This window comes from Pecten maximus, chromosome 11 (assembly GCF_902652985.1).
Source record: "Pecten maximus chromosome 11, xPecMax1.1, whole genome shotgun sequence".
Classification (NCBI taxonomy): Eukaryota; Metazoa; Mollusca; class Bivalvia; order Pectinida; family Pectinidae; genus Pecten; species Pecten maximus.
The window spans coordinates 10,236,137-10,308,225 of NC_047025.1; the positions used below are offsets into that span (position 1 = coordinate 10,236,137).

At 36.6% G+C, this 72,089-nt stretch overlaps 1 protein-coding gene and 1 long non-coding RNA gene across 2 annotated transcripts; one reads left to right on the forward strand and one right to left on the reverse strand.

Moving 5' to 3' along the window:
• Window positions 1-14,813: 14,813 nt before the first annotated feature.
• On the reverse strand, window positions 14,814-24,755 carry LOC117337323 (glutathione synthetase-like). Its single transcript, XM_033898243.1, has 13 exons — window positions 24,692-24,755; window positions 22,901-23,041; window positions 21,984-22,170; window positions 21,222-21,297; window positions 20,559-20,734; window positions 19,517-19,559; window positions 19,255-19,328; window positions 18,298-18,465; window positions 17,056-17,125; window positions 16,174-16,365; window positions 15,939-16,020; window positions 15,340-15,529; window positions 14,814-15,187 (listed from the first exon to the last, which is right to left on the reverse strand). The coding sequence occupies exons 2-13, from the start codon at window positions 22,986-22,988 to the stop codon at window positions 15,061-15,063; spliced, it is 1,473 nt and encodes a 490-aa protein (XP_033754134.1). The 5' UTR covers window positions 22,989-23,041; window positions 24,692-24,755; the 3' UTR covers window positions 14,814-15,060.
• Window positions 24,756-44,686: 19,931 nt separating this feature from the next.
• Window positions 44,687-46,676, forward strand: LOC117338319. The gene is made up of 3 exons (XR_004535001.1): window positions 44,687-44,714; window positions 45,560-45,661; window positions 46,563-46,676. It is a non-coding gene; the product is annotated as an uncharacterized LOC117338319 (long non-coding RNA).
• Window positions 46,677-72,089: the final 25,413 nt, after the last annotated feature.

Consider the following 72,089-nt stretch of genomic DNA (forward strand, 5'->3'; position numbering starts at 1 on the left):
GTTACTGCTAATGTATTACTAGTGCTTAATGTATAATGTGCTATATATGTTTGTAAATATGTTATGTATCTAATATTATATATATGTGTGAATATGATGTTCTATTTTAACTGAAGAATGTAATACAAAATGTATGAAAAATGTTTTTAGTATATACATGTATATTATAATGTATTACCAGTGCTTATGTATAATGTTTGTGGATATGTTAACTATCTAATGTGTGTTCTTTCTTATATATATACATTGTATGTATGTAAATATGATGTGTATATGATGAAATTCACGAATAAATGATAAAATTAAAAAAAAAAACTATAACTTAGTGTTATTTTCCCAACTTCTCAGGTACATAAATATACATGTACCTCTCTTTTTGCCCACTTTTTAGCACAGATAAATCATACAGGTAAACACAGGTAACATTATTATGGAACTGACTATAATTGGTTTTCCATTGTTCCCCTATGTATACACTTTTCGTTGTTCTAAAAAAAGTGGGCAAATGGAGAACACACCATTCGGGTAAAAATACGTATACGTCACAGCATAGAGAGACCCTTCTTCACTGGCCTTGCTTATAAACTCGCTCGATATTTTACAGTATTATCTACGTATATGCTTTTATCTATCCTCTAAACAGTTTATTGATTTAGTCCAATTATAATTAGTCCCAGAATATAATAGAACCTTTGTACATGTACATATCTCACGATTTAATTATTTGTGCAAGCATATAAACTCACCTAATCTTCAACACTGATGTTCCTTTACTTGACCCTAAATATTACAGAATCTCTCTCTCTCTCTCTCTCTCTCTCTCTCTCTCTCTCTCCACATTCTGGCATATCGCTGCAACATATAAATTACATGTGGACAGAGAAGTTAAAAAGTGACATAAATACTCACAGATAGTTCAGCATATGGACATGTATATGTTCCTGATCCCCGCGAGCTATATCGGCGTTGTCACGAGGGTTGTTACATTGTCCATACATGGATTTGTATATGCTTCTACATATATATCGTCGGATTGTGATACACTTAACACCAGGTGAAATGTACCGCTGACAAGATATAGAGAAACCATATCAAATACGTCCTTATAATCACACATGTAGGGATTCACATCATGAACTTCCGTGATCCAACAACTTAGGATATACTGTAACAAAGTTGATTATTCATTACAAAGTTCTGGTGAAGTTTGCTAGATCTTGACTAAGTCATGTTGTGTTGATCAGCTGAACGCTATTTTTTTTTCTAGATCTACGGAACATTTCTTATGTAATTTGTTGATATAATTTATCCGAAAGATTTGTGGTGATTATGTAACAGAGCGGAGGATAAATCCAATTTAAATCACTGCTTCTGCTAGGGATCGAACCCGGGACCTCTGGCTACTAGTCTTACGCTTAACCGATCGAGCTAAAGATCTCTCTCTAGCCGAGCGGTATATTGCGGCTAATATAATTGAATGATGTAAGGTGTGCAGGATTGGTTTTCAATCAAGACGATATGAATTGTCTGATGTAGATATTTATACGAGTCTCGTATGCATATTTCCAGTGATTTATATGGAAGCGGCCATGTTGATTTTCAACTGATAAGCAAAAGAGAATAGCGGTAGACATGAAGTGAGTTATATCAAGAGAGCGATTTAGGATGTTAAGACTAAAATCATGTAATAAGCATCAACATGTATAAATACCACGTCTCTTACGAGAGATGATCAGTAGTCATTCGAGCGGAACCAGGTACTCCACAGGTTAACTCTGGTTCTCTAGCGACTTGCGCTACGTTCAACTAAAACCCAATTACATTTTATATTTAAATCGTTACTTATTTAATTGTTAACGAGTAATATCCGCTCTCGATAAAAGATAGGGTTTCAAAATAGTCTAAGACGCAAATAAGCAAATAGTGAAAAATGTGATGTTGGTAGCCTCTGTAGTCTTACGTTTACAAATAGGCATTTACTACTTATATAATTAGTCCAAACACGTAATATGCAAGAACATAGCGCCCTTTTCAGAAAAAAAAAATGAAAAAAATATGTATGGTTTTGGGGGAAATACTACAATTTCATTTCTTCATTTCTTTTTTTGAGAAAACTAAACATGAACATGCTTAGAATAAGATATATCACTTTCAAAATGGCAGTCATGTTCCCTGATACTTAAGATCTGTCTGAAACCTTTTGACTTTTTGATGCTTGCAAAGACTTGGTGGTTTCCAATTGCATATAGTATCCTAAATAGTATAGGATACTGGCTACGTTGGCACATATCCCCTATGGTTCTCTGTCCAGTAAGACACTGACAATACTAATCTTTTATGGGCTTAATGGTGTCGGAGCTGTCATGCTGGACCCAAACATTGTAGCTTACACTGCTTTTGTGCCTCGAGTGGATCTGACATCATACAATGTCCCGTGGTTGCCGACATATCTAATCTCGAAGTCATCATCACTGAGGTACACGCTGATGTAGCCAGCTGCAACTGATATTTTGTATGTGCCACATCATATTGTCCGAAGGTATTCCATGTCTAACTTTGGAAAGTGACAATCACATACAATGTACTCTGGTAAGACCTGTCCCATCTTTCACCAGCCTGCCCTGCAGGTAGGGCATCAGAATTGTACCTGCTTCCCCCATTGCATGATCGTAGAAGAACACTAAACTTGGGATCTAATCTTTCCTCTTCTTTCTGAACAACTTTCTTCTTCCTAATGTCTCCCTTGACAATGCCTCACTTTTGGCCTTAAGTTGAGCGTTCGCCGCTGTGAGCAAGGCTTTGGGTTCTGTACCCTAGCCGAGACATACCAGAGTCTTTAACAATGGTAGTTTCTACTCCTGCTTAGCGCTCAGCATATTTAGGAGTGGGACGACTGGTTCGCCCGTTGTCAGTATAATGTGACCGGATGGGGTGTCCTGCTTGGTGTCTTCGGCAATTGCTTCAGTGAGGTAGCACTATAAATCGGCAAAAGTTCCGGCCTATCACAAGTAGACATAACACAAGCATAGCGATGTTTCTTATCTCTCTGTATATAGCACATATGCTCTCACCACACGCATGCATGTCGCACGCACGAGAGGCCGTCCTTAAATGACCTTGGCTGTTAATAGGACGTTAAACAAAATAAACCAAACCAAACCAAACTCTGTATATAAAGTTGAGTGTAAGCTAACCTTTACACCCTAGTGCACTCTAGTCCTAGTGCACTATGTTTAAACTAGTAGTGCACTACATTTACGCTACAGTAAACTAGTAGTGCACTACGTCCAGTCAGGTGTGACCACAAATCCCCCTATACAGGTAATGGACAGTGCCACTGGACACCTGTGTTAGATACCTGTAGTTGTTACATATACAGACCGGTGTAAATCGACTGCCTTATATCTGTCATCCTGACTTTACCAGGTATATTTAAATATTGATAAAATTTTATCTAAGATTAACTCAAAATAAAATTGGCTGCGGTTCTTATATGATATATTACACAAGAGGAATTAAAACTCTATCAATTGGATTTCTAGTGGGTTTGTTATCATTAATTTCTTTTTTTATTATAGTGTAAAATTAAGGTTTTTGATGCTGTTCATTTATGTTCTGTAAGATACATATAATATCTACACAACAAGTTATGTACATGCACCTGTAGGTATAATTGGTACTCTCAGGACTTGCCCGTTGTCATGGCCACCTGGGCCCAAGGCCCAAACCCCACATCACCACCACCTTATGGACCTTTATAACACCTTACCTATATATCAGATGAGGATCAGTCTTAAGCTGTGCCTGTTTTAACACCTGGGCTATTGTTTTGTCAAGTCCCCAATTACCCCCAGGGGTCCATTTATAGCATGCTGTGTCAGGCTCCTCTGCCTTGCCTACCTGTAATTAGCATTTAACACTATACCCATATACAATATCTACCTGTGGATGTTTTTTCAAACATTTATAGGTTTTTTTTTTCCGAATCATCAAATAATAATTAATTTTTATATACATTTTTCTCCACAATAAAGATATTCAATAAATATAGTTTATAAGCTGATTTTCTTTAATTTGAAAAAAAGGTAAAATCCCCATCAGTTATATATTTTAAGGTAAAGAACAATTAATCATTTTCTTATTGCAATAGGGAAACACTTAAATGCTGATCAAAATGTATCCCAAAATGTTGTTTTTAAACAATAATGCAAAAAACCTGTTAGCGTGAACTGTAAAAAACCGTTGCCCTCCCCCTCCCCAAGTTTGCCAGTATATGTATTTCAAAACAAAAATGACATTAATTATACTAGGCCATTATCTCATTCTGTGTTACCTGTAAGTGATGCATGTACCTGGAATCAGATCCAATATATTAGATCTTCAAAGTATTAGATGCCTGCACACGGGTACATGTACAGAAATTTCAACTTTTTCAGTAAAGGAAGATGAAAGATGCATTACAAGTAACATATACCTTTTATAAACTTAAAATTTTGAAGTTAGAACTGTTATGATCACTTAATTACCAGTACATTCAAAGAATCTCTTTCTTTACATGTTAAATCAATGTTTAATTAATTTCGTTATGTGTTCAGGTTTTTGACTTTAAGCATTGGATGTTTACACATAGAATTTACAACATATATTTTGGGCTGAATTAGGTTTTAATAAGCATAATTTCACATCAAAAATGAAATTATGAATATGCTGCTTAATTTAATCTTAAATTAAACTACAATATAAATTAAATGTATCAATTTGAAAATGTTCAAGTAACCATAATTGTTTTCAAATGTTTTATTATATACACTTTCATGTAATGAAAACAAAATTACTGGAATTAAACATGTGAAATATATATAACTGATTAATCAATAAAAAATTAAAGTACCAAAAGATAAATAAAACTTGGCTTGAACATTTTAACTTAGTTAAAGGATTTATAAAGTAAATTTGTCTTAACTTAGTTACAGTGTATAATTAACAAGAATAGAAAGGTTAAAATATAACATCAAACTAAACTTCCAAAACCTTTTAAATAACTCTTTGAATATAACTTCTATATAGCCTTATACATGTATATATACAGTACAGGTAAAAATCACAGGTAGACTTGAGTACTGCCCATTACATGTATGGGGGTTTTGCTGTTCATCACCTCTTAGGGTGTAGTGCACTATAGTTTACCTGTAGTTTAAATGTAGTGCACTACTAGTTTAAACGTAGTGCACTAGGTGTAAAGGTTAGCTTACACTCAACTGTATGTCTCTGGGTATGTGCAGTGCACGTTAACGTTATTATAGCCTCGTTCTCATCTCCATGACAAATTATGATGCAGCGAGTTATTTTTATTCACTGATGTCTTAAGGACACCCCCGGTCAAGCGTCCAGGCCGGTGGTCATTTAGAGAGCGTGAATGAGCATCTTGGATTGCCATTAATACATGTGTGTAACTAGAATGTTAGGTTGTTTAGGAGTATGTGGCGTTAAAGCAATGTATCGGTGAGTGGTCACTAAGGGTAAACAATGTATCGGTGAGTGGTCACTAAGGGTAAACAATGTATCGGTGAGTGGTCACTAAGGGTAAACAATGTATCGGTGAGTGGTCACTAAGGGTAAACAATGTATCGGTGAGTGGTCACTTAGGGTAAACACTTCTTTATGCTGGCCCCCATGGAAAAATTAACATTGTTGGAAACCCAAGCTATGATAAATTGTCTATGAGTTTCATAATTTTCAATATTTCATAGTAAAAGAACATTAAGCACCAATCTAATTAAAGTATAGATGGTCATTCTCACTACGTTACATAGTGAGAATGACCATCTAGATTTTAATTAGATTGATTAAGCACATGTGCATATTCTGAAGAAACCTTGAATTAATCAATTGTTAATTGCGAATATCTGTAAAAAGCATACGGATTGTGCAATCTGAAATACTGTCAACATACAGAACGCCTGTGCAACATCAACAGCTCATATACTGTTCGCAATATCTGATGAGCCCAGCGCTGTATGTGTCACATATGACACGGTTCCAGATTTAGATGTGCTTGTTGGAACGTATCAAAAATTAAAGATCACGCGCTATACGCAAGATGGTGTATTGCAACATTCTACGTCTAATGCACCTCCAGGAGTTGAAATGCTCTTGGATATCAAGCAGTGTACGGTTTCTCGTAATATAGCTGTGAGGAGTGCTGATCACACGAACTTGCATGACATTATGGTTCCTTACAGCTGGAGGTCCAATGAACTGTGTACAAAAAACACACTGAAAGAATTCAAATTAAATTTTCACTACAGAAAAGAGTTAACCGGCTTCATTTTTCATCGTTTATGACTTAAAAGGAAACGTGGTTGCTGGGTCTCTCCTAGAACGAATATTCATACCCTGCCTACACTGCTCTCCGGCAGCACTGCTCTCTGACGACGACCATCTGTCAGAAATTGTCCGTCCGTCGTCCAGAGCTACGTTATCGCAGCTAGGTCTCTCCGGGTTCAAATACATCGACTTTATATTTATATTAACATTATCATCTTCGACAAGGCTATCTGCATTGCTTTGTATACATTAATCGTTAATGAAATCACTGAACTTATCAACAGTTTCCACATCACAACATTAGCCTGATACTATGTTTCTATATAGCACTTGATTATTTCATCCTAGCTGCTGAGGGTGTGTCTATGTTTATTCCTGAATGTTTGTACATATCAGTATTTTCATGAGGCAATCACGGGCATTAATAATGGCAATTGGACGTACATTATAGTAAAAGTTGCTGAACTGATTTGATGATTGAACAGATTTGTGAGACGCTTTTTTAAGAAATATTTACCTTTCATCTATTTCCTCTGATAAGATATTAATGGCTGGCGGAATATCACCCAGCACATTGACGATGTTTCCTTCTGAGGACAATTGTTCTCCTCTTGGCAATAATCTGACTTGCATAAACAGCATCCTTTGAAATATCAACCATTCTTCAAGCGGCAAGTTTAGATACACTTCTGTGGAACCCTGCAGGGTGACACCAAGCACAGATCTACATCGGGCCTTCAGATGCATTTTCATGAAATTTTAAAATGCATCCAGCAATATCATATACGTGTTCAAAAATATTACTTCCTGTTTTTGTAAGTTAACTTATCTGGATTTTTCCTTCAACTCCACATTTTTGTATACTTTTTTTTAAAGGGGAATCGTTAATGAACAAGTTGTTCAAACTATTATTCCGATTGTTCTTTGAATCTTCAGCCTTTCTGTTTCGTTGATTACGATCTTCACTTTAACTTTGAATTTCATGTTTACAGAGGTCTTTATCTTGTATCATCCCCTCTCTTATTTCGCTTTGCTTGTAATTCTTATTCACAGAACACTGCATGCTTCCTTGATTTTTTCTTACATTTTAATGTGTCTTTTTATCTTTTGTTTTACCATCTATTTGCTTAATGCGCAGAGCCATAACTTCTGTTTTTTGACCAAATTTTGTGTGCTGTCTAGCTTTGTGTTTGCTTTTAATACTCCTAACTTTATATTCTGTTTTTAAACCCCTAGGCATTTCCTGTGAAACATATGAAAGTCATTCATGTTTTTATTTCTTTTCTCTCTTTTATTGCGTTTTTTTTCATCAGATCTTGGTGTTAAAAATATGTCTGCGTGGAACTTATTCATACTACATTAATTTGTATTCCTACGTGAACATCTTAAATCATGCAGGTACCTACTTTTCAATGATGGAGGACAATTGTCATCCCCTTGGCAATTCCCTGATTTCGATGAAAGGTCTTGTTTGAGATTTGAGTAGTTCTTCAATGGGATGGGATTTGATTTAGCTGGCTTTATTGGTCATTTCATACCATTTGCGACTTGCTGCCAGACAAGCAATACATATGAACTAAAACAGAATCAACAATATATAGTTCTGTCTGCGGTCTTAGATTCCACGCCAAAAGCCCCTAGTTGCAATATGTAATAGACGTGCTTTCAAACAAGAGGCCCACAGGTCTCAACGGTCATCTGACTCTCAAGACCCCACATACATTCTCAGTAGCAAGTAAGGTGGTACTGCTGAGCCATGATGGCCATCTTCGATTTCGAACCGACCCGAATAATAACAAGAGGCCCATGGGCCTTAATGGTCATCTGACTAAACTATTTGTGATTGTGTACTTCATTGAATATCAAATAGAAAGAGGCCCTATGGGCCTAAATCACTGATTGGCATGGAGTTTCTGGCTGAGAGTTGTCTGAAGACTTGTGTCCTGTAATCTTAAAAGGAGGTCATGGATATTCACTTGAACAAACTTAGTAGCCCTTCATCCCAGCATGCTACAGGCCTAATATCTAGTCCCTGGGTCTCTTGGTTATTAAGAAGTTGTTTGAAGATTTTTAGCCTATTTGACCCCTGTGACTTTGAAAGTAGGTCAAGGTCATCCATTTGAACAAACTTGGTAGGACTTTATCCAAACATGCTACAGGCCCAATATCAGTACCCATGGACTTCTGGTTATTGAGAAGAAGTTGTTTGAATGAAAAGTTTATGCACAAAGGACGAAGCATGATGACTATAGGTCAGATGACCTAACAAGAGGCCCAGGGGCCTAAACAGTCATCTGACTCTAAATTAAAAACCTTATATAATTGTAGTATGTATTCTCTGTAGCAAGTATATAGGGGCACCGTTTGCCATGGTGGCCATCTTGGATTTCTGACCGACCCAATAAATAACAACACTTGGTAAGGACCATCTCAGGATCATTTCTGGTAAGTTACAGCTGAATCACATTGGGGGAATTTGAGAAGAAGTTTAAAATAGGCATTGTTCAGGAAAACCATGATTGCACAGTCATGTTACAAATGGCCGCCATGGCTGTCAAGTCAATGATTTTACGAGGCAGAAAAATATTAACACTTTGTTGGCCCTCCTTCCTTAAAATCCTCACCAATTTCCAACTCAATGGCACCAGTGGAACTGGAGAAGAAGTTTAAAATGTTTTTTCAAGATGGTTGCCATGGTGGCCATCTTGGATTTCTGGCCGACCCGATAAATAACAACACTTGGTAAGGGCCATCTCAGGATAATATCTGGTAAGTTAGGGCTGAATCCCACTGATGGAATTTGGGAAGAAGTTTGAAATAGTTGTTCAGGAAAACCATGATTGCGCAATCATGTACCAAAATGGCCACCATTGCTGCCATTTCAAAGCTTTTACGAGGCCGAAAAAATGACAACATTATGTTGGCTCGCCTTCCTTGACATCCTCACCCATTTCCAGCTCAATGGCACCAATGGAACTGGAGAAGAAGTATAAAATGTGTTTTTCAAGATTGCGGGTCTGGCGGCCATCTTGGATTTCGGACCGACCGGAAAAATAACAACACTTGGTCGTGATCATATCAGGATCATTTCAGGCAAGTTTCAGCTGAATAGCACTGGTGGAACTTGAGGAAAAGTTTAAAATGTGTTTTTCAAGATGGCGGCTATGGCGGCCATCTTGGATTTCGGACCAACCCGCAAAATAACAACACTTGGTCGCCATCATATCAGGATCATTTCAGACAAGTTTCAGCTCAATAGCACTGGTGGAACTTGAGAAGAAGTTTAAAATGTGTTTTTCAAGATGGCGGCTATGGCGGCCATCTTGGATTTCGGACCGACCCGAAAAATAATAACACTTGGTCAGGACCATCTCAGGATCATTGCTGGCAAGTTTCAGCTCAATAGCACTGGTGGAACATGAGAAGAAGTTTAAAATGTGTTTTCAAAATGGCGGCTATGGCGGCCATCTTGGATTTCGGACCGACCCCAAAAATAACAACACTTGGTCGGCATCATATCAGGATCATTTCCGGCAAGTTTTAGCTTGACAGCACTGGTGGAACTGGAGAAGAAGTTTAAAATGTGTTTTTCAAGATGGCGGCCACAGCGGCCATCTTGGATTTCGGACCGACCCGAAAAATAACAACACTTGGTCGGCACCATATCAGGATCATTTCAGGCAAATTTCAGCCCAATAGCACTGGTGGAACTTGAGAAGAAGTTTCAAATGTGTTTTTCAAGATGGCGGCTATGGCGGCCATCTTGGATTTTGGACCGACCCGAAAAATAACAACCCTTGGTCAGGACCATCTCAGGATCATTTCTGGCAAGTTTCAGCTCAATAGCACTAGTGGAACATGAGAAGAAGTTTAAAATGTGTTTTCAAAATGGCGGCTATGGCGGCCATCTTGGATTTCGGACCGACCCGAAAAATAACAACACTTGGTCAGGGCCATCTCAGGATCATTTCTGGCAAGTTTCAGCTCAATAGCACTAGTGGAACATGAGAAGAAGTTTAAAATGTGTTTTCAAAATGGCGGCTATGGCGGCCATCTTGGATTTCGGACCGACCCGAAAAATAACAACACTTGGTCAGGGCCATCTCAGGATCATTTCTGGCAAGTTTCAGCTCAATCCCACTGGTGGAACTTGAGAAGAAGTTTGAAATGTGAAAAGTTTACGCACGGCGGACGGCGCATGGCGCACGGCGCACGACGACGGACGAAGCATGATGACTATAGGTCATCCTGACCCTTCGGGTCAGATGACCTAACAAAACTTGGTAAGGACCATCTCAGGATCATGCCAGATAAGTAAGCGCTTAGTCCCACTTAAAGAACTTGAGAAAAAAAATTAAAATTGGTGTTGTTCAGGAAAACCATGATTGTGCTATTATGTTACAAATTGGCCACCATGGCTGCCATGTCCAAGTTTTAGTGAGACCGAAAAATAACAACACATTGTAAGCTCCCTTTCCTTAACATCCCTACCAATTTACAGCTCAATGGCACCAGTGGAACAGGTTTAAAATGTGATTTTCATGAGGACTGACTCAAAAAATAACAACACTTTGTCAGGAAGGCGCAGAGCGGACAATGACGGACAAAGCACAATGGCCCTATGGGTTCAGATGACCTAAAAATACTGTTACCAGGTAAAAAGATTAAAAATCAACCATTGATTACATCAAAATCATAATTTATTCACCTTTTTACCAATGATAGGCAGATTTTATCACAAAAATTAAACTCTAAATTATGTTGCAGTCTTGAGATATCTTGTCTGTAAACAAAAATTAAACTGTTTATAGTTAATCTAATATAATAATTACTGTTTTGACCATCTTGTATATTTAATGAACTTTTAAAATGTTTTGTTCATAAAGATCTCTTGAACATTCATACAAAGTCTTATTATTATAAGCTAATAATGTTTGAGTATTTAAGGTGAAAATAGATTTTAAAGAAAGGCCATAGTACCCATCTTGTACATTTTTTTACTAAAACATGCAAATATTAGGTCAAGATCTTTGACTAGTCATTCCAATCAAATTTCATCCCAATAAGTTAATAAAAGTTTACGGATGACGCATAACACACGACAGATGATGCTCAATAGATCACATTAATAAAGATACCTTGAAAAAAAGACACTTATTGAGAAAATTCTTCATAATTCAGCAAAAAGAAAAAAAAAACTGTTTCACTTAATATCTTGTAAATTGAGAAAAAAATGAACCAATATAAAAAACAACTCTACAGTTTTGGTCATCAAATATAAATTAACTAGGTACGATAAACTGATACACTATAACAACATAGAGAGGCAGCAACACTATGACATTGTAAAACCACTGGGACATCAACACAACACTTTTACTGTGACATTATTACAACACTGCCAACACAGTGACATGTCAACACAGTGATATCATGACAACACTGGCAACAGGTGACGCCATGGCAACACTGTCAACACAGTGACGCCATGATAACACTGCCAACACAGTGACATCAAGTCAACACAGTGATATCATGACAACACTGGCAACAGGTGACGCCATGGCAACACAGTGACGCCATGACAACACTGTCAACACAGTGACGCCATGACAACACTGGCAACAGGTGACGCCATGGCAACACTGTCAACACAGTGACGCCATGACAACACTGTCAACACAGTGACGCCATGACAACACTGTCAACACAGTGACGCTATGACAACATTGTCAACAGTGACGCCATGACAACACTGTCAACACAGTGACGCTATGACAACATTGTCAACAGTGACGCCATGACAACATTGTCAACACGGTGACATCATGACAATACTGTCAACACAGTGACATCATGACAACACTTTCTCCTACAGTTCACTGATTTATCTCCAGTTTTAGAGATTTCTCTGTCAACCCCAGGGTATGACAGATTGCACGCACTGACCTTCTGAACCGGAAGTACTTCTGGAACTACAAGGGACACCATACAGCTCTTTTATCCTCCTAGGTTTCATTCATGATGCTAGGAGTCAAAAGTACGGAAAACCTCACCGACAAGTTCCAGAAGGACAATAAAGCTGTATGATGTTCTTAACATCACTGACAAATCTTAGAAGGACCAAAGAGCTGTATGATGTCCCTGGCATCACTGAAGAATCCAACAAGGGCGACACAGCTGTATGCTGTCTCTAGCATTCACTATCAAGTTCTAGAAGGCCCAAACAACTGTTTGATGTCCCTAACATCACTGAAGAATCCCAGAATGACGAAACAGCTGTATGATGTCCCTAGCATATCCTCTGACGAGTTCAATAAGGACCAAACAGTTGTATGATGTCTCTAGCATCACAGATAAGTCCTAGGAGTACGATACAGCTGTATGATGTCCCTAACATCACCACATCACAGACGAATCCTAGAAGGACCAAACAACTGTTTGATGTCCCTAACACCTGTGTGATATATTTTTATATTCATCATTTGGCATTAACTACATTTATAATTTAATTCATATTTACATTAGAAATCACTGCAGTTTTTTTTCTCTACAAATCTGGTTAAATAACTAATTTGGTTCTGTTCATGTAATAGGTATACAGTTTCATTATAATCTATAAAGAAATATTACATCATGATCATTGTTCAATATATAACAACAAATATCAAAGTCAATCCATTATGCAGATTAAGATTAAGTAAGGTGAAATCTCTCTGCCCATGATTCTATAGCTTGAAGTCATCACATCTGAGGAGCCAAGCACCAACAAAAATCATATTTATATTTTGTATTTTAGATACACAATTTTAATATTTAATCCAGAGAAAAACATTTCAGTAGAAAGATAAGATTTTGAATAATATCAGAAAGTAATATATGCTTTCTAAATTTAATTGTCGGTACCTTTAAAAAGAATTTTTCCATCTTCTCTCAGTAAGTTCAAATATACAGAAGACAAAAGTTTAATGAAAATATGAGATTTTCTAATTTTTTATTCTTACAATAAATTAAATACATGAAGATATATAGACTATATATGTGGTACTATGAATTTATTTTTGAATGAAGAAAATGCTATTCACAGAAAAATGATAAGAAAAAAAAGAAGATATCTGATTGATTGAAATGACAAAAAATTATTTGATTTCATATTATTAAAAAACAAGCTAATTTGGTAAAATTTATATTCCTTGCTTTACCCCCTTTCGGGAGGGGGTAATCTGATAATATTTGTTGCAGTTATTGCATGGATCTATTGGAAAATTACATTTTTTGTTAATCAAGGGGCCATATAGATCAGCCAAATACTGGTACCTTCCACAAAAAGTGGTGATCGAACTTGGCTTAGCCATTAGGCATTTAATGTTGTTACCAAATTTCAAGAAAATTTGATAATTATGTTGCTGTTATTGAATGAACACGAAATGTGACAGACAGACATACAGACAGAGAGACCCAAATCAATATCCCCTGTTTCGGTGAAAGCAGGGGACAAAATTAATATTCAATAAAATGACATAACTCTTGCAAAAAAAAAAAAATTCCATTGACTTAGCTCATAGAAGTGAAACAATAAGTTTCAGACTAGATACTATAATCAAGACACTAGTCTGTGTGTCTATATATACATGTAAGGTGTATAGGAAGATGATGATAAGTACATACAACAACATTATTCCAAAAGCATGTGTCCGAATAAATACATATATATGTATAAAATAAATGCACTTAAAGTTTTTAATGCTTATTCATGTACCCTTAAATTCTGACTATATAATCCACAACTTAATATGTTCTGTTCCAGTAAGATTGTCATGACTTATCTAGGAGAGACTAATTTTCAAGAATGGCATATTTCAGGACAGTCCCAAGTATTTAGCTGCAAGCTGGACGTTAATTAAAAAAACACCAAAAAACATCAATTCATATAAGCAATTCATAAGAAGATTATTATTATGTTTGATTATCTATTATAACTAAAATATTAACTTGAACAAAACACTACTCATTTCATTTATACTTGTATACATGCAATTAATAGATTCACACATAATACTTCATTTTTTTTATTATGATTGAATATTTTAGAAATATTTTTCCCTTTTCATCTGAATTTACAGTTTTGCCATTTGTTCGAGATTCTTCCTAGTTTTTTTTTGAGAATTTTTTTTGAAAAATATAAACACTTGGTATATATTATCTAAATTATACTGAAAAATATTCAAATTTAATCTATCTAAAAAAAAAACCCATTTTTTTCAAAATATTGCACTGTAAAACCACGTAAAACATTGGAAAAAATCGGCCTTCATCACGGCTTAACTGTCACTTCTGTTTAAAATCACTTTTGGAATCAAGGTATTCATTTGAGCTGTTATAATAAGATATTTAAATAATGTTATATCTTACAAATCCTATAAATTTTATAATTTTATAATCCTAAGACATTTTAGGCTTCATTACAATAATTATTATCCTCAAAGAACCCCCCCCCCTTAAATAAGAGTTTTGTGCTTATATTATGTTTGTGAGTTTTTTTTTTTTTGTGAACCACTTTAAGCTATTTTAAAATTGATGATTCTGCAAAAATGAAGATGGGAGCTTATTTGTGGATAAATATGGTTGTCCAACTTTTCTATAGCCAGTGATTTAGAATTTAGGCAAAATTTTACAAATCAGCCACAAAGATGTGTACATTGTAACAAGAATGATTTGTATCAACAGTATAAATTAGTCTATGAGGAATGGTGTGTCCAGACAGGACAATCCAATCACAAGTCCACCTTCGTCTGTTCCGACAGTCTTCGTTCTTACTAAGTGTCCGGCTAAGCTATTGTATATCTCGGTGTCTGCAGTACTGTAATATCAACGATGTACAATTAAACAATGTTGTGTACACAAAACAGTTTATCAAACTTCAGTAATAATATGTAACATTGTAAGAATAAAACATGGTGAAAATTTTCACGAAGAAAAATTAATAATTTGAAAAATAAAAAAAAAACTTACCCCAGATAAACACCATAAATGCCTATTTCACTGACAATGTTTCGGAGGCTGACCTCTAGTCCAAACTTAATCAGATAATTCTTCTGTTGCCAGGGCTGGATACGCTCCATTAGGATATAGCCCGCCCGTTCCATGGAATTCTTTATTTTGGTAAGGAATGGTTTGATGTCATCACCATATATATTGTTTCCTGTCAATAATACAAATCATATAAAATAAATTAAAAAATAAATAAATAAATAAATAAAACAAAATGTTTACATTTATTATTTGGTATGACTTTAAATGTACATCTGAATTTTTTTGGTTTTTTTTATATTTTCTTATTTAAAAAAGGGGAATCTACCCATAACATCAAGTTTGAGAAAAATCGTTCCTGTACTTCTCAAGAAATAGCGATAACAAACTATGACTAGTGGAACTTTAGAAGAAGTTTAAAATGTGAATATTTCTGACTGTGAAGTTAACACATTCACCTGATTCTATGGGTCAGATGATCTAAAAGATGAAAGGCAAACAGGACAAACACTTCATACAGAGAGGCACATATAACAAGACCTATAGTCTTTAGTACATAATAGTAAGTGACCTTGACCTACCTCCGCCCTCCCTGTTGGGTTTAAGAACATAGTTCTGAGGATCTGCAATGGCTTTTGCTATAGCATCATCTCCATCCTCACCCTGCAATAGTAAAATGAAGCTAATTGATAATTTCTGACATTTCATAGAAAAATATTATTATGAAAAAGATAAACCACTTGAAAATTTTTTATGAAAATTAAAAGATAATAGATATAGATTCACAGAGAATTAGAAAGTATGACTTTTGATTACCATATCAAGACTGTATTGATAAGCAAATGTCTCTCTGATAGATAATGCTACATCAGCATCCTTGATAAATCTCTCCACGGCACCAGGACGACAAAGCTCCTGTTGGACCTTCTTTGTCCCTGCCAACTGGTACTGGACGCTCGGACACTTTATTGCTTTTGACCGCTCGATCATCAACCGGGTATCCCAATCCTGTAGTCATAATGGTTATTGAATTTATAAGGTAATTTAGGAATAGTTATCCTGTCATAAAAGATTAAAAGTTTGGAAATGACTTTAAATTGATTTTGGAAAAAGTGAAGACTTTTTGATTTTCAATTTTAGTAGGAATGACAAAAAAAATTAAAAGTTGAAGTTGAAAATAGCAGACAGTCATCATAATGACAAGTGATACATATCAAAATACAATTTGGGGAGGTGATAAGTTGGTACATCATTATTTACTAATAAAAAATTGACAACAAGATACCTTAATTCTATTTATTGATTAGCAGCATGAATGTATCCTCACTTTTAGGAAACTTTTCACAAAATATTAGCTTTTTACAGAAATAATATTTTAGCTTTACTTATCATGATCCTATTCAGGCATTTTGCAAAAACAATATTTTCTTAGATATTTGGTAATTAAAAACTATCAGAATGCTTTATATTCTAATTATTTAAACAATGTATCTGTCAAAAATATATTTTACATAAAAAAATCTTATATTAAGTTCTATTGCATGAGTTAACTCTTGTAATTGAACAAGAATACACAATTGTAGCAAGAAACAAATTATTTCATTCATTTTTGCCTTAATAAATACGAACCTTGGATAATCAGTTAACTGTCAAAGATATGATTTTTGATATTCCCAACAGCAATGATACAATATATACCTTGTCTGATCTGTAGTCCTCGGGAGTGTATCCTGTACGGAAATATACCACAGCCACCTCACAGCCGTCTCTGGAACAGACAAATTTTGAATACATCATATATCATACCAACGTGTGTGTATACATAGATAGGACATACAGTAGATCATATACATGTCAGATGCTTACCAGGGGTACTTAAAAAGAAATGTCAAACTTATACATACATGTATAGGCCAGGCCATATAAATATGTAAAATGTAAATATTACATGTACTTGTTTTACAACACTTGATAAACAAGTTATACAAACTTATATTAATCATGCCTGTTTGCCCAGATGAGAGTTAACGAGGGGTCTTAGTATGAAAGGGTACTAGAGAAAATCCACACGGTTGGGCAGGTGACCCCTGACCTTTTCAAGACTGATTTGGGAATCAAACCTCAGCCACCTATGTGAAAGGCAAGTGTGTTACCACTGTGTCATCCAATCACACCATAAATTTTACAAATGAAAACCCCAAGGCTATTTCCCCTTGCTGGAAAATAATCTATTTATCAAATTGAATATCTTCCCAATTATTAAGAAATTTATTTTTCCAGTTTAAGCAGCTTGTGGGCAGTATTTTCAAAGACTTGTGTATTGATAATAAAATAAAGGTAAAATGTGTATGTGGTGTCCAAAGAAAGTGCTTTCTTTAGGATCATATGACAGGAGATCCATAGAGGTTACACAGATAGTCCTTGACTGTCCACCAGTTCTGAAGTTCGAAGTTCTTGTAATGAATAGTAGCTCACCTGAATTATCATACTAAGTTATCTCCCCTTCGTTTGAAACTAATCAAGGGAAATGCTAGAAACCAAAATAATAAAACTCATTTTTATGGATTTAATTTTAAAACTCAAGAGACAACAGCCAGGCTAGGTCAATGAGGTCATGCTATCAACCTTCTGAAATTTCCACAGGGGAGAATGCATGTGTATTTAAATTTTCAAGCCTAAGAGTACATTAATTTTCTAGACACTTTCAGACAAACTTATGCCTTAGACAATAAAACACATATTTGAAGCTGCTGTTTCTTCCAGATTAGTTACACTCTTTTTATATTTTCAGCAATCAAGAAAATAGACTCATCATTCATATATATATATAAATTAGGCTCCAGAATTGTGAGTCCCTCCCTCCCTCCCTCCCTAAATAGGGTGGTTTGTAAAGCATGCAAATTACAAAGTCAATGTTAATAAAAGTTCCTTGTTACTTACATGACCAAGGTTTTATCACTGATCCTTTTAGTCCCTCTCTCAGTCATGTCTTTTAAAGTGACATATTTCACAGGAACAGTTCTGTCACATAAAAACATTTCTGTATCCAGACGTCGCTGGTCAAGTGTGTTCCGTTCAGGATCGGACACAAGGAACACGACGCATGCCCTGGAACACACACATAAGTACAGTTAGCTCAAGGACACATGCATGACATCACAGACCAGTCCATTTCTGGCCTTCCCAAGAAACACAAACCAAAATGGGTGGGGAGTTTGAGGATCAACCACCCATCTCGGATCTCCACCTCAGGTTACATGGCTGGAGCTCTTACCGACCAAGTAATCTTTCAGTCCTGGCTTAATGAGAATTACAGGTAAAAGTAAGAGGTTAAAAAAATCGAACTGATACTTTTCAAAAAGGCCACTTGTTTGCAATATTGTTTTTTCAATTTGTTTCAAAAATTGAACATGGGAATCAGAGTCCAAGAGGGACTTTTATATGGAATTTCAGAAGGATCCATGCAGACCAGCAGGTCCTTAGAAAAACTGATTATTAGAACGAAGAGAAGAATAGTGATTTGAACACATGCAGTTTCAACAAGCATTCTGAGAGTATTGCTATAGCAAAACATGTCCCCTACAGGCCCCTGCTAAAAGTAATAACAGTTACGTTGATCCAAAAATCCTGAAACATGAACTTGATCTGTAGCAAGACATACTGAAGTTATGTACCAGTTTTCACCAACATACCTTAAGCATGGCTGAGAAAGTGTATAAAACTGAGTGGATGGACCGACAGACGCACGAGAGGAAACTGGTTTCACCAGTTGGGGACTGAAACTACGTATTTCCTTCCTAAGCTAGAAAACACTCATTTCTCGAACATTCATTAACTGATCATGTAAGCTGTAGACACCTATAAAATGGTACAATTATTTTAAAGCTACAACCCTACTTTTTGTTTCCATATGCCTTCCATCCTTCCACCAATCCTTTGGCAAGCTCTTTGGCCGGGTTATTTGAAGGTACCTGTAAAATACCAATATATATATGTTTTATCAACAGATGTGGGACAGGCTCATCATAAGGCAGAAAAAAATTCCTTTGTTGGTATTTCTAATGAACTGTTACTGTAACAGCTGTAATAGATACAGATGGCTTCTTACCAGAGGGATATAAATTTGGTCTAGTTGGAAGAGAAAAGAAATAAAACTTACTTGTAAATCATCAAACTGTTTTCCAGCCAATGTCAGGGAATACCTGAGAAAGACAAAATATATATCTATATATATAAATTTAACAAAGTCAAGTCCTTGCAAAGAATGAATATAACAAAAATAAAACTAAAACAAAGGTTTATCTCAAGGCCTTTCTGCCCTCTTAATTATAACGTGCTTCTTCCGCCTGAAGAAGCCGAAGAGGGCAGAAATGCCTTGCGGTAAATCTTGGCTTTTGTTTTTGTTTTATATAAATTTGTACACACTATGGCCTAAATTTGATGATGAGTTTAGAGATATTTTTGTATACAAATATTACATTGTTACAAAGTTATCAATTGTGAAAATTTTACCCTCTATTATTATCTTGTTCCATGGGTAAATGTAAGCAGGTGTCATTTGATTTGTTAATAAGCTTGGTTAAATATTATCTATTAAACAGCCAGGGTAATTCTGAGGCGGAGTCTTCTTGTAGTAGATGGTAGCTACCTCAATTAACAACATATAGGAGGCCTGTTGCATGCTATTCAGGGGTAAGGGTGTCCTGCCCATGGGCATAACATGCATGCAAGCAAGTTTTTTTTGCTACAAATGCATGCACTCACTTATGGAGGCACAATTAAAGCAACTTCTAGTACTATATACCCCTAAAGTACCCCCACTCCCTTATATTACTATATTTACCATTGTATGGCACTGCCACTATATAACCCTACCAATTCAGTTGCGAGTTCACCAGCTTATGAACTGCCAACTGAAATTTGAATTTGAAAATTTCAAAAAAAAATCGCACGACAAATAAAAAATCGCAGATGGTAAATATAAGCATTGAACAGCTTTCAGTTGGCATTCATATGAATGCCAACTGAAAGCCGTTCAATGCTTAAATGTCTGTGTTTGTGTGCGAGGGACATAAAGATGGAGAAGTGTTGCTGCCAGCCACGGCCAGCTGAACGATATACTGAGTTCAATTGTAGTGTTCTCAGGTCCATGTATTTAGATCAGTCAGATGGAAATAGACAACACAAAAGATTATACATACCGATGTACATCGTACAGTGGTGATACAAGACCAGCAAAACTAGACGCTATCATGTTGAACTCGATCTGCTTCATCTGTATACTATCAGGAATTGAAGCTGGACTCGCAGGGTCAACCGAGGCCCCCTTTTTCATGTCCATCATAAAGTCATTACGAAACAAGCCAAGACTTATAGGCTGGAAATGGATAAAGTCATAACATCTTAATACCAGTATTGTGACATCACAATGGCACATCACTGTTGTGATTGACAGATAGAATAGTAATTACATTATTTGAATTTGCAGAGAAGGGAGGTAACTCGGATAACAAATTATCTCCCCTTATATGAAAAGTTTGCTTGATTTGGAAAGATTTGGAAAGATTGAGAAGATATCCCGTTTCCTTTTCTTTCCCTGTCATTTTCTTTATTTTAGGGAAAATGACACTCTTTTTAGCAGAGTTTGAGGAACCAGAAACTGCCAGAAAATCAGGTCAAAGGATAATGTAGCTGTGATAACGCAGCTCTGGATGAATGCAGTGCTGGACAAATGCATCGTCAGGATTCTAAAAATACTTATACTACAGCATATTGTGTGAAATTTTATTTTCTGTTTTCTGTTGTGTGTGTGTGGTTTTTTTTATTGAATTCGGTTTTGTCAGAATTATGATATGATAACTCACCTGTGCTATACCTTCCTCTGTTACTACCTGTAAAATGTCCCATAGACGCTTGTTGAAGTCATCAACTTTTACAACACTGGAAAACATATACCATATTGTTGTGTTAAATAAATTGTATAGATCAAAGTATATATGTATCACATCAATGCATTAATAAACATATTTATGTTTTTTGTTTTTTAAATAAGCTATAGAGTAAATCCTAGTGAAATGTTAAGATTATTTTGTTTTACAAATATGACCTGTTTGATCAAAACAGAGAAAGCTACAGAGCAATTGCTAGTGAAATGTCAAGATTTATTTTTACAAATATGACCTTTTTTTATCAAAACAGTTGATCAATGTCATTATTCAAAGTAGAAGATAATTTTTTCATCCAGAAAACTACAGGCAAAATATTTAAGTCTGTAACCATAAAAGTACATCAAGATTATCTATTCCCACAACTCATTGCCCTTTATTATTTCATCCAAGCACATTGTAGAATATATGTATCTTAAATTCATACCTCTAACTTAAATGTATGTATATAACTTAAGAATTTACATTTCATACTTTCTCCTCATATGAATATGATGTTGTCTGTTTTTATTAAATCCTACACATCTGGGGTCTATTCCATAGAACTTGAAAGTATTTAGAACTTGAAAGTATTTCAAAACGGTTTTACAAATTTGACTCATGATACTTTAAAAATGGGTTAATATTTAACTATTTTTACCCACTCAAGTGAAAAATTGACATAATAAAGATTAAACTTACTTGCTTAGACACCTCTGTAAAAATTCCATATCGTATGCAACCATGTGCATCATTTTATTAAAATGAGGCTGTATATCTTTCACTTTGACTAGAGCCTTTCGAGGAACCAGGGACGGGAAAAGGGCAAATGGAGCATACTGGACTTTCTCTGAACTGGCCGGCAATTCTTCTGTCCGCATAACTATACCTGTTGGTGCAACAGAGGTACATATTGTTATTATTCTAATGTCTCTGACTTCAGTTAAATCATTTCTTAATTTTTACTAGCAATATAAGATTTTAGGAATTGAAGTTTAAAAACTTTCATTCAAATTCTGGTATACACTGTATGAAATAGTCATGTGTACTTTCATGACTGGTTTGGAGTTTTCAAATTATTTCAAATTATTCCACAATTTTTGTGGTTAGACCGTGCAACAATAATGAAAGAATTATTAATACATGAAACAATATTTTTGTTTATATGCATGGTTTCCCATAGCAACCACGAAAACAATAAAAGTTAATACCAAACAGATGTTTTATGCCATAAAGTATGTCTCCCTGTTGAAAACTTTAAGTTCAGGAATTTCGCTTATTGAGGAAATGTTGATGAAACTGGGGTCTAAGTTTACTACACTAAGTCTTTACCAAATTACGTGCACATGAAGAGAAGTCGGAAGCAGCATTTACTAACTAAGCTATCAAAACACAATGCAGATAGGCACATAATGTTCTTTCCATCAAAATTACATTTAATTGGGTAACATTTCATATGTTGCATGTATATACCGAATCTATCTACAATACAATTGACCATATTTTAATTTTTTTTAAATTATTACTTAAATTTGGCAGATATAAAATATTACTTTTGTCTAATAGATAAAATAATTCTTATTTATATACACTGGTATACATTTTATATATTTACAAACCATGTAATAATGCATGCTCCTTTGTTTTCTTGACAATTTCTTGAATCTTCTTTTCATTAAAAGAAATGGTATCTAATACTGTTGCCATTTTGTGAGATTCTTCAAGAATGCTTCAACTCATATCGACAAATATTGTTGGATCTGTAAATAAAGTAAAACATATAAACATCAAATTAGGACAGACATATTTTGACATTCTCAGGGCTGCCTGGCTTGACAAAAATATCACCAACATCTAGGGAAGCTGTCTATCCTTAGATATGGTGTAGAATGTAAATGAATATTTCATATATATTTCAGCAAATTGAAATATTGTTAATTTGATATCTTGGATTACCATATACATGCAGATTCTGGGACAATTGTTGAAAAAACTGCATTGACATCCTTTCATCAAACTGATAAACATATAATGATTGGGACGTTGGATGACACAGTGGTAATTTAACACACATGCCTTTCAACTAGACATATGAAAAAGGTTTGGGGTCACTTGCTCTACAAGGTAGGTTTTCCTCCGGTTCTGTGGTTTCTCCCACAGTTAGAACCCTCCCGCACTTCAACTAATCAAGGCCAATAAGATTGATTAATATAAGTTGATATGATTTGTTTTGCAATTATAATGTTGTAAAATATATAGAGGTTACACAACGAGTGGTTGTTGGATATGGAATTTATTTCACACAAGTAAGTTATTTTTTAAAAGTTACAAAAGACACAAGCTTTAGCGAGTGTTTTTTGCAACTTTTAAAAATAACTTAAGAGTGTGAAATAAATTCCATATCCAACAATTTCGAGTCGTGTGACCTGTTTCTACCACAATAATATCGGCTTGAATCAAAGGGAAACGTGGCCAAGTATAATTTCGCGTATGCAAATAAAGTGTACCGGTGACGTCCGGGACCCGTTGATGTGACGTCATTAGATTATTGATGACGTCAATAACAATTGCAGCTTGGGTCAAAGTTCACCGTGTTAGCCAATCAAAATGCGTACAGAGTTTATACCACGTGTGGTATAAACAGATTGTTAATCAACAGCTGTAATGTTTAACTGATGGTCTGAGAGTTGAATAACACAGGGTATTGTGGTAGAAATAAAGTTTACATTTACAACTGTAATAAACATGAGAAATGCATAATCTAAAATACTTTTTCTTAATTACATTATATTTCATAACGACGAAGTTTCCCAAATAATCCACGTCTACATGTAAACATTTGGTTCAAAATCTGGATAATCCCAAGATCCTAAATGGGGAGCTCGAGGATACAATTAATAAACTCCAACAATGTAATAGAGGATCCCAGAGCACATGCATATACTGTGTATGGCGAGAAAATTAATTGGCATCATAACACATAATTTGCCAAAGACTTTCTCGCGGAGCTAGCTGAAGTATGTATATGATTAACATCAACAAAAGTATACGGTAGAACTCTATAGGTCACTGTGGTATAGGTATGGGCTAATATTTGTTTTTCTATAAATACAAACAAGATACAGATGCCTGTGAAGTTTCCCCTAGTCCTTACACCAGACTCGGGGTTTCTGGTGTAGACATCTATCTGTTAGAACGTCCATGTCTGGTGTCAGAGCATGAGGAATCTCGGGCTAACGCCCGTGGCCGTGTTAAGACTATTTCTCGAAATATAAACAAGATTTCAATAACATGAGAATTAAAATTAATGCCATTTTAGGATAGACTGTGGCACGAAATTATGTAAATGATTCCGTAGCGTGTAAATTATTTCGAAGCATAAATTTACAACATTATGTGCGTGTACGTACCTAGCTATCAACCATGTTCTCCTTCTTCAACTCGGTGTGGACCTAATGTTTTTTATAAGTAAAGTGAAACTGATTCCTTCGGAAGGTCTCGGGTTTTTTCAATGCCAATGATTGATTAAAAATTCAGAATAGAGTGCATAAATTTGAATGGATCATTCGTTTACAATTTTTATCAAAGCTTTGGGGAATATTCTGCATATGCGCTTAAAGGTAAAAATATAAAGTATTGAGATTTAAACGATTAATTTATCGGAATCAGAAATCGTTATTTGCCACAATAGTGTAGTTGTACGAGTTACCTCCCTTCTGCTATACATGTATTACGCAACATGTTTTTCTGTTGGAGCAGAGACATAATTCAATGAGTATATTTGTTAGAAAAAAAGAGCAAGTTGTAATCCATTCTTAGAATTATCGATGTGCATGTGTGCTAGACAAGTATACTATATGTAAAGTATACATATTTACATGTACGTACTATATATATACATAAATGCCCGTAAACTATAAATAGTATACATACATGTACTGTATATAATTATATGTACATAAAATAAAAAGACAGCTGGTAAATAGACATTTGCTGGAACAAAGAGTGAATGACGTAATTTTGCTGACAAATGGCGCAACGCGCATGGAATGGATGGATGGATAGATATACGAGCATATATAATTTTATTATTATATATAGTCTATATAATAATTATTATGTACATACATGTACATTGAACCTATAGTTCAGTTACGATGTACATGGCAATCTCATTAAAATCAGCTGTTACATATACGTTTTCTAAATACTATTATGTAATAAACGTAGCCATGGTAACAGCTCAGACTGCTAGAGCGCCAATAAAGTATAATCTCATATCCGAGGGGGTGGTATGAAGCTCCCCATCCGTGTTCGTTTGTGTTTCTCGGGACGCTGAGAAATGGATCGGTCTGTGCTGTCGCGGTTGTGTCCATCCATGGTCAAGACACTGTACCCTAATTGTCCTGGATGGTATGCGACGGGCCTTTCGTATTTTGTTTAATGAGGTATAGTCACCAACTACTACAAGGAAACCTCAAAATGACCCTGGCTGTTCACATATGTATGGTAAGCTAAAGTGGAAAAGGTCACTTTTTATGGGTATCCATACATAATTCTTAATATCCATAATGCGATTAAGGGATATCCATAAATCATTGAATTATGGATATCCATAAATAGTGACTTTTTTCCACTTTGGCTTGCCATATTCACAGGGGCGATAAACACAGGGAAATTAATTCACGTCTATATTTCATATCATATTTATTTAACTTTGAAAAACAAAACAACATAATTTATAAGTCATCACCATCATAAGTTTTATATTTATATTATTGATTTTCTCTGAATTAATTGTGCTTTCGCCCAAACCAGCAAATGTTATCGCTTCTTTTCACCGCATGACCGTGACATCCCAAAGACGTTAAAATTGACATTGTCCTATGCTTAACCTTTCCATGACTGACTGCAAGAACTGGTTTGCCAGTTTAACGTAACCGATTTGAGAGTCATAAAATGCCCCTTGAAAGGCCTAAGCTCGATTGTTATTTCGTTAGCGACCATCTGATGCAACGACGTCATTTGAGGTGCAATTTCAATCAAATGCCATGCAGCAATTTAGCTAATTAAATTTCTAGTCGAACGCCTACACGAATCCACCTATTGCTAGGATTCGAGTCATCAACTTTAGTCGTAGATTCAGCCCTCTGCTTTTGAACCACCTGTAGCCTGTTGGAATTGCATCACACCCGATCCATTATGCTGACACCAGAATAGGCAGTGCCCCATTTCTTCGTATCATTTCGGATTAATTGGTGGTAGAGAGAATATGATGGAAATGTCGGAACGGGTATAGCAAAAATCCAATTTCGCTTCAGACATGCTCGCAAATTCTGCGGTTCAAACGTTCCAATGTTAGCGATATCTTAACAAACGGCCTGTTATTTATGTCTCTGAAAGTGTGTACGATTTTCTCAATTTCTGACCCACAACAGCGTGACAAAAAGAAGAGATAGAAAGATGAATAATAAAGGCATTGACAAGTTTGCAATGTGAACAGCAGTTTCAATTTAGTGGCTTTCGTTCTCCAATGTATCTAGGACAGCACAAAATCCAACTTTGAATTCTGCACAGCAGTTTCTTCGTTGTTACCTGTTAGGAATCTGCGGCGGTCAATAATTAGTAACAGCTGACGTAATATCGCTCCTCATTCCCCGACGATACAACGATCTTCGCGTTCATCGCCAAGAAAATGAAACATTAATTAAACTAACTTACCTGAATACGGAACTAACTCCCAGTGTCATCTGGCATATCTACACATTCGATATCAATTTTCAATTTATAGACAAACTTCCAAATCATAAACACATATTTATAGTTAAACAGATGTTCGCCACGTATACATAGGTATACTAATCTTTATGTCAAATCATTGAAGGTTTACTCTAACTATGAATGGTTCTACTCTCGAGTTCTTATCGCGCATTAATTAACGCGTATTACAATAACAGATGGTCAACGGAAAGCTTTGTGATAGTTCAACGTAGTATTTTCTTTCACACGTGTAACACATTATCTTCGTCCCGTTTACAAAAAAACAGAAAACTGCTTTTTTGATTCTCTGAGTTGACATCGTTTTAAACCACAGTCACTTAACGGTCTCACTCGTGGTGAACGTAGTTCATTTGTAAGTAGTTTCCCGCAGCCAACCAGGTTAAATAAGGATACGTTGGTCAGAAGTATGCTTATAACTGCAAACGTTTCCTAGTTGACCTTGCTTTTCCGTAGTTTTAGTCGTGGCATAAACCGTTGTGAAATGATACTACAGTCATCTACGGTCAAACAAGGTTCATTTTGTAGTTCAAACTACGGATATAGCTATATGAATATATTAGGTATTTGGCATCCACAGTAATCGTATACTAGTATACATGTACATGTTTTTTCAACATGTTAACATGTGTCGCTAATTACATGCAGTAATCGATATAGTAATGGTTTATAACTTGATCGGTTCGTTGTCCTTTAGACGCAAAACGAAATCCCAAGCAAGCAGCCCTGATCAGGAAGCAGTGTGTGAAGTTTGCGTTTGAACGGTTTTCTTCTATTTATAGTAATAGTGACCTTAATATTTGACCTTTTTACCCGAAAATAAATCCCAACAAAACACCATAGATGAGGAAACAATGTGTGAAAATTAATTAATAGATTAACTTTAACCCGAGTTAATGTCCAGAAACGAATTTCTATTCAAAGTCATTGTGACCTTTAAGAACTGACCTTTGAACAAGAAAAACAATCCCAAGTAAACAATCTGTGTAAGGAAACGGTGTGTGACGTTTTAGTTCGACCTGTCTCCTTAAACTGAAGTTATTGTCCGGGAAAGGAGATTCGGACAGACGAAATGACAGACAAAATTAAAGACGACAGCATTACAATTAGCAAAAAAAGAGAAATAATTAACGTTTTTACCGATGTCGATTGTACTTTTTACTAGCTCTGTATCAATTTACATGATACGTCATAATGGTTCCTGTCGCACCTTAACTGTTGGTAACACCTTAACAGTTGGTAACACCTTCACTGTCGGTAACACCTTAACTGTTGGTAACACCTTAACTGTTGGTAACACCTTAACTGTCGGTAACATCTTCACTGTCGGTAACATCTTCACTGTCGGTAACACATTAACTGTCGGTAATACCTTAACTGTTGGTAACACCTTAACTGTTGGTAACATCTTAACTGTCGGTAACACCTTAACTGTCGGTAACACCTTCACTGTCGGTAACACCTTCACTGTCGGTAATACCTTAACTGTTGGTAATACCTTAACTGTTGGTAACACCTTCACTGTCGGTAACACCTTCACTGTCGGTAACACCTTCACCGTCAGTAACACCTTAACTGTTGGTAACACATTAACTGTTGGTAACATCTTAACTGTTGGTAACACATTAACCGTCGGTAACACCTTAACTGTCGGTAACACCTTAATTGTCGGTAACACCTTAACTGTTAGTAACACCTTAATTGTCGGTAACACCTTAACTGTCGGTAACACCTTAATTGTCGGTAACACCTAAACTGTTGGTAACACCTAAAATGTCGGTAACACCTTCACTGTCGGTAACATCTTCACTGTCGGTAACACCTTAACTGTCGGTAACACCTTCACTGTCGGTAACATCTTCACTGTCGGTAACATCTTCACTGTCGGTAACACCTTCACTGTCGGTAATACCTTAACTGTCGGTAACACCTTAACTGTTGGTAACACCTTAACTGTTAGTAACACCTTAACTGTCGGTAACACCTTAACTGTTGGTAACACCTTAACTGTCGGTAATACCTTCACTGTCGGTAACACCTTAACTGTTGGTAACACCTTAACTGTCGGTAACACCTTAACTGTTAGTAACACCTTAACTGTTGGTAACACCTTAACTGTCGGTAACACCTTAACTGTTAGTAACACCTTAACTGTCGGTAACACCTTCACTGTCGGTAACACCTTAACTGTTAGTAACACATTAACTGTCGGTAACACATTAACTGTCGGTGACACCTTAACTGTCGGTAACACCTTAACTGTTGGTAACACCTTAACTGTCGGTTACACCTTAACCGTCGGTAACACCTTAACTGTCGGTAACGCTTTCACTGTCGGTGACACCTTAACTGTCGGTAACACCTTAACTGTCGGTAACACCTTAACTGTCGGTAACACCTTCACTGTCGGTAACACCTTCACTGTCGGTAACACCTTAACTGTCGGTAACACCTTAACTGTCGGTAACACCTTAACTGTTAGTAACACCTTAACTGTCGATAATACCTTAACTGTTAGTAACACCTTCACTGTTGGTAACACCTTAACTGTCGGTAACACATTAACTGTCGGTAACACCTTAACTGTTGGTAACACCTTAACTGTTGGTAACACCTTAACTGTCGGTAACACCTTAACTGTCGGTAACACCTTAACTGTCGGTAATACCTTAACTGTCGGTAACACCTTCACTGTTGGTAACACATTAACTGTCGGTAACACCTTAACTGTTAGTAACACCTTAACTGTCGATAATACCTTAACTGTTAGTAACACCTTCACTGTTGGTAACACATTAACTGTCGGTAACACCTTAACTGTCGGTAACACCTTCACTGTTGGTAACACCTTTACTGTTGGTAACACCTTAACTGTCGATAATACCTTAACTGTTAGTAACACCTTAACTGTCGATAATACCTTAACTGTTAGTAACACCTTCACTGTTGGTAACACATTAACTGTCGGTAATACCTTCACTGTTAGTAATACCTTAACTGTCGGTAATACCTTCACTGTTGGTAACACCTTCACTGTTGGTAACACCTTCACTGTCGGTAACACCTTAACTGTCAGTAACACCTACACTGTTGGTAATACCTTAACTGTCGGTAATACCTTAACTGTTGGTAACATCTTAACTGTCGGTAATACCTTAACTGTTGGTAACATCTTCACTGTCGGTATCACCTTCACTGTCGGTAACACATTAACTGTTGGTAACACATTAACTGTCGGTAATACCGTAACTGTTGGTAACACATTAACTGTTGGTAACACCTTAACTGTCGGTAACACCTTCACTGTCGGTAACACCTTAACTGTTGGTAACACCTTTACTGTTGGTAACACATTAACTGTCGGTAATACCGTAACTGTTGGTAACACATTAACTGTCGGTAACACCTTAACTGTCGGTAATACCTTTACTGTTGGTAACACATTAACTGTTGGTAACATCTTAACTGTCGGTAACACCTTAACTGTTAGTAACACCTTAACTGTTAGTAACACCTTAACTGTTAGTAACACCTTAACTGTTAGTAACACCAACACCTTAACTGTTAGTAACACCTTAACTGTTAGTAACACCTTAACTGTCGGTAATACCTTAACTGTTGGTAACACCTTAACTGTCGGTAATACCGTAACTGTTGGTAACACATTAACTGTCGGTAACACCTTAACTGTCGGTAACACCTTAACTGTTAGTAACACCTTAACTGTCGGTAACACCTTTACTGTTGGTAACACATTAACTGTCGGTAATACCGTAACTGTTGGTAACACATTAACTGTCGGTAATACCGTAACTGTTGGTAACACATTAACTGTCGGTAACACCTTAACTGTCGGTAACACCTTAACTGTTAGTAACACCTTAACTGTTAGTAACACCTTAACTGTTAGTAACACCTTAACTGTCGGTAATACCTTAACTGTTGGTAACACCTTAACTGTTGGTAACACCTTAACTGTCGGTAATACCTTAACTGTTGGTAACACCTTAACTGTTGGTAACACCTTAACTGTCGGTAACACCTTAACTGTTGGTAACACCTTCACTGTCGGTAACACCTTCACTGTTGGTAACACCTTAACTGTCGGTAATACCTTAACTGTTGGTAACACCTTAACTGTCGGTAACACCTTAACTGTTAGTAACACCTTAACTGTTAGTAACACCTTAACTGTTAGTAACACCTTAACTGTTAGTAACACCTTAACTGTTAGTAACACCTTAACTGTCGGTAATACCTTAACTGTCGATAACACTTGAGCTGTTGGTAACACAGCCAAGGTCTTATGTGGACGAGTGTCAAGGAGACACCAACAGTCTGTGTCATATGTGGACGAGTGTCTAGGAGACACCATCAGTCAAGGTAATATGCGACGAGTCTAGGAGACACCAACAGTCGGGGTCATATTTGGATGGGTGTCTAGGAGACACCAACAGTCAGGGTCATATGTGGACGAGTGTCTTGGAGACACCAACAGTCAGGGTCATATGTGGACGAGTGTCTAGGAGACACCAACAGCCAGGTCATATGTGGACGAGTGTCTAGGAGACACAAACAGCCAGGATCATATGAGGACGAGTGTCTAGGAGACATATATCTATAGAAGAACCGAAGGACAGAGCAGAGAGGAAAGAAAGAAAAAGTATTATTTAGGTCTTAGGGTGAACACAAAGAAACGTTGTTGGTATTAATAATATGACAGTTGACATAGAATACAACATAATTTATTGTAGTGTCAAGGGTATGGTAAGTACATCTGTATCGTGGTAGGTGGTTCCAACATAAGTCGCCTCTGCTGTGCATGTGGTGGACAATAGCAGGTGTTATATCTTACTTCCTCGTCCCTGAAGGTGCGACTTTTATTCGTGACCATGGCATTGTTATCTATAACCAGCCAATAGCACCAGCTTACACTATCATGACTAATATCAACATGATAAGAGAGTGACAAGCAGTGTCGAATTCATTCTAAGGAATATCTCTAGTCATGAAGGCCACAATTGTATGTCTTCTGGTGATATCTATTACCATAGCCTCCGGTAAGACTTGTTTTCACATTTGGTCTCTGTGTGCAGTATATCATAATACTCCAATGACTGTAAGAGTTCAGTAATGCATCATATCACCGTTAAAGCTCAAATATTTTTGGCATATGAAACATGAAATCATGTATACATATTTAACACATCAACTCATCTAGACGTTCAATTTTAACGATAATGAATTGTCTGGAAGACCAGTAACAAGAGTTGCTAAGTACTAGCATATGTATATAACTATACTTTACATATTAGTATAATGTATCCGTGCACGTGTGCCGAAAAAATGGTTTTATTTATAATTTCAAAAATAAATTTTAGTTGAATATACTAGCCCAGTTATGAGACAGGCTGTGTCAGCTACTAAACTTAAGTAAAATTGTACTTAATCATGTATAAAGTTACAATTTACCAAACATGTTATGTAAGATTAGTGGCCTTCGATATATTCAAAAATATATACATTTGTGTTTGTAGTATTGATTAGCAATCATATCTAAGCTGATGTAAACAGAGTATGCCTTGTATAGGTATTAGGAATTAACTGTCTGGTGTAATGGTTCACGTGAAGTAAATTGTCCATCTGTAGTAAATTGTCCATCGGTGTATTTTAAGTCTTGTATTCGTAGCTAAAAGGGAGTCTTGGGTTCGGCACTCAAGCCGGCCGTTGGCCGCAAAGGCTGGCCTCTACATTGGATGTAAACTGTTATATTTTGTACAAAGTGTTTATGGAAGTAGAAACAACTTATTTGTACACATTGTTGTCACGTTTGATACATTCCATTTGTATAACAACGCTATCCAGAATTGGTGAAAATTTACATAGACAGCCTAAACTCGTTATCTAGAATTCCGTTGGATCATGAATGGACGAGATAACCGAGTATGTTTAAGATATTGTAGGAACTGAATTTTTACTTCGAGTTAATTAAGCAAGATCTTAGAGTTGTTATAGTTCGAAAAAAAAAGAAGTTTGATGGGCATTTCGGTAAATTCGTTAGGGAATAATAAAAACCAAAGCAACAAAAGTCAAAAAGACATTCTCAGCGAAATATTCTTTGCATTGATCATCTGTTTGAAAGTGAATAGTAATCCTTGATTTGCTGTTATCATTTTTCATTACTTAAACATTTCAATGCACGTTTGTTTTTGTGGACAATGGATCAGTGACGTGTATTAGATGTGTAGCTAGAATGTGCCATGCATTCGTTTTTAATTAGTTTAAGTTAGTGTGTTGAAAGATATAGTGTACATCGTTTATGAACCCTAATTTGAAGTATATCCTAATGTAGCAACATTCATCTTACTCTCCAGAACTGTCTTTCTTCTTGTTATTCTCTTTAACTTTTCTTTCTTGTTAATCATTTAAAGAATACTGTGTCGCTATCACAATCGTTGTACTATATAATATTATTTGTGGAAAGGGGTTTTATAAGTTCTTAAAATCGTGTTCCCAAACCAATTGTGTCGAAACAATAAACTTCGTTCAAATCAAATCAATGCATGTTTGTGATTCCAGTATAACATTTTGGGTATCATGTAACATTGATAACATTTTCGAATATTGGGGCTGGGGCCAGTTTCATCAATTTTCCTGAACTTAATAAAATCCCTCAACCTAAAATGTTCCGTATGAAAGCGTTACAGAATTTAAGGAATGTTCCTTTAGCTATGATTTTCCCTTAAGCTATGATTTCCCCTTAAATTCTGTAATGCTTTCCTGTTAAGTTAAGGAATTTCCTTCTGGTAAATTCAAAGTTAAGATTTTTCTTAAGGTTAGGCACGTTTATAAAACCGGGGACTGAACAGTTTAACAGATATTTGTACATGTATACCGCATGTCTTATAAACACCGCATACGAACTCCAAAAGTTATTTGCGTTTCGTTTCATTTTTACAGCTGTGGATTTGAAAAGTGTTCTCCTGAGTAAGTATCTGTAGGACTTCTGTGTAAGAGTACAAAAAGGAATACATTTCATTTTATAATTGGTGGAATAATAACCATCTCAACAACTTTTCTGTGTTCAACGTAAAAATGTATACATATCGTATACGTGTGCATGGGTCAAAGAAGTAATATAAACGGTAACTTTTCAGATAGCACTGGATCCTTGCAAACGTATGTCTGCAGGATGCGAATTACTTGAAATGTTAATATGGGGCAAAGAAGTTATTCCAACAGTGTGGACAATGTCAAATTTTCGAGGCAATCCGCCCCTTTATCAAGACACAGATACTACAAATACAGTCACATGGTATATACAAGTACTGGAAAATATAATAAGATACAGTAAGGTAGTGGTTGAAAAAAAACTAATCATGAATCCTTCGGCTAGCATTGGCCGAATGCAGATGCTAGCACGACAAGTACTGAACCATGTTCTATGATGGAACGCTGTTGCTGTCTCCTTGATACCTGTCCTAATATAACCCTAGCTGTTGGTGTCTCCCTGTCACTCGTCCTAATATAACACTAGCTGTTGGTGTCTCCACGACACACGTCCTAATATAACCCTGGCTGTTAGTGTCTCCTTGACATCTGTCCTAAAGCTTCCATCATACACATGTTACGGCAGCATTCGCATTCGGCCCACGCTAGCCGAAGAGTTCATGGCTGTTTTCTCAATTACTATACATGTATTATGTATTAATCTTACTGCTTCGTATTGTTTTTCTAATACTGTTTATATATTATGTGATTGTATTTGTATTCTTTGTGTCTTGATAAATGGGCGGATTGCCTCGAGAATTTTACATTTTTACCGTATACGTATGTATATATTGGCGGACTTAAGTTTCAGCGAACCATTTATGCTATTTAGATTACATACTGATGTATTGATACAGAAGCAGTTTATACAAGCATTATACACGACATGTGTGTGATAATCAACAGTAAAAACAAATGCCAATCACCGCATTTAATTTATGACAATAATTTAAGCATGAAATATGTTATTAAGGTAACCACCAAATTGTATATATGTTAACAATTTAAAACTAACAGTTAAACATTTTTTTTTTTACATGTAATAGCGAACAACCAACCAATTGAAAAAATATATTTTTGAAACAGCCCCTGTGTATAGAAAGTTGAGCCAAGGATAAAATGTCTGGCAGCCACTGATTGGCCAGTATGTTATATAGCGAGTAAAATAGATATGTAGCCTGATAGGCAACTATCAATAAGAAATTTTGATATAAATTTCGTAAGTCCGGATTGTTTTTTCCCTAAAAATTCAGGTAATAATAATTAACAGGTAAACATTTAAGATTTTTTAGATTTTTACTGCGAAATTCACCCATTTTCAAAATGGCTACCCTGGAGAAAATTTCAGATGAAGGACCCAACTTTTTTTTTTGATTAGGTGTTATATCAGAACCTAAACTTTTGTTATAAACCATAATTGTCATATTGAAATCAAGAATTTGAATGAAATACTCCAAAACGTTAACACTAAAGTCTATGGGAAAACAATTGGTTGGGTGGTCCCTAATATTGCGAATGTATAATGTTCTGCTTGTTTTTGCTTTTGACAATGGAATATATCGCTATGTTCCGAAATATCTTCATGTGTAATTTAAATTTAGATAGACGTGCGACAGCATCCTGTCCACCAAGTAATGGAATGGTTGGAATTTGTGTCTTTGACCCAAATGTGAACTGTTTATTCAATACTGAGTGCCACGGAGGTATGTTGTAAAATTTTCACATTTATAAAATATAAAAAAGGACATATCATGATAGATTAATATCATAACATCAGTTAAACTCCCGTCAGGTTGAAACGGCATGCAATATAAAGGAATGAACATTTGTTTGTGGGAAATTGAATAATGTTAATCAGCAATAAGGTACGGGATTAAATCATTTTTGTCTTATTCCATTAAATAGAAATCAATGACAGTTTTTTTGTTTAATATCAAATGCGAAATGTTTGAATGTATTCTATTTTGAGTTCTGACTGTGTCTTTCCTTCATTTTGTGTTCTCTATGACTAGACAAATGTCCTCATATAACAATGACGTGATATTTGATTAGGATTTTGTTTCATTTAACGTCAATATCAACAGCTTTGGTCATTTAAGGGCGGTTTCAAATATGTTCGAGCTCTACGTGTGAAGTAAGTGTGCGTGCGTGCTTACGTGCGTGTCTTTTTGTGTTTGGGGTTTCCGGTATGTTCTTATTTGGTCCGTAAGAGATGGCGTGGAACTGATACCAACAGAAACCTCGGATATTAACAGATAGTGTACATATTGTGTTCTTTTCATTCCATGTAATTGATTATATTTCCAGGTGAAATATGCTGTCCCCAAGGATGTAGCAGCATCTGCATGAAACCCGTACACCACTGATTCCATGGTAGTTTCTTGACTGAAATCAAGATTAAACATGCTTAATTATATCAATTGCACCCATTTTAGTTTTATTTACAAACATATAATCCTTATTCACAAACCACAACATATTATAGTTAGGTGAACAAGCCCGAAAGATAAATCGAAACAATATAGTTTTCAATATCTTATTGGGGCGCAATGCAAAATATATTGTTTAGGCCATGGACAATATACCATTTATATTCAAATATTACATAAGTTCTCAATATTGCTTCGGGGATGAAACACTACCGGCTTCTAAGCTTGTCGAACTCAATTACCAAGACTCAAATACCTGAACTTACTTAATGTTTTGATGAATCATGGAAAGCTTGGTACAATCCTTACCTAGTACTCGAATGAAAGTTATCCCTCTTTACACACCCAGAATGCGATCGGCCGTTACTGCGTTTGTCACATACAATTTTAAATTAAGTTATAGCCTTTAGCTGAGGACGATACCAGGATTTATCAACCGAAGATATATCATATTAACCGATGACATAGTCCTTGGTCATATCTTTTTCATGTGGCGATAAATCATGGTCTTCACCGAAGATTTAACTGTTTTATTATTTCTAATACATTAACTAATGATAAAGTACAAGATATAAACATGTATTTCTCTTCTTCAAAAAAATTCCCATGCATGGTGTATTTATGAAAATCAGAGTACCAAGGCCATTCATAGGTGTTGTGCACGAGGTATTGAAATAAAGAGGAAACAAAACCAAGTAGTACATGAATATATAATGACAGGACATACGAGGACTGATTGATAAGTTGTGAGCCTCGTATCGAAGGAGGTACTCAAGGATGTTCTTTTTAAGTCCTACTATTCTCTGACTATATATGGCCGTGTATCCAAGGACTGGTCTCATTCACAGGCGCTTGCATAGAATATGTGATTTTCATTTTTTTTTTATTTGACAGTAGTATGTGTAATCTGTTAAGTACAAGGCCGGAAACTCCGCCACGAGCGAAACGGCAGACCACTACACTTCAATCGACTAAAAAACACTTTTATTCAAACTGACACGGCGCACACTATAAGCGACCGTCATCAGAAAACATTCATCTTTAACCTACTGTGCCACTCAATACGAATTGTTACATCCAAAACACAATAATCCGTGAAAACATCGCCGAATTCCTCGCTCAGAACGCCATTTCTCAAACGGCTCCCTGAGCCTGTCCAGATTCTTCATTTACATACGAAGTTGAAAGGTCATGTGATTGTATAATCGACTGTCACCAGGTGCACTTTTTGGGGTCATCTCGGCATTCTTTATTTTTACAGGTGCATGCACAGGACGTCGTTTGCGATATTACGGGCTAATAAGATAGCATGTTTTAATGCCATGCAGTGATGAGATCGTCATTTCCTTTTTTTCAACTGTATCATTTCGGTAGTTGTTGAACTTCGTTTTCAATAAAAAAGATTGCATATAACGGTGCTCAATAACTTGTTCAAGACAGGGCCGGGGCATTATACGTATACCATGAACACGCAGTATCAGTTGGAATTTTTCGAAGTTAAAATTTGGAGGGGGTAATATATAGCTGATGGTTGTTTGATATTTTGATTTTTTATTGTACTTGTCATCTATTTAGGGCTATGCCAATCTTCAATTTTTAAAAAATGGACCCCTACATGACTAGTTGAAAATGTATATACCGCACACAATACCGATAAGAATTAGAGGTTGTTCTGGGTATTCTGGCGTTAGCCCTAAAATACTATAAAAGTCTGGCGTTGACACAAAATAACCACTACTTTCCCCTCAAGTATTCTCTTTTCTTTCTCATTTTAATTCAGTTTCATAATTCTGTAAGCACTTCAGCCAGCTTGATTATTATTAGAGTAGCGTTTGATGCTTACACAGTCAATTAATCAGGTAATTCATCAATAACTTAAATTTTATATATGCGAGCGATGTAAAGTGGAATAAATGGATAATGAGTATTACAAAGAATACATTTTACAATGCGTTAAACTCTTTGACATTGTCACTGGCGGATTTAAATCCTCCCCCCCCCCCCCCCCCCCTAAAATTGTCAAAGTAAGGGTATCTTAAAAAACAAATTCCCGTATCAATCAGCGAAATAATAACATAAAATCATTTAAAAACATCTCTCATATACTTGTTTTTATAAAAACACACCAGGTATGAATCTATCGTGAAATACACTAGAATGCAGGATTCCAGTGTCCGCCCCTCAATATTTCGATACATACTCATACAGTGATAGATGTAGTCATAAAATTTGGATTGAACTCGAAGAACTTCCAGCAAACATTAAATCTAACATTGTGGGAAATGAAAATAAATTGATGATGGATCATAGATCACAACGTACAGATCGTTTGGCAGGTCTGAAGTATAATTTTCGTATTTGACGACGACATGATATTTGTAAAATGTGCAGAAATAAATGAACAGGTCTGAAGTAAGTAATGTTGGTACACATGTATACGTTCGAGTAACCTGATGTCAGTCTTATTCGTGATTCACTTTTCTTTTTGTTCGTCAAGATTCCAGTAAACTGACAAAAGTTAATAAATAAATAAGCATTTTGTTCTACCTTTGTGACAATTATTGCATTATATAGAAAACGATACGATAGTGACGTTCTGTGTGAATCAATTTATGCCCCCTCCCCCCTTTCCACTTATCGAAAATCTTATTCTCGAAAGATTGCAAAATTTGCTATAATCATTTAATCATTTCATTTTTCCGAAATTTTGTTCCGAAAGTTTGGCCCCCAGACCCCTCGCAAAAAAAATCGGCTCCCGCCTATGGCGCACGCATTACCATGCACATTACCACTAAATTACTTTCCAATTCCAGGATCCGCGCCTGCTGTGTACTGTCATATACGGTGCATGGTAATCTAACGTTCAAAATAATGAATAATTTATTATTATAAATCATCATTCATCGACGAAACTCTTCAAATAATCGTAAATTAGACGAAACTCTTCAGCGAGCCGAAGCATTTTCCGGACAAAATGCATGCGGAGATGACCCCCGAAAGTGCACCTGGCGGCAGCCGATTATACAATCACATGACCTTTCAACTTCGTATGTAAATGAAGAATCTGGACAGGCTCAGGGAGCCGGTTGAGAAATGGCGTTCTGAGCGAGGAATTCGGCGATGTTTTCACGGATTATTGTGTTTTGGATGTAACAATTCGTATTGAGTGGCACGGTAGGTTAAAGATGAATGTTTTCTGATGACGGTCGCATATAGTGTGCGCCGTGTCAGTTTGAATAAAAGTGTTTTTTAGTCGATTGAAGTGTAGTGGTCTGCCGTTTCGCTCGTGGCGGAGTTTCCGGCCTTCTGTATTACACAGTACACATACCACTGGTATCATCCCGCCCCCCCCCCCCCCCCCCCCCCCCCCCCCCCCATTTTTTCTAATTTTCTATGCAAGCGCCTGTGGTCTCATTCGGTTAGTTTATATCGACGAGGTAAACAGGACAAGCAGCTTTTGCAAAATGGACAAAAACTGTTAGGGTTAGGGTTATGGTGAAAGAGCCTGTCATTACCATGGCTGCCATTCACGATTGTGGCTTTAAATCGATTGAACATCCGCCTTATTCACCTGATCTCACTCCATTAGACTTTCATCAATTTCCAAAACTGAAAACAGCTATTCTAGGCACCCTAACCTCTAAGCCTAACCCTAACATGCAGTGGATAACTTTCTGAACAACCAAGAAAAGGAGTTCTATAAAAGTGGCATTGAAGCCCTTAAACACCGCTGGCAAAAGTGTATAGATCCGGAGGCGGATCATGTTGAAAAATAATACATGTCCGGCAAAATTCAAATACTTCAATACGAATGAAAAGATAGTTTGTTTTTTTTTGTTTTTTTTTTTAAGTTATTGTGCTTTCTTAGAAGGTCACTGATGACGATCATGTTATCTTTAGGAAAGTGTCTTTGAAATGACTCTGGTTACTTTAACGTTCTTTTGAAGGATGCATACTTGCTCTTTAAAGTTTACTTGAACTGGCATACTATGATTAACTGTAACTTTGCAGACAGGTGGGATTAACGGATTAACGGGGTTATCTTATTGGATTTCCATCGATACCAGATAAACTTCGTCATATTAATGAACACCAGGCATATGGGCCCAAACGGTCACCCGATATCTGAATTGCATACTGATAGTTTTTGCTTTTTTAAAATTAGCAATTTAACACATTTGACCACAGTGACGTTGAAAATGGGTCAAGGTCATTCCATTTAACAAACGTTTCACTATTATCAAAACATTCCACTGTCCCAATATCACGACCTTTGCCTCTTGGTTATAAAGCAGTTGTTGAAAGATTTATTTGAACACATTAAACTTCCGTGACATTTAAAGTCATCATTGTGATTTGAACATCTTTGGTAGACCTTCAGCAAAGCACGAAACTGGCCCAATATCGTGGTTATGTTTTTTTTTATTATTAGCAAGAAGTTATTCAAAGGTTAGACCTCATTTAATTCACCTGACTTTGAAAATAGGCCAGGTCGTTCTTTTGAACAGCGTTGGTAGCCTTTTAGCCAGCATACTTCTTACCTAATCTGTCCAGAATGCTTCTCGCTCATTATCATGGTCCTGGTCTTCCTGGTTTCTGAAACAGCAGCAGTATCAATAATTAAAAAAAGGCATTTATAAGCATCTGACAGGGTCGGGAAATGACAATTCAGTCTGTCGACTGACATCTTGGAAACAGAAATCATAGTAAGGTGCGTGCGTCTAGACTTGCTCCAGCCCCAGGTCAATATTAGCTCTTGCACGGGGCGAATTATGATTCTTTTTGTTGGCAGGTCTCCTATGGCAGATACAAATAAGACAATGGAGTGGCGTTATTGAGATCTACTCCAATCACATAAGAAATGAATTACAAAATCCGTTCTATATTCTGCTGGAGGGTACATTAGTCAAAGCTAATAGTTGAAAGACTTCCTAACCTAATACACTGTTAATAATAAAAATCCATACATACAAAGGACTGTAGCATAAAACATTTCACACTATGAAATAGAGCGTTGCGAAACAAGATTAAGTGAGCATATTTAGAATTAAAATAACAATAAGATTTGTAGGCAAAATCTATCAATAATTCAGAGCGTAATGAAGATCTGTCGTGATGCCTGCCTCTATTGATCATTACATTCTTTTTTATTTAAATATTTTTTATTTTTAGATCAAATATACAAAAGGATTGGGAACAAGTCATAAAACATATATAAAGCCCCCTTTTCAAGACAATTTTACATAAACATTACAACAAGATGGAATATTTATTTACATATCTACAAATTGATTTAAGATGGCCTTTATAATTCTTACAAATGTTAGTTTTAAATATAGTTGTGTGTTATTGAATGTCTTATCAATCAAACTTTCGTCTTCGCATCGGAAGATTTCAGAACATACACATATATCCCTTACGTCATTTCATCCTCACGTGCATATTGGTTAATGTTCGAAATCTTTCAAAAGGAATACCATCAACTGGTGATTAAACCATCATGTGATGTGTGTAATAGGTTCTACTGGACCAGAGCCATTGCAAGAATGAATGTGTTACTAGTGCTCAGACTTCACTTACTCGGACGTCCGATCTGTTGACAATGTGTTATCTGTTTAGATGGAGCATTTTATCAATAATGCGTTCGGTCTGATTCATCCGCGCCACGATACTACGAATTGAAATCTTCAAACTGAATATCATTACACATAAATAAATATATATATACACAGTCTATAGTTCAACGTCTGTGTCTTGATGCCTCTTGACTGTCGGTAACACCTTCACTGTCGGTAACACCTTAACTGTTGGTAACACCTTAATCATTGGTAACACCTTCACTGTCGGTAACACCTTAACTGTTGGTAACACCTTAACTGTCGGTAACACCTTAACTGTCGATAACACCTTAACTGTTGGTTACACCTAAACTGTCGAAAACACCTTAACTGTTGGTAACACCTTAACTGTTGGTAACACTTTAACTTTCGATAACACCTTCACTGTCGGTAACACCTTAACTGTTGATTACACCTTAACACCAACATCCAGGGACATATGAGGATGAGGACGAGTGTCTAGAAGACATCAACAGCCAGGAACATATGAGGACAGGTATGAAAGGGACACCAACAGCCAGGAACATATGAGAACAGGTATGAAAGGGACACCAACAGCCGGTGTCATATGAGGACGAGCGTCTAGGAGACATCTATCTATAGAAGAACCGAAGGAGAGAGCAGGGAGGAAAGAAAGGCAATATTTAAGATCCAGAGTGTTGCAGTGACAGAAAATCTATTTTGGTCTCACGGTGAACACAAAGAAACGTTGTTGGTATAAATAATATGACACTCAGACGACAAAGGATTCAACATAAGTTATTGTAGTGTTAAGGGTATCGTAAGTACATCTCTATCGAGTAGGTGGTTCCCACATACGTCGCCTCTGATGAACATGTGGTGGATAATAACAGGTGTTCATATGTTTTCCCAATCCCCGACCCGTAGGGAAGACTTCTATTCGTGACTATGACATTTTTATCTAAAACAACCTATAGTACAGGCTATCAAAATCGTGACTAATATTAACATGATAAGAATGCGACAAGCAGTGTTGATTTCATTCTAAGGGATTTCTCTAGTCATGAAGGCCACAATTGTATGTCTTCTGGTGATATCTATTACCATAGCCTCCGGTAAGACTTGTTTTCACATTTGGTCCCTGTGTGCAATATATCATAATATTCCAATGACTGTAAGAGTTCAGTAATGCATCATATCTCTGTTTAAGCTCAAATATTTTTGGCATATGAAACATGAAATCATGTATACATATTTAACACAGCAACTCATCTAGACGTTCAATTTTAACGATAATGAATTGTCTGGAAGACCAGTAACCAGAGTTCCTGAGTACTAGCATATATATATATATGTAACTATACTTTACATATTAGTATAATGTATCCGTGCACGTGTGCCGAAAAATGATTTTATTTATTATTTCAAAAATAACTTTTAGTTGAATATATTAGCCCAGTTATGAGACAGGTTGTGTCAGCTACTAAACTAAAGTAAAATTGTACTTAATCATGTATAAATTTACAATTTACCAGACATGTTATGCAAGATTAGTGGCCTTCGATATAATTCAAAAATATATACATTTGTGTATGTAGTATTGATTAGCAATCTTATCTAAGCTGATGTAAACAGAGTATGCCATGTATAGGTATTAGGTACTAACTGTCAGATGTAATGGTTCACGTGTAGTAAATTGTCCATCGGTGTATTTAAGTCTTGTATTCGTAGCTAAAAGGGAGTATTGAGTTCGGCACTCAAGCCGGCCGTTGGCCGCAAGACTGGCCTCTACATTTTGGATGTAAACTGTTATATTTTGTACATAGTGTATATAGAAGTAGTATATTATACACATTGTAGTCTCGATTGATGCATTACATTTGTATACCACGGCTATCCAGGATTGGTGAACATTTCATATACAGTCAAAACTCGTTATCTAGAAATCCGTGGGGTCGGTCGTAAATAGACGAGATAACCGAGTATATCTAAGATAGGAATTTTACTGCAGGAACTGAATTTTTTTACTTCGAGTTAATTAAACAAGATCTTGTTGTAATAGTTTTAGCAACAAACATCAAAAAGACATTCTCAGCGAAATATTCTTTGCATGCATCAAATGTTTGAAAGTGAATATGGATCTTTAATGTGTTGTTAAGTTGGATCATTTTACATCACTTAAACATTTCAATGCATCTTCGAGATACCAGCAGAAAAGTTTGTGTATAATAAAGTATTGATAACATTTTCTGGCATCGGGGCTGGGGCCAGTTTCATTAATATTCCTGAACTGAATCAAATCCCTCAACCTAAAATGTTCCGTATGAAAGCGTTACCGAATCTAAGGAATGTTCCTTTAACTAAGATGTTTCCCTTAAGTTCTGTAATGCTTTCCTGTGGAAAATTCTTAGTTAAGGAATTTTCGTAATGTGAAACACGTTAAAAAAAACCGGGAACTGGACAGTTTGACAGATACTTGTACATGTACGCCGCATCCTCCTTCGATTCATGTCTTATAAACACCACATCTGAACTCGTAAAAATATTTGCGTTTCGTTTCATTTTTACAGCTATGGATTTGAAAAGTGTTCTTTTGAGTAAGTATCTGCAGAACTTCTTTGTAAGAATACAAATAGTAATACATATTACTTTATAATTGGTTGAATATTAACCATCTCAAAAACAAAGTGTATATATACCGTGTACTAATATAAACGGTAATTTTCTGTTGATGTCACCTTGACAGTCGTCCTAATATGACCCCGGTTGGTGTTGCCTCTTTGAAACCCGTCCTAATATGACCCCGGCTGTTGTTGCCTCTTTGACACCCGTCCTCATGTATCCCTGGCTGTTGTCTACCGTCTCCGTGCCTCCATCATAGAACATGATTCTGCTCATATCACGCTAGCATTCGCCTTCGGCCCACGGCAGCCGAAGGGTTCATGGCTGTTTTCCAAATTACTATATATGTATTAATCTTACTTTATCTTATTGTTGATCTAATACTGTTTATATATCATGTGATTGTATTATTATTCTTTGTGTCTTGATAAAGGGGCGAACAGCCTCGAAAATTTGACATTTTTACGGTATACTTACATATATTGTCGGACTAAGTTCCAGCGAACCATATATGCTGCTGTTAAATTCAGATTGCAAACTGATGTATTTATACAGAAGAAATTTATACAATCATTATACATGACGTGTGTGATTATCAACAGTACAACAAATGCCAATCACCACATTTAATCTATGACAATAATTTAAGTATGAAATAAGTTATTAAGGTAACCACAAAATTGAATATATGTTAATTATTTAAAACTAACGGATAAAACATCTTTTTTTACATGTAATATTGCGATTGTATAATGTTGCTTTTGCAAATGGAATATATCGCTATGTTGCCGAAATATCTTCATGTGTAATTTAAATTTAGATAGACGAGCAACAGCATCATGTCCACCAAGTAATGGAATGACTGGATTTTGTGTCTTTGACCCAAATGTGAACTGTATATCTAATACTGAGTGCCACGGAGGTATGTTGTAAAATTTTCATTTTCACATGGATAAAATATATAAAAAGTACATATCATGATAAATTAATAACATGATATCAGTTAAATTCCGTTAGGTTGAAACGACATGCAATATAAAGGGATGCTTGGTTAAGTTTATTTTGTTTAACGTCCTATTAACAGCTAAGGTCATTTGAGGACGGTCTCCCGTGCGTGCGACATGCATGCGTGTGGTGTGTGCGTATGTGTGTTTTGGGAGGCTGCGGTATGTTCGTGTTAAGTCTCCTTGTGATAGGCCGGAATTATAGTGCTACCTCACTGAAGCATACTGCCGAAGACACCCAGCACACACCCCACCCGGTCGCATTATACTGACAACGGGCGAACCAGTCGTCCCACTCCAAATATGCTGAGCGCTGAACATTTGTTTGTGGGAAATTGAATAATGTTTATCAGCAATAAGGTACGGGATTAAATCATTTTTGTCTTATTCCGTTAAACAGAAATCACTGACTGTTTTTTTTTTGTTTAATATCAAGGGAGAAATATTCTAATGTAAGGAAATTTATCTGTCGTTTATATTGGAACTCTAGCTAGGTAACTGCCAATGCTGTTTTGCGGTCTGTCTGTGCCTTTCCATTATTTTGTCTTTTCTATAGCTGGACACATGTCCTCGTATATCAATGACTTTCGATTTGAATAGGATTTTGTATCACTTAACTTCAGGCGGTTTCACATATGTGCGAGTTCTACGTGTGTGTGTGTGCGTGTGCGTGTGCGTGCGTGCGTGTTTGCGGTTTCGATATGTTCTTGTTGGCCTCGGTATGATGGCGTGGAACTGGTACCAACTGACACCTCGGATATTAACAGATAGTGTACATATTGTGTTCTTTTCATTCCATGTAATTAATTATATTTCCAGGTGAAATATGCTGTCCCCAAGGATGTAACAGCATCTGTATGAAACCCGTACACCACTGAATCCACGGTAGTTTCTTGACTAAAATCAGGATTAAACATTCTTAATTATATTGATTACATCCATTTTAGTTTTATTTACAAACATGTAATCCTTATTCATAAACTGCGTTTGTGACATATATTATGAAGTTATAACCTTTAGCCGAGGTCGATATTAGTATTTATCAACCCAAGAATAGGTCATATTATCCGATGGCGTAGTCCGTGGTCAAATGTATTTATTGTGCCGATAAAGCCTGGTCTAGGCCGAAGATTTAACTGTTTTATCATTTTCAATTCATTAAATAATGATAAAATACATGACATAAACATGTATTTTTCTTCTTCAATAAACATTTCCATTCATGGTGTATTTATGAAATTACCAAGGGCCATTCATAGGTGCTGTGCACGAGGGATTGAAATAAAGAGGGGGATAACAAAGTTGTATATTAATTTATAATGACAGGACATAGGGAGATAGTGTTAGATTTTGATAAAGTAATTTGGCATTCTTGGATGGTCACTGATGACGATCATATTATTTACAGGAATGTGACTTTGAAAAGGCTTTGGTTGCAGACTACTTCATTTTAAGTTCACTTGAACTGGCATACTATTATTAATTGTAACTTTGCAGACATGTGGGATTATGGGATTAATTGGATTATTGTATTGGACTCCCATCGTTACCAGGTAAACTTAGTCATATTAATGAACAAGAGGCCTATGGGCCTTAACGACCACACGAAATTTGAATTGAATACTAATAGTTGAAGTTTTTGCCATTTTTTTTAAAATTAGGAATTTAACAAATTTGACCAGGGTGACATTGAAGATGGGTCAAGGTAATTCCATTTAACAAATATTTTACTCTTATAAAAACATGCCTCTTATAAAGTAGTTGTTCAAAGATTTTAACACATTAAACCTCTTTGACATTTAAAGCGCATCAATGTGATTTGGCCATCTTTTGTAGACCTTCATCCCAGCACGAAACTGGCCCAATATCATGGCTATTGGTTTGTTATTATTAGGAAGAAGTTGTTTAAAGTTTAGAGTTCATTTAATTCACCTGACTTTGAAAATAGGTCAAGGTCGTTCTTTTGAACAGCTTTGGTATTCTTTTATCCTAGCATACTTCTGACCGAATCTGCCCAGAATGCTTCTGGCTCATTATCATGGTCCTGGGTTTCATGGTTACTGAAAAGAAGACATTTAAAGATTTTAACACATTTGACCCTGATGACCTTCAAAGAAGGCCAGTGACATTGATATTAACAAACTTTGTAGCCATTCATCCCAGCACATGATCGTCAGCCTCTTGGATATAGATAGAAAATTGTTTTAAACAAGAGGCCCAAAGGGCCTTAACGGTCACCTGAGATTTGAAATATTTCGGCCAACTAAATTGACCCTTTTTGGCCCCACCCATCAGTCCTAATGGGGTCAGTCTATGAAGAGTCTTTGATTCTAACATATAGGAGATAAGAAGATTTTTGAAATTTCAGTCAATTTGACCCTTTTTGGCCCCGCCCACCAGCCCCTGGGAGTCAACCAGGGCCAGCATGTACATAACATCAAACTGTAATCCCATGCTGATAATTTGAACCAAGTTAGAATGAATTCCAATACAAATCCAACAAATAATAGTCAAAAATGTGATTTCCCTATATAAACTATAGTAAAGTTTACCCCCTCCCCAGGGGCAAACGTGAGACCCCAGGGTCATGAAATTCACAATTTTGGTAAAGCACCTGAAGAGCCTTCCATCTATGAAGAGTATTTGATTCTACCATATATCTGAGAGTAGGGAAGAAGATTTTTGCAATTTTAGTCAATTTGACCCTTTTTGGCCCCGCCCACCAGCCCCTGGGAGTCAAATAGGGCCAACATGTACATACCATCAAAGTGTCATCCCCTGCTGATAATTTGAACCAAGTTCGAATGAATTCCAATACAAATCCAACAAATAATAGTCAAAAATGTGATTTCCCTATATAAACTAGAGTAAAGTTTACCCCCTATCCAGGGGCAAACGTGAGACCCCAGGGTCATGAAATTCACAATTTTGGTAAAGCACCTGAAGAGCCTTCCATCTATGAAGAGTATTTGATTCTACCATATATCTGAGAGTAGGGAAGATTTTTGAAATTTCAGTCAATTTGACCCTTTTTGGCCCCGCCCACCAGCCCCTGGGGGTCAACTATGGCCAACATGTACATAACATCAAACTGTAATCCCATGCTGATAATTTGAACCAAGTTAGAATGAATTCCAATACAAATCCAACAAATAATAGTCAAAAATGTGATTTCCCTATATAAACTATAGTAAAGTTTACCCCCTCCCCAGGGGCAAACGTGAGACCCCAGGGTCATGAAATTCACAATTTTGGTAAAGCATCTTAAGACCCTTCCATCTATGAAGAGTATTTGATTCTACCATATATCTGAGAGTAGGGAAGAAGATTTTTGAAATTTGAGTCAATTTGACCCTTTTTGGCCCCGCCCACCAGCCCCTGGGGGTCAACTAGGGCCAACATGTACATACCATCAAAGTGTCATCCCATGCTGATAATTTGATACAAGTTAGAATGAATTCCAATAGAAATCCAACAAATAATAGTCAAAAATGTGATTTCCCTATATAAACTATAGTAAAGTTTACCCCCTCTCCAGGGGCAAACGTGAGACCCCAGGGTCATGAAATTCACAATTTTAGTAAAGCACCTGAAGAGCCTTCCATCTATGAAGAGTATTTGATTCTAACATATCTGAGAGTAGAGAAGAAGATTTTTGAAATTTCAGTCAATTTGACCCTTTTTGGCCCCGCCCACCAGCCCCTGGGGGTCAACCAGGGCCAACATGTACATAACATCAAATTGTAATCCCATGCTGATAATTTGAACCAAGTTAGAATGAATTCCAATACAAATCCAACAAATAATAGTCAAAAATGTGATTTCCCTATATAAACTATAGTAAAGTTTACCCCCTACCCAGGGGCAAACGTGAGACCCCAGGGTCATGAAATTCACAATTTTGGTAAAGCACCTGAAGAGCCTTCCATCTATGAAGAGTATTTGATTCTAACATATCTGAGAGTAGAGAAGAAGATTTTTGAAATTTCAGTCAATTTGACCCTTTTTGGCCCCGCCCACCAGCCCCTGGGGGTCAATCAGGGCCAATATGTACATAACATCAAACTGTAATCCCTTGCTGATAATTTGAACCAAGTTAGAATGAATTCCAATACAAATCCAAAAAATAATAGTCAAAAATGTGATTTCCCTATATAAACTATAGTAAAGTTTACCCCCTCCCCAGGGGTAAACGTGAGACCCCAGGGTCATGCAATTCACAATTTTGGTAAAGCACCACAAGACCCTTTCATCTATAAAGAGTGTTTGACTCCACCATATCTGAGAGTAGAGAAGAAGATTTTTGAAGTTTTAGTCAATTTGACCCTTTTTGGCCCCACCCCTCAGGCCCCTGGGGGGTGGGGACCATATAATTCACAATTTTGGTTGACCTTCAGCCATAGAAACTTTCTGCCAAATTTCATTGAATTTTGTTAAGTGGTTTTGGAGAAGAAGTCGAAAATGTAAAAAGTTTACGGACGCACGACGCACGACGGACGACGCACGACGACGGACAAAAGGCGATTAGAATAGGTCACTTGAGACTTCGTCTCAGGTGACCTAAAAAATCAAATCATTTGACCACTTTGACCTCGATAGTAGGCCATTGTAATTCATCTTAACAGTCCTTTTAACTCTTCAGCCCAACATCCATGAGATAGCCCTGGGCCTCATTCTTGATTATTGGGAAGAAGTCTTTAATACATTTTGCCCCTGTGACACTGAATGTACATGTAGGTCAAGGTCATTCATTAAATTTGAACAACTTTAGAGCCCTTTTTCCAGCATGCTTCTTGCCAAATATCAATACTTTGTTCCTCGATCACGAAACTCGATCACAATAAGTCATCTAAAAGGTATGTTTCTATTGTTGAATTCTTAGATTGGAAGTATTCAAAAATGTCCGTCACTTTTCTTGATCAAACACATCGAAATTATTTCCCTGTAACATTCCCGTGAATTACTGTGCATTTTTTTGATCCTACGTTTTTAAAGTTGTTCATTCAAATAACTTATTAGATATTTGATCTTTGACAATTTTGTTAGAAGAAACTCGTCTCAGAAATTAATTTATTGGTACCGAAGAATGGGCCTATCTTGGCTGTTGCGGTGATTTGTTGAATCGCCTGTTCATTTTGCTTCATGTACAAGCCTGTTCATTTTGCTTCATGTACAAGCATTTAACTATCAACTGCTTTAAACCATACAATCTCTTTACATGTATTTCAATCGGAATCACCGTTGCGGAGACGAGCTATAGGTGTTTACCTCATAATGAAGCTCAAACAGCACAGAAGTTATTGTTTTTCTCGGAAATGACGCCAGAACTGATCAGAAGATACTTTCATTTAAAAAAAATGTCGAATATAGAAACATGTGCAAATTTCACTTCTTGGTTGCCAATTGCAAAACATGCGAGTCTAAACCAGAATTCGACGGATGATGGTTATTGTTATCAACCCCGGCCCTGAGGTGATTCGATGAGAGAATGTTCAAGTTACTTCCCCTTGCACAAACTCTAAGTAGCTCATTGTCTTTGTTTTTGACATTTCTTTTCCCATCCTTTATTTACCTCGAGCAGATCTTACACCTAATAACAGCATAAGCCATATCATAAAATTACAAGCAAATATTTCGCGGAAGGAGAGTGTTTTTTTTTTTGTCGTTCAATCCTGAACTCTTCGTATTCCCCGATGCTCCGTCCACGTCGAGAACCTATTGAGACGGCTGTGGAAGTACGGTACATTACAATATAAAAAAAAATCAACAAAATGATTATATTCCTTAACTACGTACCATGCCTAAATGTTTCAATTCTTGTACCGAAGCACCAGCTAGGTTGATTTCCAGTCGTTCATTAGAGAAAGTCATTCAGACGACACTGACGGCTGTCTTTGTTGTGTTGTCAGCAGAAGTATCATTGATACAAATTTTGCATGTTTTTAAGCATCTGACAGGGTCGGAAAATGACAATTCAGTCTGTCGTCTGACATCTTGGAAACGGAAGTCATAGTACGGTGCGTGCGGCTAGACTTGTCCCCGCCCCAAGTCAATATTAGTTCTTGCACGGGGCGAATTAGGATTTAGTTTTCCGCAGGTCTCCTATGGCAGCTTCAAATAAGATAATGGTATGGTGTTATTGCGATCTACTCCAATCGCATAAGAAATTAATTATCAAATTCGTTCTATTTTCTGCTGAAGGGTACATCAGTCAAAGCTAAAAGTTAAAAGGCATTCTAACCTAATAACAAAATTCCATACATAGCATAACACATTTCACTCTATCAAACAGAGCGTTTCGAAACAAGATCAAGAGAGAACATTTAAACAAATCTAACATTAAAATAAACTTAACAGAATTCAAATTATCCGCAAAGATTTTTAGGCAAAATCTTTCATAATTCAGAATATTGACCGTTGGTTTTGTATGTGTAATTTTTCTGATATTGGAAATAGATCTAATCTAATGACAGCTTGTACGTTGTATTGATTTTATGTTACATTCATACATGTATAACACCCAAACTGCAGCGGGTGTGAATACAAGAGATTTACCATTTAAAGTACTTATTTATTCGATTTAATGTCTCCCTTGAGTATTGAATGTTCGTATTTTCACATTGAAGACGTCTTATAAGGGTGCGCTGGACTAATAAATTATGGCAAAACACAACTTATAACATATACACAACTTACTACTATACTAGTGGAAATAAGAAAAGCAAATATTTTTTTTATTTGCGATAAATATCATTACTGAATATATTTTGATGATTTTTGTTGTCCTATCACAAACATTTTTTGAGTGAATACCTTTAAATCGAGGATACCCTACGCCGGTACCTGATCAAGATCCTGGTATCAGTAGCTGTAGTTACTCTCCTTAATTTTGACCCCATCAATGTGTTTATTGCCCTTTGAGGAATATCTTTCCACTCCCGAATAAAGGCCTGCGTAAGTTATATCAACGTTATATGGGACCTTGACGCGCTTCCTAACCCATCTGTTTAGTTCGTCCCACAAATGCTCGATTGGGGACATATCGGGACTGTGTGATGGCGAATCAAGAACTGGAACGTTGTTTTGAGCCAGAATGTCATGGATAACCCTAGCAACAGTGGGTCTCGCGTTGTCCTTCTGTAACGTAATGGTACGTTGACGGATAAGAGGATGAACGTGTTGTCTCAAGACCTGACCCCGAAATGTTACTGCTGTAAGATAATCATGGATAACCACGAGAGGTGTTTTCACCCCTTGAGATATTTCTGCCCATGACACAACCTATCCCGAATCTGTCGCTTTCCATTGCGCAAGCGTCAGAATATCACTCGCCACGACGTCGATAGACAAGTTGTCGTCCATCTGACCTGTTAAGCGTAAAGTGAGACTCGTCAGCTAGCAACAAGCCACCAAATCAACCAAACGAAACCGATTAGGTGCATGTGCAAGCAGCATATGCATTCGACGTTTGCGTCACGCCTGTGTAAGTGGCGCACCGTCATAGGGACGTCGTGGCCATAAATGAAACTCCTACAACCGACAACCGATTTCTAATACTTTTTGGACACACTGGCCCACCATGAGTGCCGACAACTGGACAAGCCGTCTCCGTCTGAGACCAGTTACGGAGGTGCGGGAGACTTATGCTTTTATCGTGACGTCGCTACGTAATGCGCGGGCGTCCGCTCCTGGGACTGTCATCCAATCTTCCCGCGGTGCCGAGACGCCCAACTAAACAGGATATTGTTGCCTCGTGTACAACAAATTGCTGAGGAACATGACGTTGCGAACATTTTCACAGAGTATAGAGGTAGCTTATAGTGTGAAATTGAATTGAATTTAGACCCCGAACTTTCGTTTCCTTATGCCGCTAGTATATTTCTATTGTATAAGAGCTCGGGGGAAAAGACCATACATACTTGACTGTGTAATGTACTTGCACGAACACCTCGCGGTCTCTCCCCAATAGGCATTGGAACTTTGACTACACAACGAAATCTGTAAATTGTCGTAAGCCTGCTTTGTATGATACAAATATGGAGCAATAATAAAATATAATTCACGTGACTTGTTGGTAGCAGATTTGCGCTTGGAGTTTTGTAAACTTCAATAATTACTGGAATGTTCGTCTGGTTTTGTATTTGTTAATGTCATAATCTCGGAACATATCCTATGCAATTTGATGTGACTGTTTAATTTGATACCATTATTTCGGGAACTGCTGACCTGAGCAATCAGTCAATTCTACTGTGCATTTACATTTGTATATATAGAAAAGCATAGTTTTCTTTCAACCCACTGTTAATATACATGTACAACTAACGGTTTGGTATACTACGGACAGATAGGATGATCTGAGACATCTATAAAAGACCATCCATGGTAATGGAGAACAGGAACTGACGAGATGAAAGAACCCCAGAACGTGTATAATGACTCGTGTGTCACCATTCAACATCCATTACCGAGACAGCCTTGCTGTAATTTTGATTTTAGACTCCCATCAATCCTGAAACCGGAAGCGGAACATTAGCAATGATAGGTTTTCTGATTCATCTTGTAGTTTCGCTTTTAACACTTTTTGATCAGAACACACTATAGACAAGTATCGACCATTAAGTGGCCAATGAATTCACCCATTTTAGTTAATGACGACATTTAAAATTGTTCTGAGCTTCGTTTCAAGTAACTTCATATGTCGATCGCTACTTATGGAGATACATATATCACTAGAACATTGAGGAAATCAGGAATAAAAAGAAAAAAAAAAGAAAATCTTTCGTGTCTTCTTAGGTATATTGAAGAGACCAAAATAGATCCATTGTAACACATGGAATATATTTCCCCTTGAATTTTTGTCACTGCTCTTTTTTCTGTTCTTTATTTCCTTACTCTAGTTATCTCCGTGACACCCACCCTCTTAAGATCTTTGCTGTTTCGACGGCGTTAAACACCTCAAACAAAACATCTAAACAAAGCTGGGACGCTTTCTCCCGTTGAGCGTAACGGAGATATGTCGTGATGCCGACCTCTATAGATATTGTGACAGCACGGGTCCGGGAGTTGGATGAATCCTTTACATGTTTTGAGGGATACGATAGATCTAGCGATAATTGATACTAAATAATATAAAATGTTATCAGAATATGTTATAGATAGTTAGGAACGTTATATTCATGACCTGCTATGTAGGTATTTATTAGTAGTTCAGCTCGATGCACAAGAGAGAGCGGGTCTGGAAAATCATGGTTGTTTACAGGAAGCGAGAATCGGAAGTGACGTAGTACGCAAGTTATCGTGTGGAAAGATTTACTATTTTTAGAACAACAGGATATTTTGAAGTTTCGGTTTGTATTCGTTTCTGTTTCTGTTTCTAAGCTGAAGTCGAATTATATCATTGTAAGTAATATCGTAAATTGTGTACGCAAGGAATAATCTCACGTGGTTACTAAGGTAATGCAGCAACGCTCCAGCGTAGTTGGTTGTTAGGTTTTTTTACTCACTTCTATCATAGAAGCTTAGGTGGGTGTACGTTGTGTGATGTCTCTCCGTGTTTTCTCCGCTAGGAATGCCAGAGGCTATTTCCTCTTTTCCCAAAGCGGCTGTCTTGTCCTGTATATGTCCCTGTGTGTATTTGTGTACTAAATCTGGGAATATTGTAGTAATTATTGGCGAATTTAAAGTAGGAAAGATTAGGAATTTATTTTACTAAGTTTTGGGAAGGCTAGGTTAAACATTATGTTATTTTTAAATATAGTTGTATGTTATTTTTTGTCTTATCAAACGAACTTCGGTCTTCCCATTGGAAGCTTTTAGAACATATACACACAAATATACCTGACGTCATTTCATTCCCACGCGCATATCGGTTAATGTTCGGAATATTTCAAGAATACCATAAACTAATAATTAAACCACCAAGTGATGTGTCTTATCGGTTGTACTGGACTAGAGCCATAAGATTGGGGTTTTTTTTATTCAAAGAATGAATGTGTTACTAGTGCTCAGACTTCACTTACTCGGACGTCTGCTCTGTTGACAAGGTGTTATCTGTTACGATGGGACATTTTATCAATAATGTGTTCGGTCTAATTCGTCAGCGCCACGATATTAGGAATTGAAATGTTCAAACTGAATAACATTACACATAAATATACACAGTCTGGGTCTATAGTTCAACATATCTGTCTGGAAAATAACTGGATCTTATAAGACGTGTATATTTTCTCATTTTGGTTTTAGATTATTTTACAATAATTTGTTTGCTTTTCATTAAGCGTCTCGCAAAAGCTAAAGGTCATATGTACTAGTAATGTCATGGATGCAAATGTGATAATAAAACCCGCTTTATCCCCCTGCATATTGATCGTAGAAGACACTTTACTCAAAATGCTCTGGATGGCATGCGACGGGCCTCCGGTGTGTTGTTCAGTGAGGTAGTCACCAACTACTACAGGGTGCCCGCCTAAAATAACCCTGGCTGTTCAAGGGGCGATAAACCAAGCAAACTAACAAACAAGCGATCAATCCGCGTCTTCTATTTAGGAGACGGTGAAAATACCAAGTTATATCTGCGATCCCCATTACCGCGATCTTTAGCTCTATCTTAATGTGTTTTTAATAAATGTCTCCATCATATCCGTCCTCCTGTGCCTATTGCGGGGGCATTAACGCCTAAAACAAACAAACAGCATTGGTAATTATTTAAGTTTACATATACTTTCATTATTGTTTCACATCCTATTAGGGGGCTGCGGTGACGGAGTGGATAAGGTGTCCCGACACTTTATCGCTAGCCCTCCACCTCTGGGTTGCGAGTTCGAAACCCACGTGGGGCAGTTGCCTGGTACTGACCGTAGGCCGGTGTTTTTTTCCCCTGGTACTTCGGCTTTTCTCCACCTCTAAAACCAGACACGTCCTTAAATGACCCTAACATTTAACAGGACATTAGGTAATGAGCATTTAAGGAGGGCCTGTGTGGTTTGGGAGGCTGCGGTGAGTTAGTTATGATGTTTTAATGGCCCATCAACATTATATAGGTCATTAGGGCTAACATGTGGTGAGTAAATAGGGTACCTTCGTGTTTGTCTCCTTGTCATAGCGCGAAACTGATGTCAACTTTATAGTGCTACCTCATTGAAGCATACTGCCAAAGATACCCAACAGGACACCTCACCCGTTCGGTTTGGTTTGGTTTATTTTGTTTAACGTCATTTTAACAGCCAGGGTCATTTAAGGACGTGCCTGGTTTTGGACGTGCAGGAAAACTGGTTTGGTTTGGTTTATTTTGTTTAACGTCCTATTAACAGCTAAGGTCATTTAAGGACGGCCTCCCGTGCGTGCGACATGCATGCCCGTTGTGAGTGCGTATGTGTGTTTTGGGAGGCTGCGGTATGGTCGTGTTAAGTCTCCTTGTGATAGGCCGGAACTTTTGCCGATTTATAGTGCTACCTCACTGAAGTATACTGCCGAAGACACCCAGCAGGACACCCCACCCGGTCACATTTTACTGACAACGGGCGAACCAGTCGTCCCACTCCAAATGTGCTGAGCGCTAAGCAGGAGTAGCAACTACCATTTTTAAGACTCTGGTATGTCTCGGCTAGGAGACAGAATCCAAAGCCTTCCTCACAGCGCCGAACGCTCAACTAAAAGCCAAAAGTGAGGCATTGTCAATGGAGACATTAGGAGGAAGAAAGTTGTTCAGAAAGAAGAGAAAAGATAAGATCCCAAATTTAGTCGCCTCCTACGATCATGCAATTGGGGGCAGCAGGTACAATTCTTACGCCCTACCTGCAGGGCAATTGAGGAGGAAAACTGGAGTACTCTGAGAAAAACCACTAGCCTACTGTCAGTACCAGGCAACTGCCCCGCGTGGGTTTTCGGACTTTCGACACAGAGGGGGACTCGCGACACAGAGGGGGAGGGCACCCAACCCGGCCACAATATACTGACGGGCGAACCAGACGTTCCACTACGCCAATATGCTGAGCGTTTAGCAGGAGTATATAGTAGTAACTTCCCATTTTTAGACTCTGATTTGTCTCGACCAGTGGACAGAATCAAAAGCCCGCATGGGTAATGCAAACCTCATATCACATTTTAAAATGAAAACATGTCTTTTTGAATAACTAGATAAACCAAAAACTGCAGACGAAATAAATCCAATGAAATGCAACACTGACACACAGGAAGTCATACCCTGTTTAAACTATTGCTATCCAATACCTACGTAACTTATTTCGCCATTTGTTACATGTATTTATTAGTTTTCTTTTTTTATCTATCGCTCACGTGCTCCTAATGACAAACCGAAATCTGTTTTATATCGGTCTTTTTACGAGACCCACAGGGACATCTAGACATTAAACAACGCTATAGACCAACAACATGAAATATTCATTTAAAAGTGGTATATAAAACTACTTTTAAAATGATGTCTACAGATCAATTCATTCAATCATTTTTAGATTTGCTTTGGCCCTGAAAAAAAACTCGAGTTTTTGTGTATATATACGGCAAAGCTCGTGATACTACCAACATGTTACAAAATACATTTACCACTATGTAAATCTCTAACGGTACCAACAATAAAAACATCTTATCATTCGTCATATTGCATTGATTTGGTTGTTTTAGATGTCGCTTTTCGTTATGTCTACATTACATTTATTTACATTTTTACGTATCCGCTATTGAAAACATTTCTGCACTAAGAATTTGAATATAACATACATATTTCAAGTTCAGAAGTGAAGATTGGTTTGGTTTATTTTGTTTAACGTCCTATTAACAGCTAAGGTCATTTCAGGACGGAATCCCGTGTGTGCGACATGCATGCGTGTGGTGAGTGCGTATGTGTGTTTTGGGAGGCTGCAGTATGTTCGCGTTAAGTCTCCTTGTGATAGGCGGGATCTTTTGCCGATTTATAGTGCTACCTGACTGAAGCATACTGCCGAAGACACCCAGCAGCACACCCAACTCGGTCACATTATACTGACAACGGGCGAACCAGTCGTCCAACTCCAAATATGCTGAGCGCTAAGCAGGAGTAGCAACTCCCGTTTTAAAGACTCTGGTATCTGGTATGTCTCGGCCAGGGGACAGAACCCAAAGCCTTCCTCACAGCGGTGAACGCTCAACTAAAGGCCAAAAGTGAGGTTTTGTCAAGGGAGACATTAGGAAGAAGAAAAGTCGCCTCCTACGATCATGCAATGGGGGCAGCAAGTACAATTCTTACGCCCTACCTACAGGGCATCAGAAGTGAAGACAAAATCAAGAACCAAACATTTCGTTCAATTATAATTCTTCTATTAAAACTACAACATACATAACATATTGATACAGTGACAATACTTAAAATTCATCTCAACTCTAATATTATTTGTATTGGTATACGCGTAACGAGTGTTATTCCGCATGTCCGTCACGCTCTTGTCATCTCTATAGCTGTCAAACTGTTTTCGTTGACATATTTTGATGACACTTGTGTTTGCATTATAGTGCATCACACTGAAATGCCACATCTGTACATGATAGTATGATAACCGACCCAATGGGCCGAACCAGTCCTTACCACCGACTTGAGAGTTTAACGGCACGTGGTTGCTATCACCATGTTCTGGTCCCCATGTTCTACAGGTTTATGAAACCAGAAATATGTTCGAGTTATACCGCGTTATATGCGTAACATGGGAATGTTGCTCTGTTTGTCTGATTCCCGTAGCACAGCCTAGACATTAACTGCCACATGATGTTATATTTATGCAATGCATTTTCATGCAGCTGTGCTAACCATACAAAAACGCCGCTACAGACAGCGATTTCATTTTTTTTCTCATAGGATGATAACAGAAGTTTTATACCACTATGGAAACAATGTACACAGAGATAGCGGAAGTACACAAGACAAGGAAAACCTTCAGTGAGCGCCACACAGAGAGCATCGGTTTCACAGATTTAGATATATGAGATTTATTTTGACAATAACTATTCGATGCAAACGCGATTGTAATTAAAACATAAGAATAGTTAGAGATAAAAAATACATACACTGCCTCAAATCTAGATTTCTATGAAGCATCAATTGAAAATGACTAAATTGTTGATAATTAACGATTTCTTTAGCAGTATACAGTAGCTATGTCAAAAAACGACAGTAAGGAAATACGTCTTGTCTTTGGATCAGCTGGCACGCGACGCATACGTCACTTTGCTGTCAGTATGCCTAATTTTCCAACATATCTGTTGAGTAAAATCGACCAAGATCAAAACAGTATATCTAACCAGCTGTAGAGGAAGCTCGAAAGAAATCAGTGACATTTTAAAAGTGTTCAGCTTCTTTTGACATATATCGTGTACTCATAGCTCCTAATACATATTCATATAACATTTTGACTTAAAATGAGTGTAGAATTTTATTCCAAAGAATTATGGATTTATTCGGAGTGTCCCAGTGATATGCGTCAGGAAACTATATAGGGCGCAATAATAGACACAAATTTTGGAATCTTCTATTACCTCGGCTGGTACTGCCTTTGGTTTTGGCGTTTGTTGTTAGCTTTTGCTTTAGAAAAAAGTGAATATACTTCAGGAAACCCCAAAGCTAAAGACGTTCATTTGGAATAGGAAACCGTCAAATAAATGTTGAACAATATGTTGACCCTATCACAAGGCTGTATTTGTATAGTACTATAGAGTAATGACATACATCTTTTTTATCTCATCTTACTAGAGGTAATATAAAATATAAAGATTATTTCAACTAATTGAACATGCAGAAAATAGAAATCAAATATAATACTTTTACTGTGACAATTAAATGCATGTTCTCCAAAACAATATAATTTGCTTAATAATCAATTATGTAAAATGTTAGGGGCCATGATAGCTCAGTCGGTTTGAGCGCCGGCCACAAAATCTCAGGTGAAAATCCAAGCTGCGTTGTCTAAGAAACGGGCCAGTCTGTGCTGTCGTGGTTGTGTCTTTGGGTAAAACACTATACCATAAATGCTCTGGATCATTTGCGACGGACTCTCGTATGTTGTACATTGAGGTAGTCACCAACTACTACTACTAGAAGAAGGATACCCCGCTTCAAAATGACGCCGACTGCTCACGTGGCGATGCCCCTAGCGAAACAAAACAAAAAAATTAAATGTAAAATTTTACGTTTCGGAAATACATGTATATAGTTCATGAATTTTCTATATCACACGTCTTACTGGCTACTGCTACTACACACACAAAACCTGTTAACAGATACACGTTGCCAGCAATTTAAACACTTTGCTTGATATTAGCTTGTTTGAATCGTAATATACTGGCACCAAGCAATTTAAACACTTTACTTGATATTAGCTTGTTTGAATCGTAATATACTGGCACCACCATATCTTTCCCCGGTATGACGCAGTCATGTTTGTTTCAAAGCTTGAATACCTTGGTGTACAATTTGAATGTGCTAAGTGAGCATGCCGTTAGAGCTGACGATTGGAACGCTGAAAAGGTGGCAATAATTGACAATAGCTGTTGATAGGACGGTAAACAATACCAAATAGACCTCACAAGTTTAAATCTTTCTTCTGATGTCTCATTTCTACACATACGACATTCCTCAATTCGCCCTGGTTGTTAAACAACAGTATATCAAAATTGATATTTGAAATTTCCACACATTACTTTTCTCCTCCCAGAGGTTTAACCCGTTTCCATGTAATCTTAGAGACGATTTATTTTGCGGTTATGAACACTCCATTGGATTTAAGACAAACATGATAGACATGATGCTGCTCTATCTGATAACGATTCTTTAGCTCTTCATTTGCAATCAGTTTCGTTAATCCTGTCTGTTATTAGCCAACCTAATTAAAATCTAGATGGTTCATGTAACTTGGTGAGAATGACCATCTAGATTTTAAGTAGATTGGTTATTAGCCGAACTATTTTCATTCGTTGACAATTTCACACTTGAATTAATGAAAATAATGTAAGAATATTTCGTCTTTTGAACCAACAACAGCATCTCTATCTGGTATTGCATCTTAAGCGTGTTGATTTTAATTTGGGGCTTTACAATTATTTTTATAAGCTTGTCCATGGAAAGAAATGTAACGGTCAGAAATTGTCGTTTGTCTGTCGTAATGTAGGAAGTATCGATAACTTACTTGCTTGTGGTATTTTTTTCTGAAGAAAAATCGCTTAACATGTAGAACTAGTAATTCATCCGATAAATAGTTTTGCGGGGCGATACATCCTTCCAGGCTTTGTGGGTCTAAATAACTCTATACCCTGCAAATTCCCTTGTCATTCTGGTGATGAGCAATTTATTTTGTTCATCATCGTAGTTACTCGGCATATGTTATTAACACAAGTAGTTTATAATCCAGCTTAAATCGATCAACAAGGTTCATCCTAAGTCTAGACATTGGTGTATATTTAGAATAATCTATTAATGAAAATGGTGAGTTATCACGTCTGGAAAGACCTAAACTGTTAGTGTATTTCGGGGAAGGTATTTATTCAACGTTATATAAGAGAATACGATAGTCTGACTGTTACAATGTATAAACATGCTGAAACATTATGTGATACATGGAAATCGATACTAAGTACCTGCGATATACCAAGGTGAATTTGGTGCCCACTATTAAGTTTTCGGTTATATGTCAGTTTGATCTTTACTTAATTTGGTGCCCACTATTAAGTGTTTGGTGGTATGGCAGTTTGATCTTTACTAAATTTGGTGCCCACTATTAAATGTTTGGTTATATGTCAGTTTGATATTTACTGTACTTTCTCCCCTTTCATCTTAATAAGTAATGGTTTTGTCTACAGTCAATATGTGTTCCTATGAAATTGCTCAACCGTAGAACAAAGAATATAAAACAATCATTAATTTAAAATTTGTTTTTTGTTTTGCGGAGTTTATCGTCCCTTGAACAGCAAGGGTCATTTAGGGGCGGGGACTCCTAGTTGTAGTTGGTGACTACTTTGCTGAACAACATACAGGATACACGCATGTCATCCAGAGCAATAAGAGACATAACCACAACAGAACAGCCACAAACCGACACAGGTAGATAGCGTCGAACCACGTACCTCGGATCTTCAATTGAGAATACATGGCCTAAGGGGCAACCTACATAATTTATGAAGTCTATGACACATCCTGCCAGTGCCTCTCAAGAACTAACGCTTACGTCAATTGCCACTTCAACTGATGGCAACATGGCAGCCAAATTTGTTAATCAACCTGAAAAACAACCTTTCTGAATGAGGGACCAAGGGGAACCGACTGATTTGAGAAATGTCTTTCCAGTACATAACAAAGATTGTTTACAGCCACTTGTTGACTGGGCTAAGATGGTTAGTGTTGAACTCTGAGTGAAACTCTGGTTTCCTGGTGGGTACTCTTTTGACCTCTGGAAAGTTATACTTGCTGTTTTCCGCTTGAAATGAAGGATACGATCACTAGTTGTCACATTTTAGGTAAGATATCACAAATTTTTGTGTCTAGGTATGGCATTTCAGTGTTATAACACTATAAAAGCGTCCTTCAGTGGCCCTATCATTTGCATGCACAGTCCTGCAAATAACCTTATTGTTATTAACAGGTCGTAATTCAGTACGACAGCTATGAAAAACCACACATACTTTTTCTTCCATTCATACCCAAAACTCTATTCAATGTTATATTACTACTGCAATGTTTTCAGATTTGCTTTGCTAATGTTGATTGTTTGGGGAGTATTGGTACCTGCTAATGCTTCCTGTTGATGTGCACGTCCTTTTAAGGCCTCTTTCCGTGTCCATTAGACGGGATTAGTGAAATATCTCGTACCCGGACACGGTGACGACATTCTACTGAGTCATACTATACTGACAATGTTTTAATTAATCGCTAAGGTAAATGAACGATCAATAATGACACGACTCCTCGATTAACCTGCTGATTGCTTTTTTTTCAGATTGATGACGTAATCACAAATGCTTTGTAATCACCTGACCAGGAGCATTAATATCTGGATCCTGGAATAACAATTTATCAGTAACAATTCCTATCGCGATGCCGGTAATGCGTCTGGCCCGGTGTCAATAATTCTGTTCTGCGGTCACAAACCTTTTCATCTGATTCCCGTAAAAGCTGAGATGAATCAGTTTACAGAGTCTTAAATATAGTGAACATGGTATTTATGGTGAACGCGATGTCTACAGAAAAATTATACCACTGTTATTTCGCGTTTTAGTATATGGTCCGTTAGTCAATGTCTGTCTGTGGGGTAAACGATTTTTTTCTTTAAGCTCATTGTTGGGAATGAGTTAGAGCTTGCTGAAGTCTTAAAATGGACAGACAAGTTAAAATATACATGTATAAAAAGCCTGAAACGAATGTCTTTCTAGAATTTAAATCACATTCTTAAAAGATTTTTCGATATTTGATGGCACCAACAAGATACTTATTTCCTGCAGCATTTAAGACTGGCTACCTGCTCCGAACATTTTGTCAACCATTATAACGGGTTTCGAGGACTGATGAATAGCAACATCAAAACATGGAGCGGAAAATGAATCCTTGTCGTCTACAAGAGGAATGTAGTTTGCATTACTGCACTTGAAATAAAAACATTTGTTAAGGATTTTATAAGAATCAACATATATGATGTCATAAAAAGAATGTAAATAATAGTATGGCGATAGTATGGCGACTCACGTGGAAACCTTTAAATAAATAAAAATGAAAAATTACGGTTTCCTCAACTTTGCAGTATATACAATGTATATATTGTATATTGAAATGATCTATCACAGTATGATATTTCAAAATTATCCAATACCCAATTTTTAACCGATTAAACCATGGGGTAAACTAAATTACCTAACGTACCTGCTGCCCTTTTGCATGACAGTAAGAGACGACTAAATTCGGGATATTATCGTTTCATTTCTTTCTTGTAGGAAGGCTTTGAATTCCGTCCCCTGGCCGACACATACCAGTGTCTATACAATGGTAGTTGCTACTCTCGCTTAACGCTCAGATTTTGGGGGATGTTTTGGTGTCCTGCTGGATGTGCGGTATAGCGCGTCATTGAGTAAGCACTATAAAACGACACAAACACAAACATGCAGTAGCCTCCGAAACGCACACTTATACATGTATGATGACACTTGCATCTCGCACACAGCGGATACCGCCCCTGAACGACCTTGGCTGTTTGATGCAACATTAAACAATACTAATTAAAACCAAGCAAATTTTGATTTTTTAGTAACCTGGTTGATTTTCACAATTTTCCTTTCAGGTTCACGCTGGAGAGACCGTCATTGAACGACCTTGGCTGTTTGATGGGACTTTAACAATACTAAACTAAACAAATGTTGATTTTTAGTTACTTCCACACTTTTTGATTTTTTCTAGGACCAACGACGGAACAATTGTGAAATACAGTTTTAGTTGCTGTTCGTCATATACACATTTATATACATGTATGTATCTGCAACAACATATAATCATTTGTGTTGTCTATACAGTCCCTCGTGTTTCTCTAGACGATGTAATCAGTCATATCACATATCACAAAAGTATATATCTTGTTGGAAATATTAATAAAGGTCGAATATGATTCTAGACGATTTTATCGTGTATATCATTGAATAAATGGCACCCTGTCGCATAATATCCCAATTTCATTTCAATATTGAGAAAATAAACTAAAATGCTATGGACAATAGTGACAATATATCGAATGTTCGTTCATCTTATTGCAGCTGTCCTATCCGAGTCTGAATATGTCGTGTGTGATCATATCGATCTCAAAATGATTGGCATCTCTTTTGAATGATGTAAGGGTCTCAGTGAGACAACGTGACCGTTTTAGCTACACAAAGGCGGACATTCACGCTCCTACGGGAAACGATCATGCTTTATTTATAACAATTTACAGATGTAACGTTGAGGGCACGTGAGGACGCGTGTATTGATTAAAGCTTACACAACAAAGCATTTGTTTTAGTTACAGCGCGAGGAATAGAGAGAGCTCCGCTCCGGTAAGTATGCTGATATTTATATATTTTCATTATATGATGATATTTTCTTGCTGTTTTTTTTTTGTTTGAAATGTGATTTTTTGTCATAGATTAGGAAGTGTATTTAAAATTGAATGTGTTTTCTCGCGACAAGTCTTTTTTACGAAACATTTCTTATATATAAATATACATCTTAATCTTAAAGTCAGAGCACGCATGTTTCGCTTCCTAAATAATCGAATCAAAGCTTTTCGATCAATCAAGAAGAACATAAAATAAATTTAAAGATGACTGATGGTTTCGTTTGCACGGGGTATGACGTCCTCTCAATAACAAAGGTCAAGGTCATATAAGGTTGTGGAGTTGGTTGAAATTTAATTGAAATATTAATATATTAATATATATGCAACATTGTCATTACTTTCTTTGACTCATAATGTTATGATATTGAATATATATATATGCATACTTGGATCGCAATGTATACACATACTTGGATGGGAGTTGTACAGATATGACAATATTTCAGTATAATACAACTACGACAGGAAATCCAAATCTTTAACATATATATATTTACATACATCCACTCGAGACTGTATACTTTTCGCGTTTGCTTGTATCATCTCTTTTGTCAACCTTCTCGTTGAGCGGTGTTAAGACTCTTTCAAAGACTGCCGTATAAATCTAAAGACCTGCAAGGTCAGCCATTACTTCTTTTTGAAGTTCTGCGATATTCAAATAATACGAAATTTTATTAATTTTTCGGTTGATATAATTTGTCGGGCCCTTCATGACTTTCCTCATGTTTTGTCTGAATTCCTTGCTTTGACCCCCGCTTCATTGACGAGTCTTTGAAAGACAAAACCACTGTATAATGTTCGATGCTCATTCTGATAGCAGGTGGTTTGTTTTCGTTTTGAGAACGTGTCATTGCTTTGATCTGTTGGACTGTCCAAAAGACGCTTACACTACTGGAACACCTTGATTAGTAATATTTTCCTTTTTCAAGGATACATGTTTATCTTTTATTTATTAAGGTGACAGGATCAGAGGTAAATATGACCTATAGTTACCAAAATTCGTCTGTCGTCGTGCACCGTCCGTTTTTGCTTTTGTCCCTCTCATTATAGCAAATGCAAATAATGTAAACTTATGCAAAGCTGATAATATATTTTACTACAATCATTTACGGTTAAAAACTGAAATTCAGCAGTGTTTGGCCTCCCTTAGACAGGGTTTTAAACGGATAAAATAAACACAATTTTGACACTTCTACAATAACCTAACACAAAATCTTTTTTGTCTTTAAAGTGATATTGGGTATTCAAATACATGTTTGTTTTTACAAAATTAGCTATGTAGGCAAAAGAGAGTTATGATGAATTTTATATGGCAGTGAAGTCCCCTGGCCATGGGCATCTTGTGAGTTTTCGATTACACTGCAGTGTTACACTGATGTTTCGTTCGCAGAACGCTATTTACCAACATCGTCCATAATTTTGATTAAGGAGCTACAAGCTTCGATTGTCGATACCGATGGTTGTTCGCGTATTTTATCAGTCATATTTTCAAATCTCACTCAATCTTTCAGCTATGCGAAAACTAACCCCTAAGAATTTCGAATACTTTTTTTTCAATTACATTAAATCTTCTTTCTTCCATCCGAAACTGTCATACTCTGCTTGATATAAAGAAAATATTTGTGTGACTGAAGATGTCTCCTGATCTGTCATAATTCAGAAACTATCGGATGTTTAATTCCACGTCTCTATATGGATACAGAAATTGTATCATGGCGAGAGAAAATACATGTTTGCTGACGCATTCAAAAGATATATAAACATGTAGTTACCAAGTCCCTCTTCATTCGATAAACCTCAGTGTGGTAAGCGTCAAGTGTAAACCTGGAGGTGTCCTAAACAGAGCAGCAAAAGGGTTTCCAAATAGCCAGCCAATGGCCGGTGATTTAGGATGAAGAGGGGATCCTGTCGGGGGGAAATGAGAATTCGCGTTTTACCCTATAAATTATTGATAAATATAAAGAAAGAGCCCTATCTGAGAAAACCCAAAACAAACAAGTAATTTTATCTAGAAACTAAAGATGGATATTTTATCTAAATAATATATAATATATAAACTTGCAGTCTGTGGATACATCGAAGCTAACAAATTCGTGTGTATATGTTGTTTAAAATGATTTAATAAATCATTTTAAACATTTGTATTTCAAACCCGGAAAAATTGACATTCAATTTAAAAAGCTCTCAGAATTTGGCTAGAACACTTTCAGTATGATGTAACTATAAAATATCACGTGCCCGTAGAATTTTAAAATGATTTGTGCTGGCACTACGGAATTAACTTTATATACCCACATTTTGTTCATAGAAACAGTGCGCATTTGACCTTTTGTGGACGTCAAACAGAAATAAGAATAAACATCTTAAACAGATTTCAAGAGTCTATTTTGTCAAAGATCATCAATACCAATTGTATTATGCCTCAGAAGGAAATTAACACAAACATGTTTCGGCGGTTGGACTGTTGTGGTGTTCGTTCCTAAGACAGCTTCATTATCAAGGTGCTAACAACGACTATTTGTATGACGGCAACCTGGATTTTGACTTATGTCTCACGGAGCATTCATCGGCAGCCCATCTATATAACACAGTAGTGCTTAGACGTCTAACGTAATGTTTAACTCGCTGTCTACATTACTGGATACTAATTGTAGGGTTGTTGGTAGTGTGATAAAGTGGTCTAGAATGCGGACTGATTCAGAAAGAACAGAATGATCCCTAATATTGACGCTCTGATGCACGAAGAACTGCCTGTGTTGACATGAAATTGAGTGAATACATGTACGAAACTTATGTGTGTTGAGATTGAGTCATTGTTTTGGGAGGCAGCGGTATGCTCCTATTTGTCTTCTAATAATACCGCAGAACTGATACCGACTTTATAGTGCTACCTCACTGAATCATACTGCCGAGAGTAGCAACTACCATTGTTATAGATTCTGCTATGTCGCAGCCAGACAATCCAAAGCCTGCTCTTTAGATTTAGTAATGTGCATCTTCAGAAATGTGATTTAAACCGAATTACTCCTTGATACACACATCTATACTGGTTATGGATAAATCGAAGCTAACAGAAATTCGTTTGTATATTTTAAAATAGCTTGACGCATGTTCGTTGAAAACCATCCATTTATCAAAATATGTTGTATTATATAAGTTATTGTTAACATTGTATTTCAAATCCAACAAAATTGACATTCAATTTAAAAAGTTCATAGAGTTTGGCTAGATTACTTTAATTCGGGCGTTAGTATAAAATAGCACGTGCTCATCTGAATTCTAAAATGATTTGTGTTGGCACTACGGAATTAATTTTACGTATGTTGTTCATAGAACCAGTGTGCATTCGACCTTTCCAGTTCTAAGGACGTTAAAGAGAAATAATAATAAACCAGTAAAACAGGTTTAAAGAGTCAATTTTGTCACAAATTATCAGTACTAATTGTATTATGTCTCAAAAGAAAATTAACACAAATATTTGTTGGCGGTTGGACTGTTGTGGCGTTCGCTCGTAAAACAGCTTCATCACTAATGTGTTAAAAAAGACCATTTACTTGACTGCAACCTGTATTTTGACAAATATCCTACGAAATATTCACAGGCAGCACATCTATATGACACAGTAGTGCTAAGTCGTCTAACGTAATGTTTAACTCGCCGTCTACATTACTGAATAATGATTGTAGTGTTGTTTTCACTGTGGTAAACTTGGTCTAGAATGCATGTACGAAACGTTTTTATTATCATGTAGTTATGTATTCACAAGGGGACACTGTGGTGTTACGTCCGTGCAATACTGGAATCTTTTAACATAATCAAGCAAATCAGACAATGATTTCGAATGAAACCATTAAAAAGTTTGGTTTTGGTTTTATTTGATTAACGTCATATTAACAGCTAATGTCATTTAAGGACGGCCTCGCGTGTTTGCGATATGCATGCGTGTAGTGTGTGCGAATGTGTGTTTTGGTAGGCTGCGGTTTGTTTGTGTTAGGTCTCCTTGTGATAGGCCGGAACTCTTGCCGATTTATAGTGCTACCTCGCTGAATCATACATTAAAAGAACTATTCGTTTGATTTCTAAAGTGTTTAGTATCAACCCGGTCTATTGGTAATCGGACACACTCCATTGGAGTAATTATATATTATATTGCTAAAAATGATCGCGTATGCATTAATGTTCGAATGTAAATTTGCGACATGGTGGATTATTTTCAATGGATCCCACGTTTTCCATTTTTGAATGCTGGGGAATATATATCACTGATTCTTAGAAGCACGCCACTTATTCGATTCTAAAGCCATATTTCATGTTTTAGATAATTCAAAAATGTATCCCTTATATATATGTTTAAAGAAAAAACAACAAAAACTGGCAGACGGCAATACTTATTTATCATTATCATAGTCTTCGGTTTATCAACCAAGATAAGGGAATAGAAAGCAAATGAAATGTATATGAATGAAAACTCAAAGAGTAAAAAACGTATATACTGGCACTAATAACTTAAATAACAAAGTTGTTGAACACTTATACCACAAGACTAATATTTGCTCTTCAATAATTCAGAATGAGTGAAAGTTGAATATTAAACGTGTCTGCATACGGGAAAGGAATGCCTCTGTATGGTATGTGAACAATTCTCCATAGCTAGTGAGTTATAATTCGTCAGTCATGAATTAAAATAGCGGGTTGTATTATATGCACAACTACTGTATATGTGTTCAGTATTCCTAGAAGGAGACGTTAACAGTCCATGTTTGGGTTAGGAACAGCATTGGTTCTCTCATAATGAAGACAACTCTCCCAATTATCTTTTTCTTGGAATACAGACACAAATATATTGCATTAAACAGGAGTCATACCCAATGTCTGTATAATCAATAGGACTCCATCACTGAAACGTTTATAAAACTGTTTAGAAAAAGATATTGATCCATATCGTTTGAAGTGTAGAAATATGTTTGTGTCTGATTTTTATCTGATGGTTTGAATTATTTAATGGCTTCATATCGGTATTCGTAGTCGGTTCACAGCTATCCCGTAAACCATTATCTATATAATGTCTACGAATAATCGCAGCGACTTTCAAAAAGATTTCACATTTCTTACTCACATACGCCACGATGTAAATAGTGTAGCTGTAGAACAGATTTTTGGTCATATCTAGGGAAATATTTCCTTTTACTCACAGATATGATGGTAAAGGCAATGCTAGCATAAAATAGTGACATATAGGAAATGTCGCACAGTGAATATATGTAATCTGTGAATATATATATGCAGGATTCTGAATGTTAATCTATTTTGTTCAGTACTTCTAGGGGTATTTCATGTCACCCTTAATTTTTATATAACTACCAATTTATTCTAACTCTTCCAATGTAATAGTTCATATGTATGTCCATATTATTTTCATTCAATATATATTAACAATACACAACGAAGAAATGATATATACAACTGCATCGTCGATTGGCGAGTTTAAACCTGTACATATCAATAGGAACAACCTACTCTTTTATCTGATACTGCTTTTGTTCTATTCCCCTTAAAGCAGACATCTACCATTGAACAGCCGTCTTCCGCTTTATATCTTGTTCTTTGAATTTCATCCCGGTATTATATCAACTCTTACGCAGCATTCTCTCATAACAAGCTGGCTGTAGAGTCTGTTAGAACAATCTAAAGGGGCGATGCATCACTCTGCATTGACTGTGGTATTACATTTTAATGCCAAACGAGACTATAAATAGACTTGGACATCATTAGTTTTCTGCTATCTTTGCACATACTGACGCTAATTATTTCACAATGATTGGTTTTAACTTACTAATAATTATACCAATTTTCTGGGAGGCTGCTGTATATTGGTAGCTCCTTATGATAGCGAGGAACTGAAGACGACTTTGTAGATCGATGGATTCATTTCGTCAAAATCGGCAGAATACAAATATTCTGTGACCAATACATTACTAGTACATAGCTTGACTAGCGTCAGGAACAGGGCCGTTTTGGAGAGTTTTTTCTATTTTGTTATTGGAAGAAAAAACTAGCTGTATCCCAAAGTATGTTTATTATATTTGGGGACCTGTGTAGAATCGTGAATCCAGATTGCAACATTTGTGATCTTAACTTTACTTTCTTTGATGTCTGCTCCTTTTTTTTCTGTTGGCGTCTTCCTCTTACATATTAGCATTGTACGATTCGTAAGAGACGAATAAATTTGAGAAACCTT

Coding starts and splice junctions, on each gene's coding strand:
- LOC117337323 (XM_033898243.1), bottom strand. CDS start 22,988: ATGGCAACAGTATTAGATACCATTTCTTTTAATGAAAAGAAGATTCAA. Junction 22,171..22,900: donor GGAGCATGCATTATTACATG/GTTTGTAAATAT, acceptor TTGCACCAACAG/GTATAGTTATGCGGACAGAA. Junction 16,021..16,173: donor ATCAATACAGTCTTGATATG/GTAATCAAAAGT, acceptor TTACTATTGCAG/GGTGAGGATGGAGATGATGC.